This window comes from Cygnus atratus, chromosome 1 (genome assembly GCF_013377495.2).
Source record: "Cygnus atratus isolate AKBS03 ecotype Queensland, Australia chromosome 1, CAtr_DNAZoo_HiC_assembly, whole genome shotgun sequence".
NCBI lineage: Eukaryota > Metazoa > Chordata > Aves > Anseriformes > Anatidae > Cygnus > Cygnus atratus.
Window position 1 is genome coordinate 158,470,506 of NC_066362.1, and position 72,089 is coordinate 158,542,594.

Genomic DNA, 72,089 nt, shown 5'->3' on the forward strand with positions numbered 1-72,089 from the left:
ATGTTTAATGCACATTATTTTTTATCTGTAGATAAAAATGATATAAGTTAATATAAAGCAAATACCTGAATTTAAAAAATATATATATCTTAATTGACCCGATCAACTGTTTTGTCAACTAAGGTATATTTTTAGGACACACGTTTTAGGAAAGAGAATCTTTATTATTTAAATATTGCTAAAAGGAAATCTTATGCACTTTACTGAAAATTGTGAATCTTTTTGTGGAGAGGTATGAAGCCTGCATCACATTTTTAAATTTTGACAGGATATGCAATTTTTAATTTTCAACATGTTATGTTTGTCTTGGGAATTGGTATAATAACTTTGCTATGTAAAATATATATATTATGTTAAAAATACTTTAAATAAACTTGCTTACTTATTGGTAAATTTGTAAATTCATGCTTGCTTTACCACATGGTCTGGTTAAATTGACATAATCTTAAGACAAATCAGATCAATTCCATCTTTAACTGAATAATTTTTATTATTATTCTTTATTTACACTTTTCAGCATTTTTCATAACTAGGGGTAAAATATCATTGAAACATTCTTCTTGAATTTTTAATTTAGCCACTGATACATAGCATGTGTAGTAGAGAATCTTTATAGAAGTGCAATTATCAAAAACATTTTGTCACTTAAAACAATATTCCAAATAGTGCAAATCTACACTTGAAGACCTTAAGTGGGTTTGAGAATTTCAATTTTGAAAAACTGCACTTAATAAAGACAACCAATACTATCAGGGAGCCATGGTTCATGCAGTAGTGAATTACTAGATGTTTTTTAGACTGATTATTTCTAACTGTTGTGTGTAAAAAAGGAGCATAATTACTTGGCAAATTTTGCTTAGCCTTAGCTGTTAAATCGTGTATTCAATATAGCAAGTTTTAGTGGCCTGAATATTGAAAAGTTCTCTTTTAGATTGAGTTTTGCTTGTATTAAAAAAGTCATTTAAAGTTTTGTCTTCATAATTAGTTCTGCATTATATGCTGGTTTTCCCTAATCAGATCCTAACTTATGATACAGTACACCATTTTCTTTAGAAAGCAATCTTAATAATGGATATGTTCCTTTGGAAAAAGCACAGCTTGCAAAACATATAAAAACAGCAAGACTACAGGGAAATTTCAGGCTTTATTATACTTGCAACCATGACATTACAAAACTATGATACGTTCTGTGCTGATTTCTTGTTTGTTGTTTCCTTCTTGCTTCCAAGGTTTAATTGATATAGAAAATGAGGGGGTGGTATCTATCCCACCTTAGATGTACTTCAATTCTAGCTGTCTAGCTGTCTTTTTTTCCTTTGTGCATCTTTCTGATACTGATATTGGGTATACACAAAATTTTAGAAAAAGCATTACTAACGTTGCAGAGTAAAGCCTTACAAGCTTGGGAAGGTTTTATTAATTTTATTTTATTTTATTTTATTGATTGAGACAATTCACTTCTTCACTTCTTCCTTCTTCTGAGGAAAAAAAAAAAAAAAAAAAAAAAAAAAAGGCATATCCTGTCACAGAAACAAATACAAGAGGCTGCTGCATATTTTTATTAACTAATTATTTCTGTATAAGCTGTTAGATATATAGTAGAAGAAGATGAGACTGGAAAAAAGAGAGGTGATAATTTTAGTAAACGCAGCTCCAAACTACCCAGAACTCGTTTGCTCATTTGCATTTTCTTCTTATTTCTTCTCTCCCATGGCAGTCACTTTTCTTTATTTTCTAAGTAGAAATATAGGAGATCGGAAGGAATCCCTTACATCCTTAATTCCAGTTATATGCTCATGAGGGAAAGAAATCACTGCTGGTGAAAAGGCAATCTGCATTTTAATACCAGCCATTTTGCCCTTTCTACATCAAGTAGTGGGCCATTTTCACCTCCACTGTTTAGAAAATTTCATTTCACTCCCAGTATAAATGTATTCCAAACCATTACATACTGATTTGTCTTTGTACCAAATGGTTTATTACCCTAAATAGGAATTTTGTGCCATTGGAACTTATTCTGCATGTATTTAAACTAGGAAAGATGGGGAAAGTGGAGAGTTAAAGAAACAGGATCATCAGCAAAATATGTCTCAAGTCAGGATGCCTCTAGTGGGTGCATGCAGCCAGGGAAGCATGCATGGGTCATAGCTATGGAAGATCCTCTTGCAAACCTCCTGGGAAACATTCATGCTCAATAATGACATGGTCTCCCATAGTGTTCTCCTCGAGAAGCTGGAAGCTCATGGCTTGAACTCTTTGCTGGGTTAAAAATTGGATGGATGTCTGCGCCCGGAGATTGGTGGTGAACGGACTTAAATCCAGCTGGTGACTGGTCATCAGTGGTGTTCCCCAGGGGTCGGTGTTGAGGCCCATCCTCTTTAATATCTTTATCGATGATTTGGACGACGGAATTGAGTGCAGCCTCAACAAGTTTGCAGATGACACCATGCTGGGGGGGGGGGGGGGGGCGGGTTGAAGTGTCGATCTGCTGGAGGGTAGGGTGACCCTGCAGAGGGACCTGGACAGGATGGGTCAATGATCAGAGGCCAATGGGATGAGGTTCAACATGGCTAAGTGCCGGGTCCTGCACTTTGGCCACAACAACCCCATGCAGTGCTTCAGGCTTGGGGGAGAGTGGCTCAAAAGCTGTGCAGAAGGGAAGGATCTGAGGGTGTTGATCGAAACTCACCTGCACATGAACCATCAGTGTGCCCAGGTGGCCAAGAAGGCCAACAGCATCCTGGTTTGTAAGGTATAGTGCAGCCAGCAGAACCAGGGAGGTGATCATCCCCCTGTCCTCAGCTCTGGTGAGGCTGCACCTTGAGTACTGTGTTCAGTTTTGGGACCCTCAGTATGAGGAAGACATTGAGGCCCTGGATCATGTCCAGAGGAGGGCTATGGAGCTGATGAAGGGTCTGGAACACAATTTCTATAAGGAGATGCTGAGGGAACTGGGGTTGTTTAGTCTGGAGAAGAGGAGGCTCAGGGGAGACCTTGCTCTCTACAACTACCTGAGAGGGATAGGAGGGGAGGTGCCCGAGCCTCCAGGAAAGAAAGCCAGTGTCACTCCAGTCTTCAAAAGGGGCAAGAAGGAGGACCCAGGAAGTTAGAGGCCAGTCAGTCTCATCTCCCTCCCAGGAAAGGTGATGGAGTAGCTTATCCTGGAGGTCATTTCTAAGTATGTGGAGGAAAAGAAGGTGATTAGGAGTAGTTAGCATGGATTCACTGAGAGGAAATCATACTTAATCAATCTGATAGCCTTCTGTGATGGAATGACTGGCTGGGTAGATGAAGAGAGAGAAGAGGAGAGAGCAGAGTATCTACTTTACTTCAGCAAGGCTTTTGATACTGTCACCCACAACTCCCCGTAGGTAAGCTCAGGAAGTGTGGGTTAGATAGGTGGGCAGTGAGTTGGATAAAGAAGTGGCTGGACAGCAGTGCTCAGAAGGTTATAATCAGTGACACAGAATCTAGTTGGATGTCTGTATCTAGCAGTGTCTCTCAGGGGTCAGTACTGGGTCCAGTCTTGTCCTTAATGACCTTAATGATGAAGGCACAGAGTACACCCTCAGCAAGTTAGGTGATGATACAAAACTGGGAGGGGTGGCTGATACACCATAAGGCTGTGCTGCTGTTTAGAGAGACCTGGACAGGAAGGAGAATTAATTGGGTGAAGAGGAACAAGGTCAAGTGCAGGGTCCTCCACCAAGGGAGGAATAACCCCAGGCACTGGTACAGGTTGGGAGCTGACCTGCTGGAAAGGGAGGGTTCCAAAGATGATTAGGGGACTGGAGCATGTCCCTTAAGAGGAAAGGCTGAGAGATCCTTTTTAACCCAGAGAAGAGACGACTGAGATGGGACCTTATCAATATACAAATATACAAATCTCTTGAGGGAGGATGTCAAAACAATGGGGCTAGACTCTTTTCAATGGTGCCCAGCGACAGGACAAGAAGCAACAGGCACAAACTGAAACACAGGAAGTTCCATCTGAATATGAGGAAAAAATTCTTTACTGTGAGAGTGAGAAAACATTGGAACAGGTTGCCCGGAGAGATTGTGGAATCTCTTCCTCTGGAGATATTCAAAACTCACTGGACAAGATCCTGGGCAATATGCTCTAGGTGCCCCTGCTTGAGCAGGATGGTTGAACTAGATGATCTCCACAGGTGCCTTCCAACTTCAACTACTCTGTGACTCTTTATGTAAAGACACATTTCAAATTTTAAGTTGCTAAGTTAAACACATTAAGATAATTTGATCTCCACTTAGAATATTTTCCATTTTTCAATCATATGAGTATTCCTTCTCTGGACTTCTCTCAGCCACTCCTCTTGCAAACTTTCTGAGGGTTGTTTTTTATTTGTTTGTTTGTTTTTACTTCCTAATAAAAACATTTTGTTGTAACATGAATCAAGCTAGCTCTCAGATCTACAGATCTAGAGTTCTCAGTTCTACTTTTTGGTTGTTAAAATAGAAAGTTTAACAAGAGGTATCCAACTGTGGACTAGAATCAATTTTTTTTGTAAGTATCTCAAAACTTTAAAACTTTCCCTTGTTTCTCTATCAAGTTGTGGAGTAAGATTTCACTACAGAATGCCTTTTGATTTTTATGGGTTTATTCACTGAATTTATTCTGGCTTATATTCAGGCCTTCTAATTCTATTTATAACCAGAGTATATTCCTAAGTCTCAGAGATGAAGACCATCTATCTGGGTTCTTTTAGTCACACAGTCACTATGTGAGATTTTGGAGAAATGGGAAAACAGGAACCTTCAGCACAGAGAAATTCAGAGTCCTGGCACCTGGTGAGGAATAACCCCATATACCAGCACTGCCTGGGGGAAAACAGGTGGTAGAGAAGATCCTGAGGGTCTTTGTGAACAAGTTGAGAATAAACCAGCAGCATGCTCTTGTGGTAAAGAAGGGCGATAGTCTTCTGGTCTGCATTAGGAAGGGTACCACCTGCAGGTTGATGGTTAGGCAATCTTTCTGCTTTACTCAGGCCTGGTGAGATCAGTTTGGATTTCTAGGTCCAATTCTGTGCTTCCCAGTACAAGAAAGACACAGATATTCTGGAAAAAAATTTTTAAAAAAAGAAAAAAATTCGACATGGGTTTTGAAGATTATCAGAACACTAGAACAGAGGAAATTTGAGAAAAGCCTGAGAGAACATTTCAATTTTTGAGCCTTAAGAAGAGATAGTAAAGGGAGATGTTATTACTGTTTATGACTATCTAATGGGAGTGACAGATATATGCAATACAGTCAGTCAGTTTTGAGATATTTACAGTGGGAGAACATAGATGAAGGACACAAGTTGGAACATGGGAAATTTGGACTTCCTTATTTTAAGTAATAAGTCTTTCACTATGAAGTGGTCAAGCACTGGAGAGCTGTGGAGTCCCCATCCACAGAGACAGTCAAAATCTGATGACATGTCTCTGTGTAACCTGCTGTAGCTGAAGTTGCTTGAAGCAGGGCAGTTGGACCAGACAATCTCCAGAGGTGCTTTTGTGGAACCATAGAATCATTTAGGTTGGAAAAGACCTTCAAGATCATCTGATCCAACCATCAACCTGACCTACTGAGTCCCATCACTAAACCGTGTCCCTTTGTGCCATGTCCACACATCTCTTGAATACCTCCAGGGATGGAGACTTGCTATGGGGGATTGGTTGATCTGACCTTGAGGGAGTACTTGCACAGACACATCTTCTACCTTTTCACATCCCTCCTCTACCATACCCAGAGCCTCACAAGTAGTCATTAATGGAGACTGAATGGACAGACAGAGGCTCCTCTTACGGCTCCATTCTATAACTTTCTGCCACTCCTTGGTGTCCTTCAAGTTGCTGCCTTTAGCATGGTGCAGATCAGATACTGGACCTACCTCAGTAGTGAGTCCATAGTAAGTTGGACTGTGCATATCAGAGAGGGCAGAGCACAACTCCATTCATCTGCCACCCTCTCAGACTGCCTGATGCTTCTCAATCTCCCCACCTCTTCCTGAAGCTTGGCCAACAGGCAGAGTGGCTCATTTACATGGGCACACCCCCACTTGGGAGAGATCACAAGGGCAGAGGGGGAGATGATACCTGAGTGTTCCTTTACTATAATCATAGTTAATAAAGCTTCTGTCTGATCTATCTTAAATTGTACTTTTATTCACTTGGAATTATTAGCTGTTACTGCACACTTGGAGTCCTGATATTCTCTGTCATTACTAATATCTGCTTCAGTTTTCTGATATAAAAGGAAAGAGCCTTCGCTGATTTTGAGAATGCCATATGACTGTAGTTCCCCCAATGGGTTCTTTATTGAAAGACAAAAAATGTACATAAAAAAAAAAAAAAGAACATCTGCCTAATAGTTGATTAGCAACCCAATGGCTGATTAATTAACACCATATCTGAAATGCAGATATTTTAAAAAGTAATGTTAGATACAGTGTATTTACTAGTTCTGAAATGGCATTGCCTAAGTTTAGTTAACAGATGTTTGATATTACCAGAGTCCATTTCTCAAATACCCTTTAAGAATCATGTTTAAGGAAACATTCAATCTAAAGAAGATATTAATATAAATGCTTAGGATCACATCTTAAGCAGAGGAACCTTATTGAAATAGAAATCAAATAATTGAACTATTTAAATAACATTAGAAAAAAAAATGAAATTAATTTTAGTTTATTCATTCTTTATAAATGCAGTCAATTTTAATATATTGCCCAACATTTCTGGTATTTGAGTAGAATTCTTGAATCACATCTACATATTTAACTTTAGTATAACCATGATATTGTTATAACACTGATCAATGATTACTCAATTTACTTTTAAAATGCACTCACATATTTGCTTGAAGAACATATAGATTTCCTCAGCGGTGAATGCTTCTGTTTTTTTTGGAACAAAACAAAAAACATAAGACGGAAGACATACTGATGGGCAGAAATTTATCATGGTTGCTTAATCTAAGTCTTCAAATTCCACAAAAGATAATTAGTCACTGGAAGTGGCATGTTTGCTTGTTTTCAGATGGGGCCCTGAGGGCATCCTCTCTTGAAGAGTTTTTCTGAGCTCAGTGTGAGCTCCTTCACAGAGAACAGCTGTTATGAAGCAGGAACAAGGGTCAAGAACTTCAGGACAGGAACCTTGTGCAGTTCAGTAAAGGGAAGAGGGAACTCATGCCCCATGAAAGAGTAATTCCATGCACCAGTATGTGCTGGGGATTGACTGGTTGGAAAGCAGCTTTGTAGAAAGGGAACTGGGGGTCCTGGTGGTTGTCAAGTTCATTAGATCATGGAATAACAGAATATCTCAGTCTGGAAAGAACTTACAAAGATCATCAGGTCCAAACTTTTGTGGGAAAAGGGAGCCTAGATGAGATCATTTAGCAACCTGTCTAATCACATCTTGAGAAACTCCAGTGACAGGAATTCTATGACATCCCTGAGGAGATTGTTCCAGTGTTTGGATGTTTTCACTGCAATATTTTTTTTTCTTATATCAAGATGAAATTTCTCCCAGTGCAGCTTATTCCCCCTTGATTTCACCTTTTGGCTCCTTGTGAAGAGAGAGTCTTCATCCTCTTTGTAGCCACCTTTTAAGTATTGGAACACTGTGATGAGGTCCCCCCTGAACAAGAGTTAAGAGGCCTAACTCCTTCAGTCTTTCCTTATAGTGTAGGTACTTCAGTCCTTTGACCATTTGGTTGGTCATGAGGACCCCCCCAGGATTCTTTCAGCAAGGCTGTTCCCCAGACACACAGATACTAGCCTGTACTGGGGTCTTTTGTTATGTTATTCCAGGTGTAGGATCTTGCACTTGTCTTTGTTAAACTTCGTATAGTTCTTGCTTGCCCATCCTTCCAGCCTGTCTAGTTCTCTCTCTGTAAGATGTCTCTCCCTCCTGTCATGTCCATCTCACCATACAGTTTAGTGTCATCAACAAACTTGGTGAAGGTGTTTTCAGTCTCATCATTCAGATAATCTTTCCAGCTAAACAATACTACTATCCTCATGCTGACAGAAAAAAAAAAAAAAAAAAAAAAAAAGTTATTAAAATGCTGTTTTGTTGTAGAAGACTCAGATCATTCAGATTAATTTTATGAAGGTTACATAATTTTCGGGTGATTAAAAATGTTTGCAGCTAATGGATGCATTGTATCCATAACAAACTTAGCCAATAAAATATTTTTGGAGATTTATAATATTGTTGATTTAGTGACATATATAATTTGAAATTACAGTATATGGCAGAATGAAAAAATCATGTTTCCAGTATTTGCAATGATACTATTACCCATAGGGGAAAAAAATAAATAGAAAAAAATATTATAAAATTTATTATTATTATTATTACAAATTTCTAATTTTCTGTATATACTTTTTAAGAACATAGCAGTATTGTAGTGGATTTTATTGTAAAACTATTTTTTTTTCAATTATGTAACAGCTAAAGGATATGTAATTTTTAGAAAACTCCTTAGCATTTTGCTTTATGAGTGCCAACTGATTCAATCCCATACTGCTTTTTTAACAGTCAATGCCATTTAGGACTAGCTGTTTTCTGAGTTGCAGGAAATACTATTTCTTCACTTTTGACAGGGAAAAAACATGAAGCAGCTTCTTTGCCTCATTTACCAAGAGAAAGTTGTATCATTACTAGCATGGAAGTGGAAGCTGGATATTTAACAGAGTGAAATGTCAACATTATGGCCTTTATTGTGGCTTAAATGATATTGTAGCAACTCTTTCCTCTGGGATATAATTTATGCTTTGTAGACATACATTTGCTGAAAGTCTGGTTTTCATTTTCCAAGTTGTGCTAACTGTTTTCATCCTCAACATTTAATTTCATACTTGCAAACTACTGCAAATGCTACTATACTTAAATTATGTACATCATATAAGATGATATAATTTCATCCAAAGCATTACAGAGTACTGAAAACAGCACAGAATACAGTATTTCCATTTGACCTTGACTTTTGCAAATGTAACATTCTGTCTAACTGTAATGGTATAAGTAAAAAACAAATAAAGGTAGAAATCTTAATAGAAATATGCATGGCTGCATACTCACAAAAACATGCAGTACAGAGGTCTGAATGGACAGTAATTACAGTTGTACATACTTTAGCTGCACAGAACACTGAAGAATTTTAAAATGTGTGGTATGTATATCTCTCAACACTTTTTTGTACCACCATCTAGAGTGGAAATTTCAAGGTGTTTATTCATGGATCTATTTCATGGATCTATTTCATGGATCTATCTATTTTTGAAATCAGGATGAAAAATTATGTCCCCCAGGGGTCAGTCTTGGGTCTGGTGCTCTTCAACATCTTTATCAATGACATAGACAATGGAATTGAGTGCACCCTCAGCAAGTTTGCAGATGACACCAAGCTGAGTGCAGTCGATACAAGAGGGAAGGGATGCCATCCAAAGGGACCTGGACAGGCTGGAGAAGTGGGCCCATGTGAACCTAATGAGGTTCAGCAAGGCCAAGTGCAAGGTGTTGCACTTGGGCTGGGGGCAATCCCAGGTATTTATATAGACTGGTAGAAGAAGAACTTGAGAGCAGCCCTGCGGAGAAGGAGTTGGGAGTCCTGCTGGATGAGAAGCTGGACATGAGCCAGCAGTGTGCACTTGCAGCCTGGAAGGCCAACTGTGTCCTGGGCTGCATTAAAAAAGGAGTGGCCAGCAGGGAGAGGGAGGTGATTTTCTCCCTCTACTCTGCACTTGTGAGACCCCACCTGGAATACTGCGTGCAGGCCTGGGGCGCCCAGCACAAGAAGGATGTGGAGCTCTTGGAACGGGTCCAGAGGAGGGCCAGCAAGAGGATCAGAGGGCTGGAGCACCTCTCCTATGAAGAAAGGTTGAGGGAACTGGGCTTGTTTAGCTCGGAGAAGAGAAGGCTCCGGGGAGCCTTCATTGTGGCCTTCCAGTACTTGAAGGGAGCGTATAAACAGGAGAGGGAACACCTGTTTACATGTGTTGATAGTGATAGGACAAGGGGGAATGGTTTTAAACTAAGACAGGGGAGATTTAGGTTAGATATTAGGAAGTTTTTCACTCAGAGGGTGGTGAGGCACTGGAACAGGTTGCCCAGAGAGGTTGTGGATGCCCCATCCCTGGAGGCATTAAAGGCCAGTCTGGATGTGGCTCTGGGCAGCCTGCTCTAGTGGTTGGCAACCCTGCCCAGAGCAGGTGGTTGAAACCAGATGATCTTTAATGTCCTTTTCAACACAGGCCATTCTATGATTCTATGAAAACCCTTGCGTAAATACAGAAATGCATATGAAGCCTATTGCTTTTCATGTGTACATGCTTTCAATACTATGATTTTATTAGACATTTACATGTGAAAATATACAGGCAAACATTGAATGTGATCCTCATCCAATATTATTACATCCACAAAAAAAACTTCTCATGGTGGATTTAAATTACACTCCAAAATTCCTTGCAGCAATATAGTTATTTTTGTATCCTGGACCCTATTTGCTCAGCTCTAAATGATTAGATTACTCCCCTGTGCACTGAAGAAACAAAGAAACACAAATGATCTTGATCTTCGGTATGTAATTGTTGTCAACTTTACTCTCCTGTAACACTTTCCAGAAAGGAGGCCAGAGGGTGATAACAACATCCAGAATAACTGCTAATTGGCATTAGATAAGGCAAAAATCACAGAAATTACCCTGGAGCTATGTGACTAACCAGGCCAATGGTGGCTTAGGTGGACAAGCTATTCCTAAAACACTAAGTAGTCAAAACAAGTGTTCCTCATTGGAGAGTTAGAGGTGGAGTCCCTTACATGTGGAATCAAGACTTGGACATGTCAAACAGATAGAGTAAGTGCCCTGTTCCCCTGGGTCTGTAGTGGGAGCATAAACATATCTGTAGGAGAATAGAAATTGATCCTCCTTAGTAAAAAGGATGTGATATATCAGCAGGTGTTGTGGTTCTGTTCTTGCATCCATCCTACCCCAAATTCAACTGTGACAATTTTCAGGAAAGGTTCAGATGGAGTTCTGTCAAATCAAATTATTTCTGTGCTATGGTTCTGTGTTTCGCCAGCCAATGAAAAATAGCTGAATTGTAATCTTCCAATCTAGCTCACAAATCCACCTAAAAATAACAGAACACTGAAATGTGCTTTTAGGATGATTTGCTGTATTTTATAATTAGAATATTTTGGGTGGGGTCGGGGGAGGGGGAGAAGAAGGAGGATATAAATCTTGGAAAATTCAGTGGAGCTATGTGAATGATTAAAAGTTGCAAGTCCAGCAGTATCAGTAAAAATAGTGTGCTTCAATGTTAAAATGGCTAAAATATTTGAATAACTTTCATTTTTATTATGTTGAATTGTGAATTTTTGTATTTATTATATTGAATATAATTTTGATTTGCTAGACAAATATATGTAGGCTTTTATGACTACAATAAATAATCATACTTTTTTGGGTAGTAAATTCCATATTTTGGGGCTAGTGAAGTTTTGTTTTTGTGTGTGTGTGTGCTTTTTGTGTTTTTTTTAGTTTGTTTGTTTATTTGTTTTGGTTTTTGTTTGTTTTGTAGAAGGAACGAATACATGAAAGTTTATTACAAGGTTGGTTTTCTATATTCTTTTGAATAACACCTATCAGTGTACCTGCTGTTAGTAATTTGATACCACAGTTACAATAGTTCGTTGCCCTCAATTTATGACTTACAAAGCAATTCCTAATCTCTACTTTCTGAGATTTTTTTTTTTTTTTGTCCTTGCTTACTTGCTCCTTTCTTCCTTTGCTTGACTGCTTGATTGCTTCTACTGAGGAGCCCAGACTTGAGCCTAGCACTCCAGCTACAGCATCACCGGTGCTGAGGGGACAGATCATGTGCCCTTAAACGGCAAGTAATGTTTTTCTTAATGCAGACCAGTGTGCTCTTGGTCTATCTTAACCAATAGTTATTAAGTGAAACTCATTAATGTATTTAAGCTTTTAGCTTGTTGGTGATATTTTTTATTCAGCACATTAAATTTACCATCGGATCCTTACCTGAAATAATATTCTGTTTCTTGCACCCTATTTATCTGAACACTGTAATCACTTTTGATTGCAAGACAAGGAAAAGGGCTGTCCCAGATGTCCAATGGGTTATTGTGGAAGGAAATAAAATATACAAAAGAAGCAGTAGCATGACAGGCTTGAACAGTTTCTTATTTACAGCTAAGGAAAAAAAAAAAGAAAAAAAGAAAAAAAAAAGAGGGAATTAAAAGCTACATTCTGTCAAATTACATTTTATTTGCTAATAAAATACTTAAGAGAAAATGCATCAGATTCATGAAAAATGAGCAAGAAATGTCAGTCAGACAGAGAGGACAAAACTGCTCTGATCAGCTTCCTCTCATTGGTATAACTAAAAATATCCTTTCTATCAAGAGACAGAACACTTCAGCCTATTTAACTTGAATTGGTGTTGTTTCTATTGCTAGTTATCAATACCACATATTCTAAAAAACAATAAAAAACAATCCTGTTGATTCACACATCATCTCATCTTTTCAAAATGTGCTCAACAGCCCAAGAAAACCCCAACATAACTGCTGCTGTAACATTTCAGATTATTCTGTAATCACCTTGAGACAAGATTCAGAAAATACCCTAATCTCATGACACCATGATTATTCAGTCAACTTCCCTTTACAAATCTGAATTTATGTACTGTGATGACATAACAATAGTATGACAATAATTTCAGTTTGTTGCTTTTAATATAAAAGCTGAATGCAAAATGTGGCCAGTGTGCCATGACCGCTCAAATGTGCCTTACAACCCAAACCTGAATATGACAATGACATATGACAAAATAGACAAATGACTGTCTTTGTGTCGGATCAATGTTAACAAACTTAAGTATCAGCTTTCACCCTCTGTGTCTTTGCTTTCTACAGTATATGTGCTGTCTAAAGTACATGCCAAAGCAGAAGCCTCCGGAGTCAAGACCTAGAAGTTGTATTTAGAGGTAACTGTTCACATATCTCTGGGTAAAAAGAATAATATTATGCAAGAAGCTGAGTATTAGAACTCAGTAATATGACCCTGAAAGCACAAAAAGATCACATATATGTAATAACACTATTTCAGTGTACTGGTCACAGAACTAATCATTTTTAATCCAATGAATTTGTTGTCCTCTTTAGAACTAATAATGCTATTGTTACAAATACTACTACTACTAACATAATAATAATATATAAAAATTATTATTAATAATAATTTAATAGTAATGACTGATCTTGAACTGCCCAGTCCTCAGAGTTGGAGAACCATGACTAGGGAAGCAGTGATTTTCCAACTTTTGTCACCAAAATTGTAAGGGATCAGTGGTAACACCTGAACATTCATGGGGCCTGACAGAATTCACCGCAGAGTACTGAGAGAGTTAACAGATGTCAAATCTAGACTCCTCTCAACAATTTACCAAAGATCTTGGGAGGCTAGGGAGGTTCATGCCAATTGGAACCTAGGCAATGTTATACCCATCTACAAAAAGGGTGTGAGAGAAGACACAAGAAACTACAGACCTATTAATTTAACTCAGTGCCTGGAAAAGTTATTGAGAAGATAATCTGGGGGGACATTGAAAGGTATTTAAAGAACAAAGTGTTGTAGTGAATCAAGCTACATCTGGCTGGAGGCCTGTAACTAGCAGTTTTCCCCAGGGTTCAATTCTAGGCCTGATTCTGTTCAACATTTTTATCAAAGATCTTGATGCAGGAGTTGAATGCATCCTCAGCAAGTTTGCCAATGATACCAAACTGGGAGGTGCTACTGACACTCCAGAGGGACAAGAGGCCTTGCAGAGGGATCAGGATACATTGGAGAAAAGGACAATTATCAGTGGCATGAAAGTCAACAAAGGTATATGCCAGGTTCTGCACCTCGGACAGAGCTATGCCAGGCATAGGTACAGACTGGTAGATGAGTTGTTAAGACCAGTTCTGCAGAAAAGGATCTGGGGGTGCTGGTAGACAGTAGGCTCAACATGAGACAGCAGTATTCCCTGGCAGCAAGAGGGACCCTGTGCATTTGAGGTGCATAAAACATAATAATGCCAGCTGGTCAAAGGAGGTGTAGCTCCCCAGGTCTTCCTTTCTACCCTTTTTAAAAGTGGAAGTGATATTTCCCTTTTTCCAGTCACCAGGGATTTCATCTGACTGCCAGGACTTTTCATACATAATAGAGAGAGGCTTGGCAACTCCATCAGCCAGTTCCCTCAGGACCTGGGATGCATGTCATCGGGCCCTCTAGACTTGTAATTGTTTAGTTTCATCAGGTGGTCTTGAACATGCTCTTTGCTTACAGTGGGAGGGACTTTGCTCCCCCAGCCCCAACCTAGCGGTTAAGTGACTTAGAATCATAGAATCATTAAGGTTGGAAAAGACCTTCAAGATCATCTGGTCCAACCATCATCCTACTACCAATATCACCCACTAAAACATGTCCCTAAGAGCCAGGTCCAACCTTTCCTTAAACACCCTCAGGGACAGTGACTCCACCGCTTCCCTGGGCAACCTGTTCAAATGCCTGACTACTCTTTCTGAGAAGAAATGTCTCATAATTTCCAACCTAAACCTCCCCTGGTGCAACTTCAGGCCATTCCCTCTTGTCCTATCACTAGTTATCTGCAAGAAGAGGCTGACCCCATGCTCCCCACACCTTCCTTTCAGGTAGTTGTAGAGAGCAAGAAGGTCTCCTCTGAGCCTCCTCTTCTCCAGACTAAACAACCCCAGCTTCCTCAGCCTCTCCTCACAGGACTTGTGTTCCAGGCCCTTCACCAGCTTTGTAGCCCTTCTCTGGACACACTCCAGGGCCTCAATGTCTTTCTTGTACTGAGGGGTCCAAAACTGAATACAGGTGTAGCCTCACCAGAATTGAGTACAGGGGGATGATCACCTCCCTGGTCCTCTGTGGTATAAGGACCATACAGACACCAAGGTTCTTTTAGGATCAGTAACTGCTACCACTTTATTGATGACATAACTTCAACCCTCTCTTACTGAGGGCATAACTTCATCCCCTAATTGAGGACAGGTTCCCTTCTTATACCGTTTGCTCCACAGCAGTACTTTTCCACTAACTATTCATTGGTCAAACAACTTTGCCCAGCAACAGCAAACACCCAGCAACTTCCATGCCTTAATGGATGGAGAACCAGCAGTCCGAAACAGCAAGGCATCTCCTGAATCACCCTTTTTTGTTTCCTCTACTCTTTACATTCCTGATGGCCTCATCATTAAGAGTCCGATGTTATCACCAACCATAGGGCTTGTCAACCCCCACGGCCACACTCCTACTGTCTACACTATTCCTGGCCGCCAGGATGCTGTTGGCCTTCTTGGCCACCTGAGCACACTGCCGGTTCATTTTCGGACAAGCATCAATCAGCACCACCAGATCCTTTTTCCTCTTCACGGCTTTCCAGCTAGTCTCCCCCAAGCCTGTAGCGTTGCATGGACTTAAAAGATGTGGGAAGCCTGACTGGCAGTGAAGACTGAGGCACAGAATTTATTAAGTATGTCAGTCTTCTCCATGTCTGTCTCTACCAATTCTCCTTTCTCATTTATCAGAGGGAGTACACTGTCCTTGGACTTTCTTTTCTGGCTAATGAACCTGTAGAACCCTTTCTTGTTATTCTTAGCATCCCTTGCCAAGTTTAGTCCCATCTTTGCCTCGGCTTTCCTGATTCTGTTCCCGCATGTCTGAAGAGCATCCCTGTCCTCTTCCCAAGCCACATGTCCCTGCTTCCACTTCCTGTGAATTTTCTTCTTACACCTCAGTTTGACCAGCAGATCCCTGCTCAAAGATCCCAGTTTCCTGCCTTCCCTGCTTGATTTCTTATACTTGGGAATGGAGAGTTCTTGTGCTGTAAGTTCTTGTACTCTTGCTCTCTCTTCTTCCAAATCATGCTACTTAGACATCACAGACAACCCTGCCTATGCTAAATGTATGTAGAATGAATGAAATAAAAAGAAAGTTCAATGAGACTCTCACCCCCTTACGCCTTGGAAACCCACTCTACCAGGTGGAAACCCATCTCTAGCCAAGAAGGAGCGTGTGATGTTGAATCTGACACACATCCCTCTATCCTAACTACTTTCTGTTGACTTCCTCTTTTGACTGTGGTTCTGTTATGAGACAAATAACTGAGCTGTTGTTAGGGACTCCTTCTTTCTATGGATACTTCTAGTTACTTATCCATAGGGTGAAATCTAATTAAGGAAAAATAAATAAATAAATAAATAAAGGCCCCTCCTTGTGCAAAAGAGGTAAAGAGGTAATGGTTTATTCAAGAACAATCTAATTGGAAAAAAAGGATATGGTCTTTGTTTCTTGCCCTCAGAGATGGACCCTTGGGTTTCTGTTGCTGTTGTTGTCATTTGAAAAAACACCTTTAAGGCCTCAAGGACTAACTATTTATAAACTTTCTTAGTCAGAGACTAGAAACTCTTTGAATTTCAGGCTTCTCGGAATACACATCTTCAAAGTTCAGTGTAAACATTCTGCCTAACTCTAGGTGCAATTTTCTACAGGTGGCTAAGCAGAAGGTAGATTTACATAGCTGTAATAAGAACAAAATACTTAAGCTTGCATTAAAGTAGACAATATTCAGCAAATGTTCTATAAGCTTGCTTGCTCTGAAATGTAGCATGAAATATGATTCTCAAGGTGAGAAAACTGTTAAAAATGCATACCCAAACAGACTATTATAACAGGCAGGTAAAAACCTTTTACTGTTTTAGTCTTTAGAGGTGTCTCTGCTGAAAATAGATGCGTCTTGTTTCTAGTTGATTCACTGGGAGGTTAGATTTTAAAGTTTTGAATCTGAACACCATACCATATCAGTAGATGGCTTGCCACATGCCATATTGAATCTTCATAACATTTTATAAGAAGTAATGAGGAGAACAAGGATACAACTTTCAACTATTGTGGAGTAAATGTAAATATTTCTGACTATGTTAGAACATATATATATATATTTTGCCTTGCTCCTTCAAGAATATTTTTTTTCTTCATAACTTTAAGTATGTAGCTTATATACAACATTCTTAATTTATTACTAAAACAATTAATGCAATTAGACCTATTTAAAACATTTATAGCTTTAAAAAACGTTATATAATACTGCACTTACTACTTCTATAAATATTCTAATCCTTTTTAGTCTAATACAGAATGATTAAACAAAGATTACAACATCCAATAAAACTGATATGTGTAATGCAATTTTCCACAAAAAAATATTGTATGTTAAAATATTTGATGGCAATAGAAATGTTAAAAAAAAAAAAAAAAAAAAAAGAGCACTCATTATTTTACCCATATCACCAATAGAACATATGTGAAAGGTTCTTTTGTTAAATAAAATGTTTTAATAATAAATCACAAATATTATTAGCAGCTAACTTTCAGTCAATACTATCCTTTAAGGATTTATTTTACAATTGTCTATTTATTAACATTAGGGTAAGAAAGTCTGCTTTTTGGATCTTTGGATGTATCGTGCATAGGAAATGGCCTGTGGCTTCCATACTCTCAATAAAGAAATAGAAACACTTTAAACAAGAAATGGCAGAAATCAAGAAGTAGAAAAATATGTTGTAACATTCAAAATTTAAGAGATGAAAGCTCAAAAAAAGGATTTGCAGCTTTTCCTTTAGTTTCTAAAGGAACTGCTTTTGCATTTTTTGTTTGTTTGTTTAATTATCTGCTTTCTAGAAGTGCAATTATTAAGAAGTGATGCTGGCTCTAGAGCATAAGTCTGGACTGTTTCAGACAGAAGTACAGTGTGCAAGAGTCACCTGCTGCACTTTTAGCTTATGCTAAGGATTTTCATACATCTACTCCCAGCTCCCACTTTTTGGTGTGATAGTTTGTTTATCTCATGAACTCAGAATGTCAATAGATGAAAGGGGCATGTTGACATAAGTCACACTTTTTGTCTCAAGAGCAGTATAGAGTTATGAATGACTGAAGGAAGGAAATCCTAGTGGAAATGCAACTGCTGCTATAGAAGGAGCCAGTAGCAATTATATGTTTCTGGCAATTTGAACATTATTAAAGTTTATAAATTGCTGACACAATACTCACTTCTGTGTTATATATATTAAAGAATCTGAATTAAAGAATATATTAAAGAATCTCTCACTCCCCCTCCTCAGAGGGAAAGGGGGAGAAAATACAATGAAAATACTTGAACACAGTAAGTCTGTGTAAATAGACAAGATTAAAAATCAAGACACTAACAGCTGGATTATTTCACCTCTCTTTTCAGCCATTTTGCTTCACAGTGGGGAAGAAGCAGCATTTTTAGTAAGAATACTTGTAGCTTCTTAGTTTCCTTGAAGAATATCTTAGATGAATCCCATTCACTTGACAGCTCTTGAAGCTGATGATGAAAAATTGTAAAGTTGTCCTGATAAAAAGGCATTTCCCTGCAGGCACTAGCAGTGTTTTGACTGGGTTAGAGAAGTTGGGAGTTAGCTCCCCGTTGCTATGCAACAGGTAAGTAAGGAGCAGATCTCTTTTCTTACAGAAATTAAGTGATACTTTTGATACTTTACCAAGTGTTTGCAAACAAAGAACCACAGTTTAAGGAAAAACAAAACAAAACAAAACAAAACAAAACAAAAAAAAAGACCTTTTTTCTCCACAGACAAAATGACTGAACATTTTAGAAAGGGAAAGGTTCTGTGCTCTATAAACTGCCTCCTGAGATCAATAGGACGATCAATTCTTTTTCCTCCCTCCTCTCCTGCAGGAATAAACAAAAAAAAAGTACATTGTTAATCTGTTCTGAAGTTCCACAATTTGATTTTATATTTTTATCACAGAATTTATTACTTTCCATGCTAATCTGATTTACCACATGTGGCTGTATTCAAAGAGGAAAGCAGAAGGTTTATCTAAAAGAACAGGTGGTATTTTGTCGAATTTTTATTGAGATATGTAAGTACATTAACAGAAGTCATCCACATATACACAACTGTAGAATAAATTGGAATAAGTAGGGAATTGTCCTTTTTCAGGAAACACTGATGTTTTTGTCCATCTCTTCATTTTACAGAAATGATTTATACCTAGACAAATGTGTTATTATACCCAAAAATGCAACTGTTAGGGTTCTCACATCTTTACTTACCTTCCTGATAAGCTCTTGTAGGAGAAAAGTTAACACTCTCCCCCCTTATAGCCAAACTGCTTGAACAGTAACATTAGGAGTGAAATAATTACTAGGGAAATGAAGGTGTGGTTTCAAAGTTTAGAAGTTAACTAACATAAAATGCTTTCCATCTGCTGGTATCAGTACAATGTACACTGAGGAACCTATTTTCCATCATATTTGATGCAGATAAAAGCATCATGCAAAAATAAATATGTTAGTCCCAGTACATAAGTTCTCAAGAATAAATAAATCCTCTTCAAAAAACACTGAAACTTCTCTGAAATAAGAGAAAAGCCATTTTCTATTGTAATGTTTGTGCAAATTTCCATTGTGAACAGGAAATATTTTCCATTTCTTTGAAAAATCATATTTTATTGGACTGACTGCAGTATAACATCATGGCTAGCTATCAAAATTAAGGCCCATGTGAACATGTAAACAAATATGTTTACATCGTCATCTTTGTGAGTTTTTTTTTTTTTTCAAATATTGAATATTTGAAAACTATTTTTCAAAAAATAGTTTGAAATATTTTAATTAAGTTTAGGACAATAAAAATGTGTTATCTGAGCCTGCACCCTCTTCATTTCCATCTTGGTATGTTCTGCATGATGTGCATAGTTACTCAGCTACAATGGAGAAGGAATGGAAATCCCAACCCACAATGGCTGTGGCATGTGACTAACATAACCAATCCATCCAAACCCAACCATCTATCCAGACATAACTGTATTAGGAAGTAGTAGACATTTCACCACCAATATGCATTGAGTTAAATGCAGTGTTACAGGGAACATTATTTCTGGTACAGGGAAGCTAGGGATGCATTAAGTATGCATGATTGTATGCATCTCATTTGGAAAAAAAGGCAAAATTTACCATGTTTTATAGAATATTTAATAGTCAAGTTCTCCCTTAGTCACTTAACTATTTAACTAGGTATTTAGCAGTTCCTTCATCCCTCCCCTCCCCCTGCCCCAAATAATAATCTGGGAAAATTTATATTTTTTTGGAAAATAGGTAATTTATAAGGTCCCCAGGTACTCTCTTCAGAAGACATATCAGCTTTTATGTCAATGTGCTAAATAGATTTTTTTTTTTAAACACAGTCAGTGAAATATTTTTAAAAGTTCACAGCCATCAGAGACATTCAGTAATGCTAATGTATTCCTCTTCTTTTCTACTCATCTGTAGACAGCTTTACTTTAAACCTGTTGATTTATTCATTGTTAAAATAGTGCCGGAAAAAAAATGCACTTAAACATTCTTTCAGCTTTTGTTAATTAGCCATCTTTCTGCTAAGATTTCCAGAGCTGGTGGAGACCGGTGTGATTTCTCCACAAACCTTTCTCACTTTTCTACTCTTCTTTCTTGTACTCCCCCACAATTCCCAGAAAAGGACATTGTGACTGTGTATACTTTTAGTTTAAAAAGAATTCCAAGTTGTGCAGACATACATTATGAAAACACTTTGAATATAGAATAAGCACTGGAGCTATAGGTATTCCATGTACTACTTCCTGAGCAGAATAATAATAAAATAATAAAAAGTATAATAATAAAAATCAGTAATTCTCGTTAGTGGGATGTGTGATACTTTCATAAATAGCCTAAATTCTATTTTGAGGAATACCATAGGAACTTAAATCAATGTAAATTTAAATAAGAAGAGATTCCTTGAGGGGAAAAAAAAAAAAAAAAAAAAAAAAAAAAAGTGGTAATTATTAAATAACTTTAGGCAAAGTATACATATTAATATAATTCTGTATTTTATTTTATTTTATTTTTCAAAACCAAAACAGTCTTTATTGGATGTTAATGATATGCCAAGCATTGAAGCCAGAATGCTAGCACTTATCTATGTTTGCAAGCATCATAACAAAAACCTAAGTGAAACCCTCATGTGAAGCCTCAAGAGTAAAAAGGAGCAATAAATTGCCATTCTAAAAATTAACTTGTTTTAACAGCACATTAAGAGATAGCACAGCCCAAATGTCTGCTATCTGTCCTTTTTCACAAGCTAGATAATTATTATCTTGACAGTCAGTCTTGTTCAGATGCCATTACCCCATTTTGTACTTGCCACCCTGTAAAATGCTAAGCTGCAGCAGTTTACAGTGCTTTGAGAAGAGAAACAGATTAGATACTCAAAGACATATAACTCGTAAAATTATGATAAGCATAGAATCATAGAATATTGAGGTTGGAAAAGACCTTCAAGATCATCTGGTCATCACCCTACTAAAAACATCACCCACTAAACCATGCCCCTAAGAGCCAGGTCCAACCTTCCCTTGAACACAGAAAGGGACAAAGACGCCACCACTTCCCTGGGCATCCCAATACAATGCCTGACTACTTTTTCTGAGAAGAAATGTCTCCTAATTTCCAATCTAAACCTCCCCTGGTGCAACTTCAGGCCATTCCCTCTTGTTCTATCATTAATCTGCAAGAAGAGGCCGACCCCATGCTCCTCACACCTTCCTTTCAGGTAGTTGTAGAGAGCAAGAAGGTCTCCCCTGAGCCTTCTCTTCTCCAGACTAAACAACCCCAGTTCCCTCAGCTGCTCCTCATAGGAATTATGTGCCAGACCTCTCACCAGCTTCCTAGCCCTTCTCTGGACATGATCCAGGGCCTCAAAGTCCTTCTTGTAGTGAGGGGCCCAAAACTGAACACAGTACTCGAGGTGCAGCCTCACCAGAGCTGAGGACAGGGGGACGATCACCTCCCTGGTCCTGCTGGCTACCCTATTCCTGATACAAGCCAGGATGCCATTGGCCTTCTTAGCCACCTGGGCACACTGCCGGATCATGTTCAGGCAAGCATCAATCAGCACACCCACATCCTTTTCCTCTGCACAGCTTTCCAGCTGCTCTCCCACAAGCCTGAAGCGCTGCATGGGGTTGTTGTGGCCAAAGTGCAGGACCCGGCACTTAGCCATGTTGGACTTCATCCCATTGGTCTCTGACCATCGACCCATCCTGTCCAGGTCCCTCTGCAAGGTCACCCTACCCTCCAGCAGATCGACACTTCCCCCCAACTTGGTGTCATCTGCAAACTTACTGAAGATGCACTCAATTCCCTCATCCAAATCATCAATAAAGATATTAAAGAGAATGGGCCCCAACACCAACCCCTGGGGAACACCACTGATGACCGGTCGCCAGCTGGATTTCACTCTATTCACCACCACTCTCTGGGCCTGGCCGTCCAGCCATTTATGTATTTATTTATTTATTTATTTTTGGTCCAGCAAAGAGGCTTTGCTGAAGTCTAGGTAGACTGCATCAACAGACTTTCCCTCATCCACCAAGTGGTCACCCGATCATAGAAGGAGAAAGAGTTTGGTCAGGCAGGACTTGCCTTTCAGGAACCCATTCTGACTGAGCCTGATTGCCCGTTTGTCCCGCAAACATCATGTGATTACATTCAAGATGACCTGTTCCATCAGCTTTCCTGGCACCAAGGTCAGGCTGATAGGCCTGTAGTATCTGGGTCGTCCTTACGACTTTGACAGAAGTAAGAACATCAAAAATAAACTGAAAAATGCACGCAACTAATTTGATCCATACTACTTGTAAAATCAATTTAAAAATTGCTAAACATTAGAATTTTTCATTATAATCAAAATAATGTTTCACCAAAAAAATCATTGTTTCAAACCTGTAAGGGAACAGATGTGCATAATAATTTCCATTGACATTTTCATTACAGCCAAACTACGTTTATTTATAAAAACATAGAACTGCAGTCCAGTAATTTGAGACTTGTTGTCAGACAATGGCCAAGAAAATCATGTCAGCTCAATGAGGATGTTATTTTTCCTATGAGATTATTATTACAGTGCTTACACATTTGGAACTGAAATCCTAATCAAAAAAGGATTAGTGAAGTTTCAAGTGTTGAGGGCATTAATAACTACAAAACTTAGCATTTCAAAGGAAAGCAATTTTAATTCTTTTCATAACTCAATTCTGCATTTAAATTGTTAACAATAGTAATAATAGTAATAACAAAAAACTTTCAGCTCTTCAGAGACATTGGGAAATTCCCCTGATGGAAATAAATGACTTATTCTGGGGAGTAAGGGATATATATATATATATATTATTTGTTGATATTTTACTCTTCATCACATTGTTTTATTATCACTAGTTTACATTAATCCTACTCCCTGTAGGTGATCTCCATGTAGAAATGTAGAGCAGTCTGTATGCCTGAAACTGAGTAAATCATACATGAAGGGGCTCATGTTGTGGGGATTATTAATCGAGTCACCAAGGATCTCAGATAAAGGAAATCTGCAATAAATTATTGGTAGTAATTTGAACAAGGAGTTTTACTTCATCTTTTGTTGTTGTTGTTATTCCAGCACATTCAGAAAGTATATATACCCGTAACGCTTGTGCTTATAATATATTCATAAATAATGAAACATTATTATGTTCTAACATAACAAATGAAACACTAAAAAAAAAAAAAAAAAAAAAAAAAAAAAAGCATCTAAAGATTTCTTAGTCCTGGATTTGTATTTGAAATTTATGAATTGTGGACATTTCAGTGAGTTCAGAAACTGATCCTTGGATGCTGTACCTTTATCATATCACTCTTAGAATTTGTGATTAAAATGTGAAATAAATATGTAATTTCATAGCTTTGATATTTACTCTTTGTACCCTTTACAAGGGCTAAAATAATAAGAGAAATTGTTCTCCTCTATTATTCTCAAAGGGTGCATAGAATACAACCTGAATCACCATTCAGCTTTCAGAGCTACTAAGATATTAATAAAAGACTTGAGATTATCTCTTAGCTATATGAACAAGAGCCATATATTCATACTAAAATCTTTTTTCTGTAACTGGTCTAGATAGAACAAATTCAATTGAATTGGTACAAGACTGATATAAGATAAAAAATCTTTCTGTTCTTACTCTGGAAGCAGCAGATGCAGTTGGAGAAATAAATGTGCCTCTTTACTACTTAAGTTCCTTACTTATGCTTACTCAGTGAATCATCCTCTTTCTAAATTCTTTTAAACTTCTATATGAATTTTAAAGATATTTGGCATAAATAATTCCATGAAGAGTCTGTGTTGACTATGAACTTGTACCATTAAGCATGAAGTACATTTAGCTTTCTGATATAATATAAATGAAACAGACAAAGCCCATCCTCCCAAAAGTATTCAAAATGGAAGAAATATTAAATTTTTTTTAAATTAATTTTTGTAATTAATTTTTTTCCAGATAACATAGGAAATTCTTCATTCAAGACATCATGTAGACATTTTTAGAGCAAAGACTATTTTAAGAAAAAACAAGCAGCAAATAACAACAGCCTTGAAGAATAAATCCTTCTCTCAGAAATATAAATAGGAAAAAGGGTGTTTTTTTTTGTTTTGTTTTTGTTTTGTTTTGTTTTTCCTGAACTGTAATTTCAGACAATTGAATCAAAAGCAGAAAATGTGCCAAGGAATACTACGAAAAGATCTCAAAAGATGTAGTCGTATTGCAGTGTAACACCTTTTTTTTTTTTTTCTTTTTTTTCTCCTTTTCCTTTTCCCATTCCCTCTTTTCCCTTTCCTCTTCCTCTTCCCTGTTCTTTTTAGGGACCTACTAAATAGTCATTCAGAGCTTCATTTGGCCATGCGCAAAACTCTATTGTAATTTGAGTTTCTCTAGGGCATCTTGCCAGGCTTTTGTCTGCCTGTGCAAAAGGGCACACACTTCTTATATGGCCAGATTTAAAGCTGTTAGCTGTGTATGAATGTCTTGAGTAAGCCAGTCAGCTTGGAAGGTACCAGACACTGATGCAGTGGATAACTGAATGCAGTCCAAAGGGTCTACTTCAGGGTGAGCTGATTCACTCACGGGGGTCTGCTGACCATCTTGATGTTCATTACTATTGACTCCAGTATATGTTTAGACTGCTAGGTGACCACTTGAGGTACTTTTATGTAACTCAGGTACAGGTACATAACTCTTTAACTAAAACAAGTCATTCAGCCTGGGATTCAGCCTTCCTGATTTTGGGAACTTGATTTGATCGCCTAAACCATGCCATTCAAGCTCTTCAGAAGGGACAGGTAACTAAGGAGGGGTGGTGGCATGGTTCTCTATATTAGAGAGTGTTTTGATGTTGTTGAGCTCAGGGTTGGGAATGATAATGTAGAGTCTCTGTGGTTAAGGATCAGGGGGTTGGCCAACAAGGCAGACGTGGGGAAGGAATTCGCAGGTGGCTTCGTGCTGTTTCACACGTCCCTGAATTAGAGATAATGAGGAAACAAGCGGTAGAAACAAAAACTTGAGCAAGGTCGAGATAAAGTAAATTGGCTACAGTGTTAAAGATAAGCTTTGGGCAGTGGCCAGTTGCAGGCTGGCTCGAGGCATGTGTCTGAGGGTCTCTAACCAATTGTATGACACATTCAGGCGCGTGGACAGCGCGTGGGGCTACGGGGAAAGTATATGTAGTAGTGAAAAAGAGCAATAAACGTCTCCTGTTCAAGAGCCATCAGGAGTCCGTGTCTTGCATCCCTTCAGGCAGACATCCTGGTGAGGGTCTGTTATAGACCATCAAACCAGGATGAAGAGACAGATGAGGCATTCTATAAGCAGCTGGCGGACGTCGCTCAATAGCCAGCGATTGTTCACGTGGGGGACTTTAACTTGCCAGACATATGCTGGAAATACAATACAGCCCTGAGGAAGCATCTAGAAGATTCCTGGGATGCATGGAAGATAGCTTCCTGATTCAGCTGGTTAGAGAGCCTACCCGAGGGGGTGCCCCGCTAGACCTGCTGTTCATGAACAGAGAAGGACTGGTGGGAGAAGTGGTGGTAGGGACTGGTATTGGGCAGTGACCATGAAATGGTAGAGTCTTCTATTCCTGGTGAAGTCAGGAGGGGGACAGTAAAGCTGCTATCTTGGACTTCTGGAGGACAGACTTTGAAGGATCCACCCAAGGGTGCTGAGGGAGTTGGCGGATGTGATTGCTGGGCCGCTTTCCATCATTTATCAGTGGTCATGTTCATCCGGGGAAGTCCCAGATGACTGGAGACTTGCTAATATGATGCCCATCTATGAGAAGAGTCATAAGGATGACCTGGGGAACTACAGGCCTGTAGTTCCAAGTGTTTGTGGAGTTGAACTATCAAACTGTAGCAACGTGCAGCATGTTGCTGCGGGCAACCTCCCCACGAAGTAATTGCTTTAGATAGTGATCTAGGAGCAGCTTCCTAAATCCCTATCCAAGCACTGTCCTGCTGTGGCTTTGCCTTGTCCCGTTCAGCTGAATTGACCATTACCTATCCTGGGTCAGTCTGCTCTGACTTGTTCATCTGCATGTAGGCTGGTGAAGCTGAAGATCCAGGGCATGTTTTTTCTGTGTGTTTGTAGGTAAATGGCAGTGTCAATAGCAGACATCGTGTCTTGTGAGTGGGTATCTTGCTTTGGCCTATCTTCTTCTATAAATATACACGATTTGAAAAAGCAGAAAAAAAAAAAAAAAAAACACCTCAACAACTTCTAACTGAGAACCCACAAACTGAGGCAAACCACTAAATACAACAGAAGGATCCAGTGACTGGGCTGATTCCGGGAGTAAAATTTATGCATAAGCCATCAGGGCTGTAAATTCACTGGGAGCACAGCGCAGCTGTGGAGGGGCCTGGCTCTGCCGGTGGAGGATCAATCATCCGGTGCAGTATTTTTAGGCTTGACCATGGCCACCATGGCTGTACAGCAGCATCCAACCCACATGTTTTTATGGCATGCTTATGTGAACACGTTTGCCCCAGACAATAAATACCAGCAAGAGCTTCATTTTGGCTGCTGATTGAGATCATTACAAACATTACAATGATGCCTTCTCTGCAATGTGTTTTTGAAAAGCAATTTCTTGTTTGTTTGTCCAGCATCCATGCTCTTCCCTCGTGCATTTTTTTCTTCCATGATTGTTTCCTTACATGCTCTAGATAACTCATTGAGCCTAGACCTTTCCTCTTCTTCCTCTGCCTCTTCTCAGGAACATTTGTGCTGTAATACTTTTTCTTCTTCCCCTTTGCAACTAATCCAGGCTGTCTCTTTTTAATTGGAGTTGCCAAGAAGCCAGTGAGGGATAAATGTGGTCCAGGTGCCAAGGGGAAGAAGCGGGGCATTTTCAAGATAGCATCATCAGTGTGCCCTTTAAGTTGATTGTCTTTCCTCCAAGTGCTCACAGAACCCTCCAAAACTGTTTTTGTCACTTTCCCAGCTCATGGCTAGCAGTGAAGGAACCACACTGTGCTGTTAAGTAGAGGTGTCGTGCAGTTGTAGTTGCCTACAGCCACGCCACCCTGACTACACCTGATCCTGTCAGATTCTCGGAAGTTAAGCGGGGCTGGGCTCCGGCTAGTACTTGGAGGGGTGGCCTCCTGGGAATACCGGGTGCTGTAGGGCAGACTTTTGTTTTGGCAGCCATCTTGGTCATATCTCTATGACCATGAAGCAGTTGAGTTGAAAATTTTTGGTGACAGGAAGAAAACTGCCACCAAAACTTCAATTCTGGATACGGGGAGAGCAGACTTCACGCTGCTCAGGGAACTGGTTAACGGTCCCCCGGGAAACTGCTTTTGAAGGCGTCGGCATTCGCAGATCAATCTTTAAGCACTGCCTCCTAAAAGCACAGGGTAAGACAATTCCAAAATATCGCAAGTCAAGCAGGCGGCGCAGAAGGCTGGCTTGGCTGACCAAGGATCTTCTTCTGGAGCTTCATGGAGCAAGCCCATGGTACACTCTTTGCTGGGTTAAAAACTGGCTGTATGGCTGGGCCCAGAGAGTGGTGGTGAATAGAGTGAAATCCAGCTGGCGACCGGTCATCAGTGGTGTTCCCCAGGGGTTGGTGTTGGGGCCCATTCTCTTTAATATCTTTATTGATGATTTGGATGAGGGAATTGAGTGCATCTTCAGTAAGTTTGCAGATGACACCAAGTTGGGGGGAAGTGTCGATCTGCTGGAGGGTAGGGTGACCTTGCAGAGGGACCTGGACAGGATGGGTCGATGGTCAGAGACCAATGGGATGAAGTCCAACATGGCTAAGTGCCGGGTCCTGCACTTTGGCCACAACAACCCCATGCAGCGCTTCAGGCTTGTGGGAGAGCAGCTGGAAAGCTGTGCAGAGGAAAAGGATGTGGGTGTGCTGATTGATGCTTGCCTGAACATGATCCGGCAGTGTGCCCAGGTGGCTAAGAAGGCCAATGGCATCCTGGCTTGTATCAGGAATAGGGTAGCCAGCAGGACCAGGGAGGTGATCGTCCCCCTGTCCTCAGCTCTGGTGAGGCTGCACCTCGAGTACTGTGTTCAGTTTTGGGCCCCTCACTACAAGAAGGACTTTGAGGCCCTGGATCATGTCCAGAGAAGGGCTAGGAAGCTGGTGAGAGGTCTGGCACATAATTCCTATGAGGAGCAGCTGAGGGAACTGGGGTTGTTTAGTCTGGAGAAGAGAAGGCTCAGGGGAGACCTTCTTGCTCTCTACAACTACCTGAAAGGAAGGTGTGAGGAGCATGGGGTCGGCCTCTTCTTACAGATTAATGATAGGACAAGAGGGAATGGCCTGAAGTTGCACCAGGGGAGGTTTAGATTGGAAATTAGGAGACATTTCTTCTCAGAAAAAGTAGTCAGGCATTGTATTGGGATGCCCAGGGAAGTGGTGGCGTCTTTGTCCCTTTCTGTGTTCAAGGGAAGGTTGGACCTGGCTCTTAGGGGCATGGTTTAGTGGGTGATGTTTTTAGTAGGGTGATGACCAGATGATCTTGAAGGTCTTTTCCAACCTTAATGATTTTATGATTCATTGCCATTTAAGATGTACTAGATAATGTCTCTTCAACTCCATCTACTCACCCAGAAGACACAGTCTCTCACAAGTCCTTTGTCATATTTGCCAGCTTCCTGCAGATGTCTTTTATGTCCTACAGCATCTTAAATGGCATTATATGTCTACGTTAGCAACAGGATAAACCCTTAGATGATGCTTAGAAATATCTACATTTGACATTGTGTCTACATTTGTCATTTTGGGCTGTGTTTATAGCTAATGAAGAGAAATGGGCACAATTTATTTTACCTATTTAAATAATCTGTGGTAGGATGAGATGAGCAGCAACTGTATGTGCATTCTTTTTTTACTTTTTCTATAGAGAGAATCTAAGAGGATTAACTTAGATATAGTGTTCAATACTATGTTTTGTTGATTTATTTCTTTTACTTTTGGTTAGATGAGTTCTGTTCAATATGATGGCTACAGTCAAATGTATGAAACAGGGTTGGGTTTTTTTGGTTAAATGTGACTATGACTGCAAAAAATAAGAAATTCCATAAAATTTATTCATTACTGCCAAGATATGTTTATTCCTCTATTTAAAGGTCATTTTTAAAATCCTGTTTTAATTTTTAAATATTCTACTACATCCTTTCCTTAACCAGCAAAATCTTCAATATGTGTATATATATAAAAATTGTGTGTGTGCGCGCGTGTGTGTGTATTCAGTTCTGATTCACTAGAACTGAAATCTATACCAAATCAACAACTTACATATTATTTTCTTCTTATTAAATAGATGCTAACTAACAGTTCTGTGAAATTCAATATATTTTAATAATAGTCTACATATTTAGCCCACTCTTTTCTGTCAGTCATATATATATTTTTAAAAACTTTAAATTCTCAAAAGTAAAAATAATACAAGTTTAATGCAATTTTAATCTTTACATATTTGATTTTACTTCAAAGTAATTCCTATAAAGCATCTCTATAAAAACTGTGAACTATGTCAACTGTTTAACTATGTTTGTGTGAAAAACAATAGGTTATTACTCATAAACAAATTTTATTGATTTTGACTGGGAACACAGGTGTAATTTAGGAATATGCCTGCAAGGTAGAAAGGTTTCCACATGAAAGGGGAAAAGAATGTGATCCATGAAAGTTCTGCCAATGCACATGCAAGATTTAAGTGCCAAATTGTCCTAATTTCCCCCAAAGTATTCCAAACTACTTATTTTCTAATGTTATCTAGCATGCAGGGAACTAGACTATTTAAGTTCTTCTCTGTTGACCTTGAAAATCCCCTCAGAATGTAACAACAAGCATGCATTCATGCTCAGAGGTACCTGGTTTGGCTACAGGACTGCCTATCACCTAGCTTTTCTACAGTGCAAGAATAACTCCTAAAAAGTGGTTAGTGTATTAAAAAGGCTGAAAACACAGTTTGGTGCCAATACTTTTTATAAAAGTTAACTGTTGTGAGTGATTATCTAGGGGAAATACAAGCTCTTTTCATGTCAAGGGAGAGCATAGTATTTCTTCATTTTAAAGGGTGTTTCTCAACTACATTGCAATAGACAGTTCACCATCTCTTCATATCTTCTTTACATAAGGACTTATGCAGGGTCGCAGTGAACGGCAAGTGTAATGGTGGTTTCTGTTGTGATAAAACCACTTTTTTTGGAGGTGGGGGATAGGGGAAAAAAGACTTAGGATCTTGATATCATTTGCCAGTTTCTCTTTTACAGACTGCAAAAGATAATATGCTAATGGTATTCTATATGCTAGAAGGTCCTATCTAGTGGCCTTCTATGATGGAGTGACTACGTCAGTGGACAAGAGAAGAGCAACCAATGTCATCTACCTGGACTTCTATAAGGCCTTTGGCACAGTCCCACACAACATCCTTATATCTACATTGGAGATATATAGGTTTAATGGATGAACTGACTGTTCAGTGGATAAGGAATTGGCTGGATGGCTGCCTCCAGACAATTGCAGTCAATGGCTCAATATCCTGGTGGAGATCAGTGACAAGTGGTCTCCATCAGGAGTCTGTCTTGTGACTGGTACTGTTTAAGATCTTTATCAATGACATAGACAGTAGGATTGAGTGTACTCTCAGCAAGTATGCAGATAACAACAAGCTGAGTGGTGCAGCTGATACAATAGAAAGAAGGGTCCTGAGGGACCTTGACAGGCTTGAGAAGTGGGCCTGCATGAACTTCAGCAAGACCAAGTACCAAATTCTGCACATGGACTGGGGCGATCTCAAACATCAGTACAGACTAGGGGATGAATTGATAGAGATCAGATCTATGGAGAAGGACTTTGGGAGACTGGCAGATGAAAAATTGGACACGACCTGGCTGTACATATTTGCAGTTGAGAAAGCCAACCATATCCTGGGCTGCACCAAAATAAGCATGGCAAGCAGGTTGAGAGAGGTGATTCATCCCCTCTACCTTGCCCGTGTGAGACCACACCTGGAGTACTGCATTCACCTCTAGAGCCCCCTGATTCAGACATACACCTTTTAGAAAGATGTGGACCTGTTAGAAAGACATGGACTTGTTAGAGCAGGTCCAAAGGAGGACCATGAGGATGATCAGAGGGCTGGAGCCCTCTGAAGAAAGGCTGAGAGAGCTGGGGTTCAGCCTGCAGAATAGAAGGCTCTGGGGAGACCTTATAGTGAGTTTCCAATACTTAAAGGGGGGCTACAGAAAAGCTGGGGAGGGACCCGTTATCAGGGTGTATGGTGATAGGACAAGAAATAATGTTTTTAAACTAAAAGAGGGTAGGTTTAGATTAGATATAAGGAAGAAATTCTTTACTCAGAGGGTGGTGAGGCACTGCAACAGGTTACCCAGAGAAGTTATGGATGCCCCATCCCTGGAAGTGTTCAAGACCAGGTCGGATGGGGCTTCAAGCAATCTGGTCTACTGGGAGGTGTTCCTGCCTATGGCAGGGGTGTTGATCTAGATGACTTTCTGGGATCCCTTTCAACACAAACCATTCCATGATTCTGTGATCTTTCAGGGAAATGAGGTTATACTCCCTTTATGATATGAATCAGGCTTCCTTTTCTTCTGCTGTCTTTATGATCCATGAATTCAGTTCTGGTCACACCATGTCCAGCAACAAAAAGACAAAAAATATGGTTTAGGTCAAGGAAAACTAAACTCCAAAGTTATGTCCTCTGAGCAATTGGTCAAGATAGCAAATAATCTTGTAAAACTTTGACATGTAACAAGAATTTGTCAGGGAACTGTTACTACTCTCTTTTGCTTACTTTTGCCCCTCTTGGCACTTACTCTGTGAAAGAGATTAAAAGATAAGGTCTACATAATATTCGTAGATACATGTTTCCTATATTTTTCTTATGGAGCTAAGTAAGCCTAAATTTTATATGGTGGAATTTTAGTTCATTGTTTTCACAATACTCAGTGGAGATCTCCTCTGTAGAAGACTTAGGCTTTTATTGAAGAAGACTAATTTATCCCATGCGATGCATTAAGCAAGTGCCACCCCATTGTGGGGTCCGTCCCACAGGATACATGCTGCAGCATTGGATATCTGCTCCAACATGGCCTTCCGTGGGCTGCAGTGGTTCCTGTGCTTCACCACTAGCTGCTAGCAAGGGGATTGGAGACTAAGGAAAATAAAACACTACGGAGTTATTAAAATGTTAACTCATAGATAAAGAGTTACATGGTAAAGAGATAGAGTATTTCTGGGTGCTTATAAGTAATTAGGAACTCATTCTTAGAAGAAACAAGAATGTCCATAGATTTTATGAGAAACATGGCTTTGAACACCAAATTAGTTTTGAGGGGGTCTTACATCCCATGCACTTTGTTGAGAGTTTTTTTTTTTAGCTTCACTGTTACTTTACAGTAAGTTTATACATTCTTATACATTCTTTAGATATTTTTTCCTATGCACTGCATGTAATCATGTGCGTACTTTCAACAATGAACAAGACCAGGATAAACAAAGGGTTTTTTTGTTTTTTTGTTTGTTTGTTTTTCCTTTTCCAATAGGACTAGAGAGAGATGATTCCATTTATATTTAATTATTTATGTACCTATTTAAAGATATTCACATAAATAATCAAAATATCTCATTTTAAAATTCTGCATAAAAAAGTGTCAAAACACTAGTGTTTATGTAGTTTGCAATGTAAAAATCATAAAGTATTTTCATCAATGTGATGTTAATCCAGGTAAAACAAAAACACTAAATAATTTGTGTCATGCATGTTCTTTTGTGTGTGTGTGTGTGTATGAAAACTGTGTTAATGTTTTTGAGTAATAATTTCTTTAGCTATCACTTTAAAGAAATTAGATTTTCTATGGTTGCTAATGACACATTGTTGTGCAGCATTTTTTATAAAATGTCAGCATTCAGCCTACACATAAATAGAAACAGATTTAACAGCAAGAAAAGCACTCTACAACTTGCTGTAACATGATGTCTTAATAGAAAATGATTTTATGGAATTTTTATTTGTAGCCAAAGAAGTAAACCTTTGAGGGATTTTGTTTGTTTGTTTGCAGTATAAAAATAGTTTCAAGCAACTGTTTCTGATAGAGATCTATTTGTTTTCTTAGAACTATTTGATTTAACAGGCTGGTAAATTCGGAATACAGAAAAAAAAAATACTGAAAATTGATACTCTCCCATTCATTTATCCCATTGTTGCAGCAAGAAGTATTCATGCTTTCATGAATGAGTGTTTTAAAATGTTTACTTATAATGAATTGACTGACTTTCAGTACAAATTTCAAGTTCCTGAAATGCAAAGTGAAAATTTGGAATATTAAATCACATTGATCTTTACAAATAATGTTCAGGTGAAATGGTGTGGGATTAAAATACTAATTTTCATAAATTTCCATAATTTTATCAGTGGTGCTAGTTTGCAATAGTTTGGTTAATCACAGAAGTCTTAAATCTAATGGTGACTGTCCAAGTGAAGCTAATGTTCAATTCTGAGGTAGCAATTTATTCTAACAATAAATCTTATCTTTCACTTACTTATATATTATTTACCCTGCTAGAAGGTTTTTAGACACTTACTAAAAATTGATAAAGGACAGGAAAGATGTAACCAGAGAAAATCTATGATCCAAGTCAAAATACTACTGTGTATACCATCAGATCTTTTACACTAGGGACTATCCTTCCCATGCATGTGCCAATCTAAACAACTTTATTTCCAAAGTGACATCAATACTTTTCTTCCTCCCTGAGAAAGTTTGTCAACACAGAGAATATGTGCTAATAGATCAGCATTCTGGAGAGGATATCATACAATATTCTCACTACTTTTTAACCTATAGCATAGCATCAGGTGTAGGTGGCCAGGTTATGGCAGCAGGGTCACTGCAGTATTAGCTTCTGTGAGAAGAGGCCAGGGGCTGTGCCATTGTGGACACACATGTCTCCAGCTAGCTCCAGCAGATTGTAGTGGGTTTATGTGGCAAGGTTTTGGTAGTGGGGGTGCCATAGGCTTGGCTTCTGTAAGAAGAATCTAGAAGCTGCCCCATGTTAGATAAGGGCCCTGCCACTGGCCAAAGCCAGGGCAATAAGTGACATTGTTTGCGCCTCTTTGAGAGCACATTTAAAACAGGAAAAAAAAAAAAAAACTGCTGGGAAACAGCAGCTGGGAGAGAGAGAGTGAGAAACAGCCTTGCAGGTGCCAAGGTCAGTGAAGAAGGAGGGGGGGAGGTGCTCCAGGCGCCGGAGCAGAAGTCCCCTGCGGCCTGTGGTGAGGCCCCTGGTGAAGCAGGTTGTCCCCCTGCCGCCCATATTGTACCACGGTGGAGCAGGGTTCCACACTGCAGCCCGTGGAGGAGACCACGGTGGAGCAGGTAGACCTGCACTGACAGAGGCTGCGGCCTGTGGAGGACCCCCACCAGAGCGGACTCCAGACTGGACCTGTAGCCTGTGGAGAGGAGCCCATGAAGGAGCAGGTGCCCTGGCAGGAGCTGCTGCCCGTGGGGGACCCAGGTTGGAGCAGTTTGCTCCTGAGGGATGGACCCCGTGGTACGGATCCTTATCTGGAGCAGTTCGTGAAGAGCTGCTGCCTGTGGGAAGCCTACGTAGGATCAGTTTGGGAAGGACTGCATCCTGTGGGAGGGACCCCATGCTGAAACAGGGGAAGAGAGTGACGGAGAAGGAGCGGCGGAGACGAAGTACTATAGACTGACCATAACCCCCATTCCCCCTGCGCCGCTCGGGGGGAGGAGGTGGAAGAGGGTGGATGGGGGGAAGGTGGTTTTGGCTTCTTTCCTTTGTTTCTCACTTCTCTAGTTTGTTAGTAATAGGCAATAAATCTTACTGTCGCCCTACTCTGAGTCTGTTTTGCCCATCACAGTAATTGTTGAGTGATCTCCCCATCCGTATCTCAATCCTTGGGCCCTTTTCATCGTATTTTCTCCCCCTTCCTCTTTGAGGAGGGGGAGTGAGAGAGTGGCTGAGGTGGAGCTTGGCTGCCCACCCAAATAAAACCACCACACAGATTCATTGGAGGACACAGCTGAGCCTATCAGCCACTCTGGTGGCTCCTGTGGGAAAACATGCTTAAGAAAGGGGAAAACACTGCACAGCAGTACGAGAGGAGCAAGGAAACAAGAAGTGTGAGAAAGAATCCTACAGACACGAAGAAAGAAGGAGAGGAGGAGGTGCCAGAGCAGATATTCTGCTGCAGCCTGTGGAAGAGATGGTGCTGGAGCAAGTATTTTCCTTCAGTTCATGGACACAACCACACTACACCAGTTATCTACTCTGTCGTCCACAGAGGACCTATACTAAATCAAGTGTGTCCTGAAGGACTGTGGGTCCTTGGAAAGGACCCACACTGGAAAGTATGAGGATGAAGAAGAGGAACTGTTACAGATTGACCACAATCTCTCATTCCCCTTGCCCCTGCACCCCTAGGAGGTGAGGGGAGAAGGTAGAGGAGTTGGGACTGAAGAAGTCAAGTTGAGCCTTGGGAAAAGGGGGCGTGAGGGGGCGCGAGGGGAATGTGTATTAGTTTTTATCATTCTCACCATTTAATTCTCACTTTAATTGGCAATAAGTTAATTAATTTTCCCCAAGTTGTCTGTTTTGCCCGTGATCATAATTTTTAAGTGATCTCCCAGTCTTTATCTCAACTCATGAGTTTTTCCATTGTATTTCCTCCCCTTGTCCTGTTTAGGATGAGGAGTGAGACAGTGGCTGGGTTGGGAGTCTGGAAGCTTGCTAAGGTCAACCCACCACAAGCACTCAGTCTATACAGAACAAGGAAGTCTCTCTTCCACAGATCTATGGCGTGTTTTCTTGTGTCATTTTACTTTCTGTTGTACAGATGAGAGTTTTTTTTTTTTTTTTAATTTAATTTTATATTATATAGATATATACCTAGGATTAAGGCTTCCTTCAGTTCATTTACCTCCTTATATCTTGCTTCTGGCAGCAGGCAGAGATTCTTGATCATTTCATGTTTGTCTCTTCCATAGGATTATACAACTCTATCTGATTTCTATTACTGTTAATTTAAAAATACCAACTTTGGCTAAACCTGTTAGACTAATGAGTTCCTATATGCATTTTCTATTTTGTGCCTGTTAATCATAAGATATGTATTTTCTTTCTTTTACATACACATGGAAATACCACGCTTCATATGCTGAGTTTTGAAATTTTAAATACGTATATCACAGCAATTTTTGAAGTGAGAACACTCAGTTTTAAAACATATCAGACAAACTAATGGAAAGGAAAGAAAAATCAAGCTGAATGGAACATACTCTCAATAGTACAACATATTGTATTTTCTTTGACATTTGGCATATATTGTGCAGTGAGAAATTACTTGTGTGTATGGATGTCTGAATAGGTTTCAAAGTTTCAAATATTCAAATAAAAACAAAGTTCTTTGCAAGTAAAGATTGTCCTTGCTGAGAAGTGTTACAATGTTCATAATAACCTAGATACCTGCAATCCTTCTTGCAGCCTTTATCATCAGAAAAATCTAATACTTTAGAAATACTCGTTTTTGTTGGAGTTTACTAGCCTAAGTTATCTGTTTGTTCTTTGTTTCTCTCTAAAGTGAAGGGAAAAACTCTCCTTTTGCATAAAATAATTTTTCACTGCTTTCTTTACCTTCAGGGTTGCAGCAGCAACTTCAAGGAACAAAAGCCCTTTTCAAGTTTTGACTCAAAACTGGTATCCAAACACTGTGATCCAACTTAAATCCATTGGATAACATCTTAACATCTTCAGAACAGTTGTTGATATTGCAGGTAGACAATCAGATCCTAAGAACTATATCTGTCAAAAGCTGAAAGCAAATTATGACAGTGTCTCATGAGACAAACTGAATGACTTTCTTACTCTCACCAATCACACTTGTTTTTGGTAAACTGATATGGCTGGATTTCCAACTAAACAATTTTTAGAACCTTTAAAAAAAAAACATCAGACCAGTTCATCTACATCCACATATTGTTGTTGCTGTTCAAACAGCAGATTCTTATAAATAACCTCAAAGAAAAAAAAAACAACTTAGCAATATTTTCAATATGAACAGTTTATTAAGCTTATTGGTGGAGCATGAAAACCTTCCTTTTGCATTTACTACAAAAAATAGTTATTTTCATGACTGTAAAAGTAATACTTATTTGCGCTGTATACAAAACTGCTTTCTAAAGCTGAAAATCATCATTATGTATGCACCACACATCATATCAGTTTCAGTAAAACATTTTTTTTGTTGTTAGAATTATGCTAATTTTCACTCAGAAAGATGAATTAGAGATAGAAGGATCTTCTGTATGTACTAAGTAACTTTCACTTTAAATGATTTTTTTTTTAATATATAAACTGCAACAATCAGTTCAGGAAATAGGCTGCAAACCATGAATTATAAGCAAAACATTCAAAAAAATATACGATTTAAAAGAAAACTGTCCCTTCTTCCACTGTGACATCCATGTATCGAGAACATTTTTCCCGGGATGTTATTCTCCATCATGAACATTTTGGCAATAATGTCTGTAATATACTATGATATATATTTATACCAGACCATACATTTCCATGGCAGAGACCATTAAAAGAAGTGCAAAATCATTCCTAGCTGTTACTGCACTGGGGGTGCACAGGAGACCTGAATACCTCCTCAAGATTCTGCAGTGATTACAAAATCATAGAATGGCTTGGGTTAGAAGGGATCTCAAGGATCATCTAGTTCCATCCCCCCTGCCATAGGCAGGGTCATCACCCACTAGATCAGGTTGCTCAGGGCCTTGTCCAACCTGGTCTTGAACACCTCCAGGGATGGGGCATCCACAACCTCTCTGGGTAACCTGTTCCAGTGCCTCACCATCCTCTGATTGAAAAATTTCCTCCTAACCTCTAATCTAAATCTCTGCTCATTTAGTTTAAAAACATTCCCCCTTGTCCTGTCATTATCTACCTGAGTACCTTCTCCATCCTTTTTGTAAGCCTCCTTTAAATATTGAAAGGCTGCAATGAGGTCACCCCAGGGCCTTCTTTTCTCCAGGCTGACTAGCCCCATCTCTCTCTCAGCTTTTCTTCATAGGAGAAGTGCTTCAGCCCTCTGATCAGCTTTGTGGCTCTCCTCTATACCTGTTCTAACAGATCAAGGTCTTTCTTGAGCTGGGGACCCCAGACCTGGATGCAGCATTCCAGGTGGTATCTCACAAGGGCAGAGTAGAGGGGCACAATCACCTCCCTCAACTTGCTGGCCACTCCACTGTTGGTGCAGCTCAGGATGCAGTTGGCCTTCTGGGCTGCAACCACACACTGCTGGGTCACGTCAAGCTTTTCATTCACCAGAACCCCCAAGTCCTTCTCTGAAGGGCTGCTCTCAATTAATTCTTCTCCTAGTCTGTACTCATGTCCAGGATTGCCCCGGCCCAGGTGCAGCACCTTGCATTTAGACTTGTTGAACCTCATTACGTTCACATGGGCCCACTTCTCCAGCCTTCCCAGGTCCCTTTGGATGGCATCCCTTCCTTCTATCGTATCAACTGCACCACTCAGCTGGGTGTCATCTGCAAACTTGCTGAGGGTGCAGTCCATCCCCCTGTCTATGTCATTGATGAAGATATTAAACAGTACTGGTCCAAGGACAGGCCCCTATGATACACCACTTGTCACCGGCCTCCACTTGGACATGGATCGTAGTGACTGCTGGCCTGTGTGGAGGAACATACCCTAACACAGAGCCCAGGGGGAACAGGGGAACACAAGTCACTTGACTGGTGAAAAGGGAGCGTCTTCCTGACCCGGCTGCTCCCAGGGCTATTAAGGAGAACACAGATGGTTGTAACTGACATGAGACAGCCTGGAAGGAGTTCACCTAACAAGCCCTCCCTGACTGCCTTGCAGACTGAAGAAGTTATTTCCTACAGGGCTATAGAACTCATTATATGATGCAGGAGAGGGAACAGTTTTGGACTGTGCTTGAGATGTTTTGGAATGTTTTTAAGCAGATTGCAGGAATGTGAGTAACTTATGAGATATATTTAGGGGATGGACAAAAGATATTGAAAGGGAATGGTCAAAGTGAATTAGGAAGGAATAAATGTTGGAAAATAGAGGACAAGAGACTAAATTAGCCTGTAGAGTTCTAATGGTTTGCTGGTCATTATGCTTGTTTTATTGTTCACTGCAGTCTTTCATGTATTCTTATTAGATCCTACTTTTACCTATTTTCTGTGTGGATGCATGTTCTATTCTGAATATGTGTGAACACAGGTTAATTTCAAGCTACAATAGCTAGCAAATAGTCTAAGAGGTCTAAGCAAGTGGCGTGGGAGTGTGGACTTCTAGGCTTATAGGTCCAATCACCGGCACCTGGGTAGACCAGAAGGTGCTGAGGCAAGCAGCTATATAGGTGGATTGTTTAAGACCAGCTACTGTGGGGTGTGTGTGTGTGTGTGTACACACATATACACTAGCAGACCACAATTTGAGTCACCTGATTAGCTGAAGAGAAAAATAAAAATAAAATGCAAGAAGTCCATTCTGTTCACAGAATGTTTAAGGTTGGAAGGAATCTCTGGAGATCATCTGGTCCTACCCACCCCTGCTCAAGCAGGGACACCTGGAGCAGGTTGCCCAGGACCATGTCCAGATGGCTTTTGAAGATCTCCAAGGAGGGAGACTCCACAACCACTCTGGACAACGTGTGCCAGTGCTCAGTCACCTGCATAGTAAAGAAGTATTTCCTGATGTTTAGATAGAATCTCTTCCATTCTAGTCTGTGCCCAGTGTGTCTTGTACAAATGAAATAAAAATTCACAATTGCAGATATCTACTCAAAAGGTAACAGGGCATGGCACAAGCAGCATAAGAGATACCTGGAGTGTTTTGCAGAAAATTTCTTGACGCACATGACTGATGAATCAGACAAACATTGCTGGAGCTTTAGTCACAAATGAAGAAGAACTGCTGAAGATGTGAAGGTCAAGGGCAATCTTAACTGCAGTGACCATGAGACTGTGGAACTGAAAATCCTGAGAAAAACAAGAAAATAGATAGATTAAAAATAATAATAAATAAATAAATTAAAAAAAAGGATCCAAAACAGAGGCCTGTGATACCTCTAAATTATAAGTGTAGTGGTCTGGATTATATGAATTTGTTTTAAACCCAAATCTAATCATAGTAAAATATTATAACCAATGACAGTATGTATTTTGTAACACTGTAGCATAGCCAAACATTACACATAAACATTTTGTGCAAATATGTGAGCAATGTAAATACCAAAGTGGTAAAGATTTTTGTAGCTGCTTGCAGAAGAAAGGGTAAAACAAGCCAACAGTGACCCAAATAATGTTTGCAAGATAAAGAACAAAGAATAAGGTAATTGCAAGGGGCTGCAAATACACAGAACATTTTCTTGAATACACAGGCAAGATGATTGCCAAAAGCAGCAAGAAGATAAATAGCTTTGGAAGCACAGGAATATGCTGGACAGCATATCCCTAGCTCATAGGAACTTATGGATGTTTTTGCTGTTAAACCCCAGGTATCTGGGGTAGAATTTCTGTGAACATATTGTTGCATTAAAGGGGAAGAACGTTTGGCAGGACCTAAACCCCCTTGTATCCCAACTTGCCCTCAGATATCAGAGGGGCTTGGGGTGGCTGGGCTTAGTTTCTGAGTGATGCCCAATTTGGCACTATACGTCTGGTCACATTCAATATATTAAATTATCATGATCATGGATGCACAAATAGCACAATATTGCAGTACTATAAATCCAGTTGCATTAATCACAATCACAGATTCACATATAGTGCAATACACTTTCAGTCTAGTAAATGACTGGTGTAGTTTATTGAAGCAACAGGAGTTTTTTGGATTGCCGGTGATAAATACACTGCCTGCAAAGCATGTGCAAATACCAAGAATACGACAAACACAATCAACTACACGTGCTAACTTATGAAACAACTCTATAGAGAATGCTAGGTAGACTGTAGACTGGTGGCTACCTATAACTGCATTATCAGTAGCTTCATTCCTCTCATTCATTCACCAAACATTTCTGGACTTCTCATCAGGCATACCACCATTTCTCTTAAGACTGAAAAAAAAAAACAAAACAGAAGTAGTTCCATTGGAATAATTGTTTCTTTATAGTTCCGTTACAACAGAAACAAAGATGGTGTCTCCCAAAACCAGGTTCATCTTCAGGTATATTTGCAGATACTATGAAATCAGAACAAAATAAAGCAAAATAAAAACAAAACAAAACAAAACAAAATAAAATAAAAATAAAAATAAAATAAAATAAAATAAAATAAATAAAGCCTAATGTATCAACTATTACAGAGACTTTCACAGCAGATTTGCACTAGGACTAAGAATAAAACGGGAAAAAATTTACAATGTAGTATCACTTTTTGTTTGTTTTCTTGTTTGGAGGTAATTTAATAATAATAGTAAGCAATATTTAGGAAACATCTTTTCCTGATTCACTGTTTCTTGTATAAATAGGAAATTGGCACATGATAACCTGCAAGTAACTGTGACTGCTATACCTGGTATATCCCTGCATCTTTGGGAACAGAAACAGAACATTTGCATTTCTTTTTTTTTTTTCTGAAAATGATCAAAAAAAAAAAACAGCTTTGTAATGTTCAGTTCAAATGTACCATGCTATTGAAAAGACATGCAGGGTGCTCTCCTCTGGAGACATGGCTTCCTATGATTTGTTTCTTTTTGTTTTGTTTTGTTTTTCTTTCACACACACACACACAAAAGTAATTCAGAATGAAAGTTTCTAGCTTTTCTTTGTGTTAAAAAACAATACACCATTCAGAGTGGATTATTAATGCAATTTTCTTGTTGTTTATGTATCCCTCTTGTAGACCAGGCTGGTGGACAAGTCTGTGACTGTAAATAATCCATTTCCATGGCCGTGAGTAATTCATAGGATGTAGAGTGAATGCTATAGTCTTCAATGCAATAATTCTCAGAATTATGATTATCCCCCTAATCACACATTCTATATAGATAAAATAGACTTGGAAGCTGCATGATTATGTAATATCACTACAGAATAGTTTAGGTTGGAAGTGACCTAGAGGTCACCTAGTCCAAAGCCCTGCTGAGAGTCAATGAGAGTAGGTTGCTCAGGACTATGTTCAGTCATGTTCTGAATATCTCCAGGGATGGAGACTATGACTTACACGGGAAACCTGTTCCAGTGTTCAATCACCCTTAGAATAATAATAAAATTAGAATAATAATTTAAAAAAAAAAAAAAACATTTTTTTTCTTAAATTGAAGTGGGATTTCCTGTATTTCAGCGTATGCTAGCATCATCCTAGCACTAGGCATTTATCACTGAGAGAGACTGTCTCCCTCTTCTTTATACACACCCATCAGACATTTATACAGATTGCAAAAATCCCTCTCAGCCTTCGGCCCATTTCTCCAGACTGTCACAGTCTCACTGAATGACAGCACAACTATCTGGTGCATGAACCACTCCATGGAGTCTTATACCAGCTGCAAATGTTTTGACAGTGCACCTTGTCCCAACATCCAGGTCATCAGTGAAGAAATTAAAGAGTACTTGTTCCAGTGTGAACCCTGAAATACAACAACATTGACTGGACTCCAGACAGACTTTTTTTCTGCTGACCAAAACCATTTGTGCCCAACAGTTCAGCCAGCTGTCAGTTCACATCACTGCCCATTTATCTTGTCTATACTTTTTCATTTGTCTGAAAGAGTGTTATTGAAGGCAGTGTTGAAAGTCTCATTAAAGTCAAGGCAAAAAAATTAACTGTTCTTCCCTTGTCCACAGCGACAGTTATTTCTTTGTAGAAGGCCATCAGCTTAGTCAGGTGTGATTTGTCCTTTAAAAATCCATGGTGGCTATTCCCTAAAATCTTCTTGTCCTTCATACAGGACAGACACACACACAGAGTACAGACACAGGCTGTTAAACAGACTGCCACAGAAAAGGTACCATCTTCAATAGCACCCAAGCACCCGACTCATATACCACACCAGCACAGCCAGCCAGGTCCTCTCCTCTTCTCAGGCTAGCAGAGGCAGCAGGTCTCTGGTGCAGGCACGCACGTGACATCTTCACTTTCACCAGCATACAGATGCCCTGAGCACCAGCACAGCCCCTCTGCCTGTCCAGGACCCTTACCCATATCCTGGCCCCTCTTCCCCACCCCATGGTTCCCCTACTCACCAGACTCTCCAACTTGGTGCCAGCTGCATATACAAAAACAAACACTTGTTCCACAGACAACCTGCATTCACAGGTCTACCAAAATACCTGGACCCTTGCCTACTTGATACCCCAGCCCACACGCAGGATCTCTTATTTATCACCTGGCCCAGCTTGAAGCTTGCCAAAGTGCACATGTATAGTCCATGCACAACAGGTTGTGGAAGATGCAGATACTCGTGCCCCCTCCAGCAGCTGGCACCAGGCACTTGGGCTGTGAACTGCAACCCTGCTCCAGCTGCTAGTGCTGAGCCCGACACTTGCCTCACTCATGCTGGCGCCTCCGTTAGCTGGTTTGGGGACTCATGCTGTTCCCATCCCAGAGGATGGAGGTTAAAGACCCCCACTACCTCCAAAAGCTGATGCTGGGACCCCGCTCACTCCAGTAGCTGGCACCACAGGCCAGGGGCACCAACTCCACACCCCCCCACCATCTGGCTCCAGCAGCCAGAACCAATTTCAACTCACACAAGTCTCACCAGAAACTGTTACATAGTCCTTGCAGCACACATACACATGTGAGAAACAATCTGCAGCCAATAACACGGGCTCAGGAGAGGATCTCAGTGAAGTAGCATTTTTATTCATGATTGCAGTGGTGGGTGTCCTGTTAGCAGGAGCACGCAGCAGAAGTGTATCATAACCTTATATCTCCTATTACCCGACACTTGATTCCTCCCATTTCCATCGGCTGAGTACTACAGGTTCACAACCTACTCGATGCTTGTTACTATACGATATATGTACAATTTTATTTGACCAACCTTTAATTTCTTCTTTTCCCCCTTTTTCCTTTTTTTTTCTTCTCTTGTGCCTGGAGGGGCCCATGATTTTTTGTTTTTGCTGATTCTGCAACTTCTTGTCTTGTTTTCCTTTCCTTAAACATCCTCCTTATCTTGGGAAAGCAAGACCTTCCATTGTCCCCTTATCTGTTTAACATACCCCCCACTGTTATGCCTGCGCAATCACTTTTGAATATGCAAGGTTAGCAGAATTTTCTACTGCAAAAAAGAAGAACTTTAATTCTCACACACATGGAATACAAAGTGAGATAGTTAAATATTTAATTCAAGATGATAAAACAGACTGTGGCGGTATGGCACAGGGTTCATCCAGACAAGTGTACTGACCAGCCCTATAGTACATGAATCTGGCCCCTTTTATACTTCTGTCTAACACCTCTTTGCTCCTCCCTGCTCCCCCTTCTGCAGCACATTGCCTCATTAATTTGCATAGTCCTACCGTCCTGGTTTTGGCTAAGACAGAGTTAATTTTCCTCCTAGTAGCTGGTAGGGTGCTCTGTTTTGGATCTAAGATGAGAATAATGTTGATAACACACTGATGTTTTAATTGTTGTAGAGCAGTGCTTACACCAAGCCAAGGACTTTTCAGCTTCTCGCTCTGTCCTGCTAGCGAGCAGGCTAGGGATGCAGCAGGAGCTGGCAGGGGACAGACCCAGGACAGCTGACCCAAACTGGCCAAAGGGGTATTCCATACCATCTGACGTCATGATGAACAATCAATATGGGGTGGCTGGCTGGGGCTGGAGGGGAGCACTGCCACCTGGAGACAGGCTGAGCAAGTGGTGAGCAATTGCATTGTGAATCACTGGTTTTGTACACATATTATTATTATTATTATTATTAATAATAATAATTTCTCTTCCTTAACTGAAATTTGTCAGGAGCTCCTTTTTCATCCATATATGTTTCTTGCCACCAGTGCTTGATTTCCTGCTCATTGGGATGGACCATTCTTGAGTTTGCAAAAGGTTATCTTTGAAAATCAACCAGCTGTACCCATGTTCTATCCAGGACGAAATCCTCTGGGTTCTTCCAAGCAGAACCCTGAAGAAGCCAAAGTTTGCTCTTCTGAAGTCCAGTGTTGTCATCTTGCTATATGCTATGTTTTCTGTTCTCAAGATCCTTAACTCCATTAACTCATGGTTAGTGTAGCTAAGGCCAGCCCTAACTTTCACATCCCTATCCAGTTCTTCCTTGTTTGTAAGTTTCAGGTTTAGGATAGTATCTCCTATCACTAGCTCCTTGATCACCTGTATCTGGAAATTGTCATCAATTCAATCCATAAATCTGTTGGGTTACTTGTGTCCTGCTGTGTTTCCTTTCCAGCAGGTATGGAGGAAGTCCAAGTCCCTTATGAGGAACAGGGTCTGCAAACATGAAGCTTCGTCCAGTTGTCTAAAAAAGGCTTCAGTTACTTCTTCCTGATTATGTGGTCTGTAGCAGACACTCACCACAACATCACTTGTGCTGGTCTTTCCAGTAATCCCAACCCATAAACTTTCATCTGAATTTATCTGCATTCAGCTCTGGGGATCCCAGCACAAGAAAGACATGGACTTGTTAGAGCGGGTGCAGAGGAGGGCCACAAAAATGATCAGAGGGCTGTAGCACCTCTCCTATGAAGACAGGCTGAGGGAGTTGGGGTTATTTAACCTGGAGAAGAGAAGGCTCCAGAAAGACTTCATAGTGGCCTTCCAGTATCTAAAGGGGCCTACAGGAAAGGTGGGGAGGGACTCTTTGTCAGGGAATGTTGTGATAGGACAAGGAGTAATGAATTTAAAATAAAAGAGAGTACATTTAAAATAGATATTTGGAAGAAATTCTTCACTGTGAGGGTGGTGGGGCACTGGAATAAGTTGCCCAAAGTTGTGGATGCCCCATGCCTGGAAGTGTTCAAGGCCAGGTTGGATGGGTCTTTGAGCAACCTGGTCTAGTGGAAGGTGTCCCTGCCCATGGCAGGGGGGTTTGAACGAAGTGACCATAAAGGTCCCTTCCAACCCAAACCTTTCTATGATTCAATGATTCTGTGATTCTACAATATGGTTTCTCATGTGACCCAAGGCAGATGTCCGTACATTCATGATGCTCTGCCACATAAATGGCAGATCCTCTTCTTCATTATCCTAGGCTGTCCTTCCAAAAGAGACCATCTACTACAGTGCACCAATCATGTGGGCTATTCCACCATAGTTCTGTCATCCAAGTGAGATATTAGCCCTGCAACTATAGGCATATCTCTAATTTCTCCTGTTTGTTCCCTCTATGCACACACTGGTATACAAGCACTTCAAAGACACATCCAGTTATGCACATTTCCCAGAGAATGTACGAGAGCTTTTCCCCTTATCCTGTCCTATAGGACCTTCCTTATTTGTGCGCATACAGTCGAGGTGGGACCCTTTCAAGCCTGTTTTATTTATTATGAGGTCCCTGCTTTTTACATTACCCTGCACAATTTGCTTGGCATTAAAATATGTAGCAAAGTGAACATAGCAGAAGACATGGCAGAATACTTATATGAGCAGTGAAGACAGATATAACAACAGCATAGTGGAAAGAAAAATAAAGAGAAGAGAGTGAGGCATAACAATGAAAGAGAGGAGTGAATGTTTGTAAAGGATCCAGAGCAAAGGACAACACATTCAAATATGCAGCCACTCATCAAACACCAGAGGAGGTCCCTGGTGTTGTTAGAATTATTCCTATTGCCTGAAGCCTACCCTAGGCTATGTCACTACTGTTCTCACTCCAACAGGGCAGACAGAAGGATAGAGCAAACAGACAAATGATTAGTTTCCCCATAGTGAAATAATGTAGATATAGGAGTTCATTCTTTCTGAAGCACACTTTATTACTTTTTTTTTTTTTAACTGCCTGTAATCTCTGTATCATTTTGATGCAGATCACTCCGTTCAAGACATGAATGACTAGCTTCTCTGCTTCATCTTCCTGTTCTGTTTTGGCCTTAGCCCTTCAGTATAGTTCATGTTGCAGGATAATATTTTTTTAGTAAGTGAGAAGACAAAAATAAACTAGTACTTTGATAAATGCTGTTTATTGGAGTATTACCTTATTACTAGGAAGCTGATGTCACAAACAAGGATTAAAAACTTCTTTCTTTGAGCAAACCAGCAATTCTTAGAGCTTCTTTACAGTTTTATTCTGAAATCTGAGGATGTAAAACTTGACTTATTATTTTTGAACTTAGGAAAAATTATTGCAGCTGTTAGAAATTAAATGCACCATTTAAAACCATTCAGCTCTGACTGAGATTGTAAAACAGCTATGCCGGATGTGTAGCACAATTACTTAACAACTAATCTATTTGGATCTTTTCACTGCTGGACTATCTGACCTCAGCATGCAGAGTAGACGTAATACTTCTGAGATAGAATTTGCTTTCACACAACTCTAATATATATATATGTATATATATATATATATATATATATATAATGAATGCTGGCTATATGTGTGTGTGTGTGTGTATACATATATATATATATATATATATATATATATATATATAAAATGTGTTGTTCTGAGCTATACCAATTGAGGTCCTTCTGTAGCTATTGGAGACAGAGGTGACTCCAGTGGGAAAATAAATCCATTCTAGGTAATAAGACTGTCCAGGAAATTCAACTTCATTCATTTTGAAGAGAATCTGTTAAAATACTTTAAACTAGATGCTTCACTTTAAAATGATGGAAGCTGGGATACGGTCAATCCTTGTCTCAATGTCTAGATTTGATGCCTTATTTCTCACAATATATGATTGCTACCCTAATAAGCTATGTAGATCTTTATCATTTCTTGGTGCTGGTGTAATTCTATTAGAAAATAGGTACACAGGTTAATTTCCTCAAGGACACTTTTGAAGAAGAGCGACTTGTATAGAGTTTCTCACAATTCCCTAATATACCTATATATTATTTCTAGAAAGTCTCCTCAACCTTTACATGAAGCACAACTGTTTCTTTTATATACAATGAACTGCAAGAGAATGAATATCTCTTGAAAATTTGTCTGCAAAGACTGAATTATGAGTTTAAATGGACATGTCTTGATACTGGTATCTCATCCATTTTTATCTTCTATGATTCTAAGATTCTTTTTGCTATTTGTTCTTCTGGTCGGACAGGTATATTGCATTCATTGGAATTTATATCATCCTAAATTCTAGACTGATGAAATCATGGGAGGTTGCAATACTAGTTGCTATTATTATTATTATTGCTGTTATTATTATTATTATTATTAATCATCATCTGAGAAGTTATCTTCCAGTGTTAAAAACAGCAGAGAACATATAACTCTACCAGCAAATAGAATCAAGAATTGTATACTAATCCTGCTATCTAGTTCAAGCAATTTGCTGAAATCTGTTATTTTGTATCATACATTACTCAAGGAAGTTCATACTGAAACAAGCTAAAATAAATAAATAAATTAGTAGCATTAGAAGGATAATTAGTGAATATCATACCTGATTTCTGGAACTAAAGCAAACTAGACGAGTCTAGGAGAAAAGTTTATTTTATTTATTATTATTATTATTATTAATTATTATTATTATTGTTATTTTTGACCTACTTAGTAAATGCTTTAGGGAAGCAACTTAAAAAGTGGTATGTAACTGGGAAAATTACCATTGCATTTGTGGAGAGACTTATCTTCTAACAGTTCCTCTTCTATTGTGTGTGCACAGAAGAGAAAGGTCGGGAATACAGATGGAGACTGGTGGCTGAAATTTGAAGTTATCTTGGAAAAGGGAACATTTCTTACTGCAGCTGGATGAATGAATAGAAAAAAATATGTAGAATTAATGAGGGGAAAGACTAGGCAGATGGAAGACATAAAAAGAAGTACTAGGGAGTAACTTTTGTGTGTATTTTTTCTATCTTTTGTCTATCTTTGTCATCTGCTAGAATGTCTAGCGATGTGATGGAGTGAACCTTTTCCTTACAACAGGTCAAAAACTGCCCAGCAAATGTAATTTTCCATTAAAAAGACTGGGTGTATCACAATGAAAGCTTTATTTTTTTTTCCTAAGAATCTAACAATCTTTATAATTTCTGTATATTACCTTTCACCTCTAGAACTATATCTGAGAAAAAAAAATACATAAAACCTAAAACAACAATGTACAAGGACTGTGAAATGTAAATATAACTACTCAATCAGACAGAAGGACTGAAACTTTCTGCTTGAATGTCTACCCAGCCATATCACTGCTTACAGAAAAACATTCTTTTTTTTTTTTTTTTTTTTTTTTTTAATGAAGAAAAAGTGCAAGTAAACAAATGAAAAAACTAAATAGAAAAATAAGGTCACATGGAAGACAATCAGTAGGGGTGTATAATTTTACCTTGACAATTCTGAGGGCTGAGAACATGCTAGTTCACTCTTGAGTATATCACAAATTATTCACATATACAAAATCAAAGTGAAAGCGGTATTTTGGACATTCTTTTAGTGCGTAGAAGAAGCATCGAATGAGACATCCTGTTATAACCTATAATCCTGTACAAGTAATTAGAAATTTCATGAAACACTTTAAAGAAGTGGAAAAAGAAACAGAATAGCAATAACATTCATACATATATATAAATATAAATATATATATATATTTAAAAAAAAAAACAAAAACAAAAAAAAACAGAAGACAAAATGCAGTACATTGGTTGCGGTTTAGCCCCAGCAGGCAACTTTATGCCACACAGCTGCTCACTCCCTCTCTCCAGGTGAGGTGGGGGAGAGAATCAGAAAAGTAAATGTGAGAGAACTCATGGGTTGAGATAAAGACAGTTTACTAGGTAAAGCAAAAGCTGTGTGTTCAAGGAAAGTCAAGCAAGGAATTAACTTGCTACTTCCAACCAGCAGGCAGGTGTTTAGCCACTTCCAGGAAAGCAGAGCTCATCATGCATAACGGTTTCTTGGGAAGACAAATGTCAGCACTCCCAACATTCCCCTCCTCCTGCTCCCCCACCTCCTCTTTCTTTACCCATCTTTTATTCCTGAACATGACACCATATGGTATAGGATGTCACTTTAGCCAGTCTGGGTCGGTTGTCCTGGCTGTGCCTCCTCCCATCTCCTTGTGTACCCCCAGCTTCCTTGCTGTCACGGTAACATAAGAAGCAAAAAAAGTCCTTTGCTCTGTGTAAGTACTGCTTTGCAACAACTAAAACATCGGTGTGTTATCACCACTGTTCTCATCAAAAATCCAAAACACAGCACTGTGTGAGCCTCTACAAATAAAATTAACTCTGTCCCAGCAAAAACCATGACAGTAATTAAAAACTTAATAAAAGGAGCATGCATTTATCTGCATGTTGCACCTAAGATTTAACATGCATGAAAACTGTTGTATACCGTAAAGACAGAATGACATGTAAAAGGGTACAATCTTGTGATACTACATGGTGGAGGAAGGAGATAAGAGACATTTATAATTTATTACTCAAAAAAAAATGGTAAGATGGTTCCTGAAGAAAGCTATTATAGTTTGAACTGCTGCATTTCTTATAGTAAATGAGGATAGCTAGCATTCTTTGTAAGACAACTACAAGCAGTACCAGGTGGGACAGTGGTCCTATTTTATGTTTCACGTATTTGTTCAGAAACACAGTGGTCAGTATTGTGCATAGGAAAATATTCAGATATAGTTTTAGTTTAAGCCTAGGAACTAAGTCAGAGCAAATCTTGATGGAGGTCATATGGTGTCTTTAGGGAGGAGTAAAACAAGACACTCTGTCTATTTATTTATTTATTTATTTGAATAAAAGATTCAGAGACCTTCTGAATCATATGGTGTGGCTGACACATTTAATTTTTTTTAAATTATTTTTCTTATTTTCTCAAAGATTCATACTGTTCATATCTGGACAAATCTGGAAAAATGTACCAGAAGCAGATTATGCAGGTACTATGTATGAAAAATTACTCAGATTTTTTTTAAGCTCCAATTATATAATATCCTCAAGGTCTTGCACTGTGTGACATAGCGTATATCAATATCTGGTTCATCTTCTGTATACCGTTCCTGATTTTATAAGTGTGTATTGTGTATGCCTCAGATATCTCATCTGAACTGAAGAATCACCTACAGTTGAACACCAACCAAAATGTTAATTGTTTGTTATTAACCACGCTTTTCTTCCTTTCTTTCTTTCTTTCTTCCTTCCTTTCTTCTTTCCTTTCTTCCTTTCTTTCTCTTTTTCTTTCTTTCTTTCTTTTTCTTTCTCTTTCTTTCTTTCTTTCTCTTTCTTTCTTTCTTTCTTTTCTTTCTTTCTTTCTCTTTCTTTCCCTTTCTTTCTTTTCTTTCTTTCTTTCTTTCTTTCTTTCTTTCTTTTTCTTTCTTTCTTTCTTTCTTTCTTTCTTTCTTTCTTTCTTTCTTTCTTTCTCTCTCTCTCTCTCTCTCTCTTTCTCTCTTTCTCTTTCTTTCTTTCCTTATCTTTTCTTCTTTTATTATTCAACTTGCCAAAATCATATGTAGTCAAGATAAAGGTGATCGATTAATTGTACTCAGTTGCACAGTAATGTTTTTTGGTTTGTTCACTGTCCTTTCAGTAATAATTTCTAATATTCTGTTTGCTTCTTTGGTTGCCTTTTTATAGTTTACTGATGTTGTAAAAGAATTATGAACTCAAAATCTTTTCTGTTTTTGCAACATTTTAAAATGTCAATTATAAGTGTACATCAGAAACAAGGGGATAAAGTTATATTACTTCCTGTAAATTAATCTATTGCTTTCATAGCATTGCTATTTTTAGCAATCTTAGTCCGATCCAGAGCTCACAAATAATAGGAATACACTGTAGAGGTTTTTTTTTTTTTTTTTTTTTTTTTTTTAATAGCTGCTAAACTGCATAGGGAAGTTAGAGTTTCAATTTTTAACATGAAGTGCAACTGAGATTTCCAGTTAAGTGAGTAAAATAAATTCTTACCTACAAAAAAAAAAAAAAAGTCATATATGCAGTCTACAGCTGTGATAATATTAGTTACCCCAGACTCTGACTTGATAGTGTGAAAATATTTTAATATGTTGCCATGTGCAATGTAATGTAAAAAGAGTAAAATGTAAGTTGCTGGAATATGTGAGATCCAATTTAAACATCAAGCCTGCATGAAAACTGTTGCTATCTTTTGAAATTACATTACTTTCAAAAAGATTCCTTGATCTTCACTATTTAATCAACGGAGACAGATACTTAAAACATATCATGGGTAGGATCCTATTCACATGGAATTTTTACCTAAATTTCAATGTTTTTGTTTGCTTCTTTGTCTGTTCTGCCAGAAGCTTACAAAGATATCTACTTCCTTCTGTTAACTATATAGATAGTATAGAGTGGCACTGATTTCTTAGTGTTAGGTGTTCATTAACAATGTAAGTCATGTATCAGCTCTTATTTTTTTAGGCCTGTTAAGCACAGAGGAAATAGATATGGTATCCCAGAAAGTGTGCTAAAGTTGAGATTAACCTTTGTTCTATTTTAATATAAACATCTACTACAATGATTACAGTTCATCCTACATACCTTAGACACCTTAGATACAATTCTTATTTTTGCATACAGAAGATTTTTTTTTTTCCCAGAGTACAAACCTAATACAGAGAAATCCCAGATAAAAGCTCCAAACAAACAAACAAAAAAACACTATTCATTAGGTTTTAGGCACTTAATATAACATAGAATGGATCCTCCTAGTAAGCACACATGAAAATAAATTAATCCTCCCAAAGTTTAACAATTAAATAACAATTAGAATTGACTAGTCTGAACTAATTGCTTAGCTTTAGATTTTATTTTATTTTTCTGTGTGCTAGGAAAATAAATGGACCTCTATATCAGTTCATGTTGCAATGTAATTTGGTTTCATATGTAAAATTGTTGTGGCAAATACTTTCAAAGAAATTAAAACTTCAAAGGGAATTCTACTGTTGCTTACGGTAGCAGGTACAGTAGACAGATAACATTTAGACACAAGTTAGGCAGACTAAAATATGCGTATTACTCCTTTTTAAAAAGCTTCTTACAAAATTAAGGATTTAGTTACATTGCATACATCAAAAATTAAAACATGTAAACAACATCTACTTAGCACTGAAAGTCTTTTATCTAGATAAAACTATGTTTCTTAAAGACAAAAATTTGTTTAGGGATTTTCATTAAGCATAACAAAACTGATAACGATAAATATACCTTAATGTTTTCACTGTGTGTGTACCTGTTTGGACAATTATCAAGCTTTAGATCCATAATTCACTGAAATATTTAATTTTTCAAACAGTACATAGCTTTTACATATAAGGGTTACTTTGTTCACAGTCACATGTTGACACAGATTTTAAAAATGTATTTCTTTGAGCAGTTATACAAGAAAATGATTGTTGCCACAGTGCTTTTATTGCACAGCTCTATATCTTTCACATCGAATTTGTACTTCATGGCTTAACACATGAGCTACTGGCTTTTCCAGAAAACAAGGGAGGGTTGGTTGCAAAGTTTATTTTGACTGTGTCCTGGGTTATAGCCATTCAACCAAAATCTGTAGGAATTACAGTTCTATTTTATTTATCTCTCTTTAACACCAGAACTAAATATGGAGTAAGATTATGTCCCTTCAAAACAAATCCCGTACCTTTCACTAAGCACATGATATTCGGGAGGGGGTGGGGGGGGGTGGGGGGTGGGGAGGAGGTTGTTGTTTCACAGAGATAAGCAAATTATGTCACTGGTACATACATCAATGTCTGGTCCTCTGTCCTTGAATAGTATAACACCCTTTACTGTATTTTACAATATTTACAGTCAATACAGTACCCTTTTTAATAGAAGTCTAATCAGGATATTTCCATTTAAATAAAAATACAAAATTCCTGGCATATATATATGAACCATTCAAAAATGGTGTTATTTTTTATGTTTATAGACAAACTTGCTAAATAATTCCCAATTTGCTACCACAACAATCAGCTTTCCTTTCCAGCTGACTTTTTAGATGAGGACTGAGTATTTGCAGTTTTCCTAGGAGTAGTCCAGCTTACAATAGAAGACCTTCATGGAAACACAAAGTATTAATGACAAGAGGAGGCATTCCATAAGGCCTACTGAGATTTCAGGAAAGCATATGATTAGTAGTGCACCAATCTGGGGAAATAAAAAATACAACAACACCTCACCTCAAAAAAAAAAAAAAGAAAAAGAAAAAAAAAAAGGCCTAAACTTTATGATGTCCTGAATGCAAAAGAAAAGGTTCAGCTAAATTTTTGCATGGACCAGTGTGAATACAATACCAGTTAAGAAGCAAAAAAAAAAAAAAAAAAAAAAAAAAAAAGGCTGAAGAAAATTATAATCACAACTTTGGCTGAACTTCAGGCAATAGTGTTATAAAGAGAAAATTAGGTTTTGGAGAAAAGCATGAATTTAACAACATTCTTATTAGGCAGAAATAAGAAGTTAGACTGAATTTTGTGAGAGTGAAAAGAGGCAGTTGATGGAATACACATGGCAAAAATAATTGGGTAAAGCCTTAAGGAACCCAAAGTCCAACTGAAAAATGAGTGAATCTTCATGTTCATGGTGTCAAAAGCCCTGACACTGACTATCCTCCAGTGCAAGCTACATTGTGAAAGAAAACTCTAAGAAAGTGAAATTCAGCCTTTGGTGTCCCAGTCCTCTACCTCTGCTTGCTACTACTGCTGTGATGGCAGCAGCACTTACATGACTACACAGCTCTTTTGCATGCCAGCAGCCTTCACTTCAGCCTTTGAGTAACAGCAGGGAAAACAGCAGATTGGTTGAGAAACTTGCTACTACAGCAGTGTATTTGTGTGCTCCAAGTTTGGTGTCACAATCCCAGACTTGCTGTTTCTAGCTGAGATGGGTCTTTTTTGATCCAGCAGTCAAATCACAGGTCAGTGGATTTTTCTGCCCCCATCTTTTATTATTTATTTATTTATTTCTATTGATATACTTGAATAAACAAAATCCAAGTCTTTTTTTTTTTTTTTCAAGAGATTAAATATATCCTAAAGTTAGCAATAGTCTCCTCTTATAAAGCACTAAGAAAATGTTATTAATTTTGTTTATTCATACTTACAAGATTGTATTTTTCATAACTTATACTTTATGGAAAAATAAATAATTATGTAAACAAGCCCCATAGTTATTTCCTTCTTTAGTTTTTGTTTTCCATGAACATAGCATTTCACGTTTGCTATTTGAATCAAATATTACAAAATACAAAAGAAATCAAGAAAAAAAAAAAGGAGAGATTATTTATTTAATTGTTCTCTAGATAAGTGCACTAATAAATAAAACCTCAAAATTTTTAGTAGGCTTGAATCTGTATTGTTTTTTAATCTCTTTCCTATTTGCATGTCATTTGCATGCTTGAGGATTTCTGACATTTGGGTTGATTGTTGTTTTTTTCTTCCCCATTATTTGGCACCATCCTTTTTCTTTTTCTTTTTATTTTTTAATAAGCTGTATAACTTACGTTCAGTGATCCAAAATATTCTGTACACTTAAGATTCAAATGAGAATAAGGGAAGGAGGAAAGGAATATTCCTATTTCTTTACATCTCTGATGTACTTATGCTTTAGAAAATTGGTCTAACTTTATTATATAATCATAAATGTATTTGCTTTGTAGAGATAAAATCACTCGGTGTTTGCACTAAAATACTGTATTCAAGTAATTTTGTTCCTGTGAGTAACTAATTAGAAAAGAACTGGAATCTTCATTGATCCTAATGAGTTCTTATATAATTTGCTTCTCTGCAAAGTCTGCAAAAAGAAAGATATACAAAGAAAGATTTAAAGAAACACATTTTTTCTAAAACTACCAAAACTAAAAATGGTATAAAAGTAGGTCTCCATCAAGCCAAGACTTTAAAAATGAGATACCTTAAGCTTGTGGCATGCTTTTCCTTTTTTTTTTTTTTTTTTTTTAATATATATATATATAAGAGTATTTTTTTGTACCAATACAATACCGAACTGTGTATCAGACATAACATTATTTCACCCAGCTATAATGAAGAAAATAATTCAAAATTATCATTAATTAATTTTTAATGTTTCCACAAACTTTGCTCATTGATGTACTTTTATCCGTATCAATTCCTCCTTTTTCTGCTATATTTGAGTACATTCTCTAGAATGTTGAAGGCTGCTGAGGATTACAAAGACTTAAATTGCCTGTTACACGTCTTAGTCTTGGTGTATCTTTCCTCACAAACACAAGTTCAAACTCATGCCTTTCAAGCTTTTGGAAAAGGTAAGGCTGTACAGAGTTAACTAAGAGTGGCATAAAACTGTCAGTTTCAGACATGGAGTATTTTACCAATACACCCTACCAGTCCTTCAAATAAATTTCAGACTAACAGCAGTAGAAATGAGACACAATAGGATGGACAGAATGGATTCCAAAATGTACACCTCAGCTTTTTTGCTCTTGTATTGGTTTTTGTATTTGTTTTCTTTTCCTTTTCTTTTACTATTCATACGTACTCTTCTGAATGCTCATTCTAGGCTGGGTTTGAATGACTGTACTGATTATGGTGAAAATCTAGAAGTGCAAGGGTGTCATTCAGTCTCTTTAGGGACTAAATAGATCATTAAACCCATGCTATTTTCCAGGTTTCTCAGGTTCCTGTCACTAATAGACCAACACTATTCAGATGTTCCTCATAGGTCCCAGTAGTTCTAGCTCCACAGTTACCTTCACCTCAGCTTTCATAAAATGTCAGGTGCTGTCTGGATTCGCAATGCCATATTGCCTTAGACCCATCTCCCATACAGATATGTCATATATTCATCATGACTCAGGTGAGGTGTCACTGATTTACCTGAATCTTCCAATTCAGATGTTTATGGTTGATATCACTGATCTCTGATTTAGTCAGTAGTCATATAGAAAATGTGTGAAACATGCTAAATTCCTTGACATTACTAAGAAACAATTTTGGTGCTGTGTTGGATGAAAGGTAACTACCTTTGTATATATCTTTGGAGCCTTCTGAACAAAGTTTTTCTTCCCATTTCTCTGTATGTATTTTCTCTGAAAAATATGTATTTCTTCTCTGTTGAACCACATTCTTTAGAAAGTTAGAAGGCTAGAAATAAAATAGAAGCTTCAAGTGAACATACATGCTGGCTAAGTTTAGTGAAAACGTTCTCTGTTTAGTAGGTTTCCCTTGTTTTCTTCAAGATCAAGATGAATGATAGATGTCAGAAAACTAACATTTGAAAAAATAATTAAAAATGCCTTTTTTTTTTTTTTTTCTTGCAGCCCATCTAATTTATATATTCTGGTTTAGGCAGCAGGTTTACATGTGCTATAGTACATTTCAACGCTTTTTAAAATTGGCTTAATACATCATTTTCATCACCTCTTCACTGGTAGCATCAAAAGGCTACAATGTTACCAGAACTCAATTTTGCAAATATCTCACAATGTTTGGAATTAACACATTTTGACCTCATAAATTTTATGGCAGAATGCTTTATGATTAAACACCCACTTTATAGACATTTTAATCTAACAGGTTATGAGTGTTGTTGCTTTTATTAGACCATTAGCAAATATAAACCTATCACATATACTATCCTATAGTCTTCTTTCCCCTCTTTTGCAAATAACAACACTCTTAATTAGCTAGGCTTCTCAGGAATTTAATTACTTTTGGCTCACATAAGTACCAGATCTTAATACAGACAAGAATTTTCATTCTGTAATTGTTAGGTTTATAGAAGTCTAATGTAACATAAAACACAGGATGATCTCTCTCCTTTCCCAGATGACAGTCCGAAGCTTGGTAATTTTTCATGTTTGCTATCTAGATCAGTGAAGGACTGGACTCCATATGTTACATGATAACTACCAACATAATGTCAAAGATCATAATGAATAACCTAAACTAAGTTTCTCCCTTGTTTGCACACTCACTAAAATTGGTTAAGTGAACCGCAGTATTTTAAGAAGGACCATGAGGTGGTTTGAACTTTGGAGCAGCTCTGTCTTCTTTCTTTTTACTTAAGCTTCTGAAAATACCATGAAGTGTAAGGTTTTATTAGAACAGACAGTAAAGGAGAAAATATTATTTTGTTTGTTTATATGTCTTTGCAGTAAAATAAACTGAAAATGATATGGAATAGGATAAAATCTTGGAAACATATTTCACTTGTCACCCAGCTATTTGCAAGACAGGTTGTCTTCTTTGGACTCATTGTCAGTCCATTTTTTTTTCCTGTGTTTTTGAGTTATTAGAATCTCTGCACTGTCTATGGCAATTATTTATGAAATGGCTCTACTTTTGTTTGAATACAGTTATTCACTTAAAAGAAACAAATGAACAAAAACACCTCCAACAACAAAACCCTGTTTGGTACTGTAATTATACAGGTCTAATAAAATAGCCTCAAAAAATAAAACCGGATTACAAAACTTCGAAATTTTGTGATAACAACTGATGTACATTTAGTCTAAATACATGCAGTTCCTTGTCTTCTGGTGAAGTCAGAAAGTATTTTGTTATATAAGAATTGCTAATTGTTAAATAATGTACATAACCATAACAAGCTGCTACAAAAAGATTGTGTCAGTGTGCTTTAATTTATGACAACTCTGCAGTTTCCAATCTTTTTTGAAGGGGTTGAGGAAGAGAAACTGCACACACACACACAAAAAAAAAAAAAAAGAGGTCAGGATGCAATTGCTTAGTAATGATAGGAAAAAAACGGGAAACTTTTAAATCACCAGTATTCCTTTTTGGTTCCTGTAGGAGCAAATCATGAAAAAAGTAAAAACAGGTTTTCAGTTTATTCTAAGAATTAACAGTGTTTGGGGCTCCTTGAAATCATTAGGAGCCATGTGCAATTTTGGCCAAGGGTGGGAAGATTTTCTTGCACAGAGAAACTTTCTAGTCTCTAAATTCATTTCGCAAAACAGAAGGTGATACATTTTTTAATATAGGTATTGTTTTTACCTCAACTGACATATCAAAAATACATGGTGCATATAGCAAACAAAAAGAACCATCTTAGAGCATCCACTTATACTACATCATTTAAGCTCAGTTTTTGTTTCATATATGGAAAGAAAGTCATGAAGGAGAAAAAAAAAAAAAAAAACTGGACAAAAACAGTTAATAGAAGTCTTAAGTGGATGCTACCTCCAGCGGGTCCAAGGCCTGAGGATTTCCTCCTAGACACTAGAAACCATTCCAAACCCAGCATCTCTGCTACAGGCCAATGGACATGGGTGCTACCTTCCCATTTGCAGGTTCAACCAGCAGAGAAGCTGAGCACCTATCCTAGACATACACATTGGCACACATACAGATGACACAAGCAGAGGCTGCTGACACAGCTAGTTACAGTCTGCCACAAACCAGGCACTGCCTGGTTTGCCCACAAGACTTACAATAAACCACCAACAGCCAGGTCCTCTCTGCCTTGGGCTGGCACAGAGTGCAGGTCCCTGGTACAAGTACACACCTCTCCCTCCAGGCTCACCAGTGCATACACACTCGCAGCTGCCCCTCTGCCTGCCCAGCACCCCTGCCCGAGTCCTGGCCCCTGCCACCTGCTACACAAGTCTCCTACTCACAGACTGCTCCAGTATGAGGTTTGCCAGAAAATGCACACACACACCTTATGCAAACTGATCTGGGGAAGAAACATACACTCATCCACCCAGCAGTTGGCACCAGGCACGTGGGCTGTGACCCACAGCCCCACTCCAGCTGCCAGCATTGAACCCCTCACACACCCCAGGTTGGTATGGGGACACACACTGATCCTGCCCCAGTGGCTGTGACTAAAAGACCACTCTGACACCAGTATCTGACACCACAGGCCAGAGATGCCCTCACCCCTGGTCTGACTCCAGTAGCTGGCCCCAAATCGACTCATGCTGATTCCCCATAGAAGCTGTCACTTAGTCTTTCAGGTCATAAACACACATAAGATGACTACACAGAGAGGTGGCTGAGGAAGGTTTTAATAAGAAGATACAGGATAAGAAGATAGGACTGACTGCAGTGATCAGCACACAGATCAGATAGGCAAGCATAATGACTGTTCCCATTTTACACATGACCAGTACCTTTTATACCCTTTCCTGTCTAACGCCCTCTTCATTCCTCCTTGATCCCTATCCTCTTGCACATTCTTTCATGAGTGTGGATAGTACAATCCAGTCAGTACTTGACGCCCATGCAGGTATCCTGATCAGCTGCAAAATCCAAGTTGTCCCCCTCTGAAATGATTCCTACAAGTTCTTGATAGACCATCAAGAAATTGACCAACGATATGTTTATTGTCATTGTCTCCACTGTGTTTTCCAGGTCTATGCCTCTGTACGTTTTGTTTATTGCCTCCCATTTTCCTTCTCAAACCACTTCTACATGGTTCTCAATTAGACGATATTATTGAAATAAATATTCTCACACTCCACCCTTATCAATTGATATAACTGTCCTAGTTTGTTTATTGATATTGTCTCCACTGCCAGATATGCGCCCCTGTATGTTTTGCTTCTCCCATTTCCTTATTATCCCATTTTTACAAGCTCCTTGATCAAATAACCTTAAGGGTGTAGATGCTCTCTCTCTACACGTACTCTAAAAAACAAACAAACAAAACCCCTTGAATTTATATTCACAGAATCACAGAATGTTTAAAGATGGAAGGGACCTCTGGAGATCATCTCATCCAACCTCCCTGCTCAAGAAGGGTCACCTAGAGCACATCACACAGGATCACGTCCAGGCATGTTCTAAATATCTCCAGGGTAGGAAACTCCACAACAACTCTGGGCAAACTGTTCCAGTGCTCCATCATCCTCACAATGAAGATTTTCCTCATATTCAGATGGAACTTCCTCCGTGCCCGTTGCTTCTTATCCTATCACTGAGCACCACTGAAAAGAGTCTGGACCATCGTTTTGACATGCTCCCTCAAGATATTCTGGAGGACTTGTTATAAATTACTCTTAGTCAGAAAAAGTTTGAATTAAGTCAATCAATTTATTGAGTAAGCGATCAGCAAGCAAAACAGCGCTGGGCGGCCGGGGGAACTCGTGCTCCTCCAAGCGGCGCGCACCTTCCCCCTTTTGCGGTCCCCTTTTATCATTCAGTTCTTCCGGGTTCCGTGGCAGCTGCGTCAGTTGTTGCTAGGGGGTCGTCTCGTCCCTGTCGCTTCTGTCCCTCTGGTGGTCGCACGGATGAAGACAGCCATCCTTCTCTCTCTTCCTTATTCGGTTATATCAGTCCTTGAGACAGGGGAGTACGTTACCGATTTAGCAACCTATTATTTACACAATGTTCTCTCCACCATGGACCTGAGATATCCTGTCTCTGGGAGATGTCTCAGCATTCCAGCCACTGTTTGAATAACTCCCTTCGTTCCTTTAATGTAGCAAAATAATGAACAAACATTCTTGCCGCCTATCACAGACTGATGAAAAAACTACCTGTGCTCCAGAGTCCCTTACTGCTGCTGCCAGGGCTCTGTTATCCTTCTTGATACTCCTCAGACTGGTTCTTGCTTTATCACTGGTGCTGATGTGAAAAAAAACAGCAGCAGATAATAGTCAGTGGACTGAACAAGGCTTGGTAGTCTATTGGTGACATCCTTGATACAGGCCCCCCAGTGAAAATGTCTACTATTCCTACTATTTCCAAGTCTTCATCTTTTTACATATATATATATATATAATATTATATTTCTTATTTCAGATGAGTAGAATAATGAATAAATGTAACTGAACATGTTATTCAAGCCTACAGGGTAAATGCTCAAGTACATCTAAAATAGCAGGGCAATGTTCACTTACATTTGTTTCAGTCTAACAGTCTCAGAGCATCTCGGAGTTAGAACAGGCTGCTCTTCTGTCTGGGTATTGCAGTCTTCAACTAACATTTATGCAATACCAATATATCTATGAAGAGGAGATCCATGACCCTAAGCATTATCTGCTTTATTTTAAACACTAATGCACATCAATATTATTTATTATTCAGGATATACTGTGTTTAAAATGTGTGATTCAGGTCAGACCCCAAGATCATCATGTTTAAAATTCAGACAGAGACAGTGCTAGAGGGGATCGTAAAAGAAAGGGATAACCTCTGGATTAATTAATATATTACTAAGGATTTTATAATCATCCTTTTTTTTGTACATTCTGATCACAGGAATATGAAAACTACTGAAGTTAACCAGGCTCAAAGCCAAGCTTTTTCATGCCTTAAGAAAAATTCAGGTTACATCTTCTGTAGTCCATCTATATGCTACACAAAATGATGATCAACCCTCCTGTTTTCTGTTGAATTTAACATAATTAACAGTGACATGTAGATCAATATGGTTTAGGCTTCCTTCTTCCCCATAACTTTTAGTTAGAAGGATATTTAGAGATTTCTAATTAGGAAGGAAACTGGTTCAAGGACTGTATTTGTTAAAATGCTATATTTTAAATAGCCAACATAAGTCTTAATGCTACTTAAAAAACCTAGCAAATCTGGCAACAATTCAGGTTTATTTTTAGTGTCTTAATCAGTCCGTGCTTGATACTTTCTTTTCCTTTCTTTTACTTTTTGTTTGTAAGTGTTGTCTTGGCTTTTCAGAACGTTATGGTAGGGCATTCCTGGTTGATAAGTTTATTAAAATATTTTTGAGTGGTATCTTTACTTTACACCAACATTAAAAATCTTAGTTGTCATTTAAACCTAGCCTTTCTTTCTATCACAAGGTTGGAATGCAAATAGAACTGAAATGGCATTGTGCATTCAGTGCTGATTTATATTTAGGGAGCTGTCAAATTATCAGTCTTCTATGGAACAATGTTTTCTAAATATTAGCAGCTTATATATATATATATATATATATATATATTTGGTATGATTGCTGTGTTCCTGGTATTGTGGAAACATTTTTATATCCCAATGGAATTTCTAGTGACAGCTTGAGCAAAATTTGATGGATGGTTACACTGCTTTATTTAAGAAGCTTAACTCTGAGACCAGTCTTCCTATATAATAAAAGGAGAGAGAAAACTGTATAAAACTATATCTAAAGTAACAAACCAAGAACTGCTTGTGTTGTACTGTGAACCACTAAAGGTGTACAACAGTAATTTCTTTCTTTCATATAAAGAGAGGATTTAAAACTGTTACAGTTTAAGCATAAAGGTTTCCTGGCATCATCTCTTTTTTTTTCTTTTTTTTTCTTCTTTAGTCAGACAATTAATTATCACAACACAAATCAGAAATGTGACTATTATTATTATTATTAATATATAATTTAGGTTCTGGAATTTCATACAACGTTTTGTTGTTGCTATCTCTTGTTGTGAGACTCTTAGAACTCACAAACTGTTTGAATTTTGTGAACTTTACCTCCTCACTCTACTCATGGTATCCTTCCCATCTTGAAAATATTATCCATATGTTTATTTTTATTAAAAGGCAAGTTTTTTTTTTTTCAAAAGTTTTTTTCACTCAGATTTAGAAGCAGTGAAAAAAATAATAAAAATAAAATAAAATTAAATTAAAATAATAAAATAAAATAAAATAAAATAAAATAAAATAAAATAAAAAACATACATGCACATATATGTATAGTACACTTATTTAGGAAGATAACTAGAACCTAATGAACAGATGAAGCTTCTGCTGTCCCAAGATAAGAACAAGTGAATATTCTGACAGAAAAGGGAAAAAAAAAAAAAAGAAAAAAAAAAAAGCATTGGGCAGAATGATATCCCTTGTCAGAAAAAAGTCTTAATCAGTCTTTTTAGGAAGAAAGACTCTCCCAAGACCTCGACCTATGACCGGACCGATTCATCTATTTTTAAAAGGTTGTGATTCACGGGTTTCTTGAGAATAAGCTTCAGGAAGTGCACACTTTTCTTAAATATCAACCTTTCTATCAATCACTAAATAATATTTTTCATCCCTATTTATCCAACAGTAAGGAGAGACACAAGAAACAGGTAAATGACAGATAGGAAAAAAAATGTAATTCTTTCCTCTAGGATTCCATTACAATGCTGTCAACCTCTTCCACCCCCAAATAAGTATGTAATTTTGGTGAGGATTATTTAAGCATGTGTTTGGATAAATAATATATAACATTGATACAGATAGGTAACCCAGCTTATGACTACTGGGTGGTGATAGAAACCTCAAGAAAGTATGGTCTTATAACAAAACTTTAAAGCACCCTCACTTAAAATTTAGATGGTAGGAGCAAAGATGCTCTTTTAGATATCATAATTCATTTTAGTCATTAGAACATTAGTAACATCATTTTTAGGGGGGAGTTACAGTAATGTATATGTAAAATTAGCAAGGTTTGCATTAAACATGCCCAAAGATGCCTTGAACTTTCTGACAGCAAATTGGATTTCCCAGCAGTTTTATATCCTCCTGTGCTAACCATCCATACAGAAAGTACAGCTGTTGGTGGTCAGTTTAGAAATTCAAATGTTGTACTTGAAAAATCAGGACAGCATGACTTCTTTATCAGGACATCTTACAATGGCTATATAATGAAAGCAACAGTGCCCCAATAGAAGGCATAGTTCATGTATTTTATGCTGTTGGCAGTGAAGTGCTCTGTTGAAAAACCATAAACATAAACAAACTTCCCCCCCCCCCCAAATAGGACACTCTAAAATGAATTTATTTTAGTTGTACAGAAGTTCTTTTGAAATTAATCAATTGAGTCTCATGTTTCCTTAGCTTCTGATATTTAAAATACCAGCAGCTATTGTTAGAACACAGGACAAAAGCAATCAATATGGAATAAGACCAGGAGTGTCGTTGAGACAGTCTAAGAACATTAACAGAAATCACAGATATGCAGTTGGAGAGCTACTACAAACTCATTGGTGACAAATGCTTTCAAATCAACAAAGATTTAACATCACCTTTAACAGATCAAAAGCCCTTAGCTTAAATATGGTCACAACAAAAATTTGATTGTTCCTTGGAAAAAAAATAAACCTAAAGTACATTTCAACTGTAACACTCTGTAATACTGAGGGAATTCAGCAACTGAAATATTTCTAAAGTATTGTTCTCCTAAATTGTTTTTTTTTTTTTTTTTTTTTAAAAAAAAAAAAAAAGAGAGAGAGAGAGCTCATCACAGTCTACATCTCCCCCATGAGGGAGAGTGGAGGGGCAGGTGCTGATTTCTTCTCTCTGGTGAACAGGACACAGGGGAACAGTATGAAGCTTCACCGGGGAGGTTCAGGTTGTATATTAGGAAAAGGTTCTTCAGCTGGAGAGTTGTTGGGCACTGGAACAGGCTCCCCAGTGAAGTAGTCACTGCACCAAGCCTGATGGAGTTCAAGAAGCATTTGCACAATGCTCTCAGACATATGGTTTTGGGTGGTCCTGTGTGGAGCCAGGAGTTGGACTTGATGATCCTTATGGGTCCCTTCCAATTCAGGATATTCCATGATTCTATGATTCCTCTCCAGCTTCCTTGATGTTTCACAGCCATATCACCACCTTCTGCAGCTCAAACACCTGATGCAGGAGGTCCTCCACCTGGACACACCTTTTGCAGACAGGTCTGCCACCTGTCCCTGACACAGAAGAAAGGTCTAGGCACTTCAGACTGAGGTCTGAACTGCAGCCTCTTCCTTCAGCAGCCCCATCTGGGTGGAGGCATCAGCCAGGGTAAATGGTGCAAATCCCTGAGCTGGAGCTGCAGACTTTGCTCTCAGTGGCCACCATTCTGCCTTGAGTGTCAGGTAGGATTAGTGCCCTTGACCAGTGCAGGTGGTCACTGAACAGCTGGGTTATGTGTACTTCGAGTTTCCCACTTGGTCAGTGGAACATCCCTTCTTTGGAGGGGTGCCCTCCCGCACAAATGCCACACCATTCCCTGACTGCCACGCCTCACACTGATGCCCACCCTGGTGTATGTGTGTGGTGGGGTGGCTGCCATTTCTTCTGGCCCTGTCCATGCTTCATCAGACGCTTTTTCAAGAGCTGCTGGTTCCGGGTGGTTGTCATCACTCCCCTGGGGTTTCCCCTGGCCCAGGAAACCCTACCCTAATTCCCCACTCTGCTGCAGATTGTGCCCATACTGGAACTGATCGCCTCAGTGATCAGAGCTGTTCTGATATATCTCCCTGAATCCATTGCAAGATATAGGGTTAGGAAGACTGCTTTGGCTACTCAGTCCAGTTCCTACCCTATAATGTACTGTCTCCACTGACACAAAGTAAGGAGAGAAGATTTTAAGACCATCAGCTCTTTAATTAACATTAGGGAATTTAACAAGTAGTAGAGCTATTGTATCCTATAATCAAATGAGATCAGTAATATAAAAGTATAACTTTAGCCTTGCTAAAATCAAACAGAATTTAATATATGTTGCATATATCAATAATATACAGAGTTCTCAATTTCTTCCTTTTCCCTTTTGGGCTAGCACTTGGTGGAGGAGGAGAAAGCAGCACAGGTAATGCAGCTACTACTCAAGGAATTTATACTCTATTGTGACTAAGATTCAGTATCACTCACTGAATTCTATTGGCAGATCAAACCTGAACCTGCTCGTTGTCCTCGAAATAGAACAAATCATGTGTGTTAGTGGTTTAATTAGAATTATGTTGTCTCACTCTTGTTCTTTGCTATGTGATCTTTCTTATCTACAACAATTATGATAAGTAGCTCAAAAATATGAAACATATTAGTTACTGTAAAATTGCACAGCAGCTTCCACAAATAAAGTGTCTGTTTATTTGTTTCCTAAATCTGTTTGTTTTCTTAAACAGATAGGTTGCAAACAGTGGATCTATAGAGATTAGCTTCTCTTAAAGTGGAACTAATATTTTTTGATTTGAACATGAAGAACTGAGATACAATTTAGATGAGTACATAATTGCTTGTGATGAAGCACAGAAGATTAATTAACATATATTCTATAAATATTTCAGCACTTTTCCATGGTTATTTGGTTCACTCTACTTACTAGTTTACAATGTGCAGCAGTTTTTTTAAGACTTTTTCTTATGTAAGCAAAGCTTTATTGGTAACATCCATGAACTGGAGAATGTAAATGTAGCTGGTTGATAGAAGTGATCATCACATAAATGGTTAAAATGCTGCAGTGTACATAAATGTTCAGGCTACATCTATACCTTTTGTCATAATTTATGAGTGAGCAAAGAGTCTGAAGAACTAAATCATATGATGCATTACCACTTTCAGAAGTAGGCTTTCAAACTGACAGATATTAAAAATCTGCAACTAAATATTTGAAAAAGATCCCAGGTTCAGCTCACCGGACTCCAGAAATCTAACCAAAGCACCTGAAACTTGCTTCCAGGAAGCCTTCCAGGAAGCATTTCAGGAATAATGGCATTCTGGTCATAAATGTATATACTAAGTTTAGCCTGGAGAGAAGAGTTGTCTTTCCTCCAGACTAATACTTGGAATGCACAAAATTAGGTTCCAGCCATGAATCATCTTCAAGGTAAACCCATGTCTTTTTTGACCAGAGGGATTATTTTAAATTATGCCTAAATTCTTATGAACAGCATTTGTCTTTTGTGAATATTCTATCAGTTGCCTAAAGTTCCTACTAAAGTCAAGTAAAACCACAGACATTCTGAGTCCATTTCAGCCTTACCAATTTTACGTTGAGCGGTCCGTTAAAAATACACTTCACTGTCCATTAACGTCTTTCTTAAAGGAACTGTCTAACTTTTAAATGGCTAAAGCTGGGCATAGTAAAGCCTCTCCTAGCCCCTAAGGTTCAAAAGATCTGCCTGCAGAAATTTCAGAAAATTAGGTGTGTGAAGTCTGGGCCACTTAAGCAAAGATCAGGCATAAACTGAGGTCCAAGGCCTTAAAACTATGGAAGCCAAAATGAATTCTAAACTAAGCTATAATTATAGGATCAAATGTAATAAAACATAATAAAATAATTACATAGTATTTTATATATTTTATTTTCCTTAAAACAATATAATTCAGCAGCTCTATAGTATCATTGTTTTGTATATTAAGCCATTTATTTTCCACAGACAAATAACCTGTATTTCTTTTTCAATAAGGAAAGTTTTAGTCTTTGTTATATATGATACATAGTTTATATGCCTCATTTCTGGATATTGGGACAGACTAGCTTAGGACTATGTCATCCTTATTTGCATCTGTTCTGTTTCCACATATGTATCTAGAAGCTAAACCAAATATCAAGATTTTATTTATTTATTCATTTATTTTTTACTTCTAGCTCCACATTTGATCATAATTATGTGTGAAGATATTCATAGACAGAGTTAATCTGACTTTGATATCCAAGTACCTGGCTTACAGGTGCATTCAGCTGTATAAATGACTAAATTCCATGAATATGCATATAAATAATGGTTGTCATAAAACTGCCTACATCTATTTGCACCTGCAAAATTTATGGTTTCAAAAAAGGCCCTGTCATGGCTAGTGTCTACTTAATGTCCATAATGCAATATTTTTCTCCCAAATAATGCACATACTAACCTATATTCTATTATGCACTCAAACAAAGAATGAATTTGACCCAGTAATATATATATATATGTAATGTCAATCCAATAAAATAATGCATGATGTTTTTGAAGAAGCTGATACTTTTTTATTATTATTATTTTTTTTCCATCTGAAGAATGGATTGTTAGAAGCTATCTAGAAATACATAATACAATCCAGCTTTAAAAAGCTACCTCAAACTCAGACTTCTCAGGACATTCTATATTTTTGATACTATTTCTGGAAATGTTTAGTTTAATGTTGTTACTCCAGGCAATTATAAACATAGTCAAAGCCCTAGTGAGAACTATGCTTTCCAGTTTGTCTGGGCTCCTCTGTACAAGTTGTGATGCAATAATAACAATAATAACAGTACCAATGAACATCTACCTCATTAGCTGAACACTGCCCACTCTGCATGAGGACCATAGCATTGCCTCACAGAAAATTGTACTAGGTAATGTAACAGTAATGTTACATAGTTTTTTGAATTTCTAAGTCTTTCAGGATCCTTTAGTATGCCAGTTGCTATTCTTTATTTATTCTTAAGACAGATGTTATTAATCATGTCAAAACACTGAAATCTGTGGGGTTTGTTTTGTTTTTGTCATTTGTTTGCTTGTTTTATTACAGAAAATGTATTTTTGGAAAAAGTGCAATTTTACATAAGAACAACAAAACCCTTGAATAATTTATTTTTGATCAGAAACTGGAGGCTGCTGAAAACTGAATTTAACTTGGAAGGAATTTCATAGCTTTCTATAATGACAATGATTGATGTGATTCAGTGCATATTCTTCTGTCTACAGCACTGACTGTCATCAACAAAGGAAAGCATGTCACATGGTGGTAAACTGTTTTGCACCAGGCAGAGGGTGAAGTGAAAGAGGGAGAGAGGGATGGTGTGTGGTTCTTTCTGGATCTCAAGAAGAAAGACTCAACAACAACTGACTTAATAAATAGCTGTTTCAATAAGACAAAATCAGAAGAGGAATATAGATAAAGTATCTATCATATGTCCCTTCAGATGTTGTGAATCCTGTGTTCATGCAGCATCAGGTGGACCCTGGATGGATTTCTCCCACGTTGTGCTGCACAGCTCCTGTCTATGGTGGAGAGAGGCTCCTCCTTTTTGGTCATTTCAGTGCAGCTAACAGACACAGAAGTTTGCACAAGAGCCTCTGGGTTCTGCTTTGGGAGCTTCTGGACCTTCCAGGAACAAGTATCAAAATAATTGGAGAACATTTGAGAACCCTGTGAGAAAACGGAGGTCGCATGCTGTTGTCAGGTAAAAATGCAGTTAGGGGAGCCACAAGGATGAGGACCCAAGGTACTCTAGAATCTTTTAACAGACAATGATCTTCTGCCATTGCTAGTGTGCCTGGAGACTTTGCTGCAGCTGCTTTGCTTTTGCTGCTGCTTTGGGACTACACCCTCTCATCAGGAATTGTAAAGTATCCCTTTAGCTGATGCTCTGGAGAGGCCAATGTAAAAGTCTAGCCTGGAGAGAATCATAGAATCATAGAATATCCCGAGTTGGAAGGGACCCATAAGGATCATCAAGTCCAACTCCTGGCACCGCACAGGTCTGCCCAAAAGTTTAGACCATGTGACTAAGTGCACAGTCCAATCGCTTCTTAAATTCAGACAGGCTTGGTGCAGTGACTACTTCACTGGGGAGCCTGTTCCAGTGTGCGACCACCCTCTCGGTGAAGAACCTCTTCCTGATGTCCAGCCTAAACTTCCCCTGCCTCAGCTTCACACCGTTCCCACGGGTCCTGTCACTGGTGATAACAGAGAATAGGTCTTCTGCCCCTCCACTCCCCCTTGCGAGGAAGTTGTAGACTGCGATGAGGTCCCCCCTCAGCCTCCTCTTCTCCAGGCTGAACAGGCCCAGTGACCTCAGCCGCTCCTCATATGTCTTCCCCTCTAGACCCTTCACCATCTTCGTTGCCCTCCTCTGGACACTCTCCAACAGTTTAATGTCCTTTTTGTACTGTGGTGCCCAGAACTGCACACAGTACTCGAGGTGAGGCCGCACCAGCGCAGAGTAGAGCAGGACAATCACTTCCCTCGACCGACTAGCAATGCCGTGCTTGATGCACCCCAGGATACGGTTGGCCCTCCTGGCTGCCAGGGCACACTGCTGGCTCATACTCAGCTTGCTGTCAACCAAAACCCCCAGATCCCTCTCTGCGGGGCTGCTCTCCAGCGTCTTGTCACTCAGTCTGTACATATAGCCAGGGTTGCCCTGTCCCAGGTGCAGGACCCAGCACTTGCTCTTATTAAACTTCATGTGGTTGGTGATCGCCCAGCTCTTCAATCTGTCCAGATCTCTCTGCAAGGCCTTTCCACCCTCATCTGAGTCCACAACTCCTCCAAGTTTAGTGTCGTCGGCAAATTTGCTCGGAACACCTTCTAGTCCTACATCCAAATCATTTATAAAGACATTGAAGAGGACTGGCCCTAAAATGGAGCCTTGAGGGACCCCACTAGTGACCATCTGCCAGCCAGATGTGGCCCCATTTACCACGACCCTTTGAGCCCTGCCCGTCAGCCAATTGCTCACCCATCGTATGATGTTTTTGTTTAGCTGTATGGTGGACATTTTGTCCAGTAGGATCCTATGGGAAATTGTGTCAAAAGCTTTGCTGAAGTCCAAAAAGATCACATCAGCTGGTTTCCCTTGATTGACTAGATGGGTGATCTTATCATAAAAGGAAATCAAATTTGTTAGGCAGGACCTACCCCTCATGAACCCATGTTGGCTGGGACCAATGACTGCATTATCCCCCAGGTGCGCTTCAATAACTTCAAGGATCATCCTCTACATAATTTTACTAGGCACTGACGTGAGACTGACAGGCCTGTAATTGCTAGGGTCTTCTTTCTTACCCTTCTTGAAAATTGGC

The 72,089-nt window shown here is 38.6% G+C and overlaps 1 pseudogene; it reads left to right on the top strand.

The window, feature by feature from the left end:
• Positions 1-27,546: 27,546 nt before the first annotated feature.
• On the top strand, positions 27,547-27,667 carry LOC118258940 (uncharacterized; annotated as a pseudogene).
• Positions 27,668-72,089: the final 44,422 nt, after the last annotated feature.